The sequence below is a fragment of the Cuculus canorus genome, chromosome 13, assembly GCF_017976375.1.
Source record: "Cuculus canorus isolate bCucCan1 chromosome 13, bCucCan1.pri, whole genome shotgun sequence".
Taxonomy (NCBI): Eukaryota; Metazoa; Chordata; class Aves; order Cuculiformes; family Cuculidae; genus Cuculus; species Cuculus canorus.
In genome coordinates, this window is record NC_071413.1 from 9,362,273 (window position 1) to 9,425,519 (window position 63,247).

Genomic DNA, 63,247 nt, shown 5'->3' on the forward strand with positions numbered 1-63,247 from the left:
TTCCTTTTCCTTGCTTTTGGGGAAAAAAAAAAAGGGGGTCAAAACTCCTTGAAAACTGTGCTTTGTTATTTCAGAAGCTGATTTTAGAATCATCAGAAATGTAGTATTTTAGATATTTACTAATAGAATAAATATATTATAAATTAACAACTCTCATTTTGGCCTTATCAACAAACAGAGGAGGTGGAGGGGAGGACGTTGTGCTGTTTTAAAAAAATAAGCAAAATTCCCCTCTTGTTTGCTTTTCATAAACGGAAACCATTCCTCATGTGCTTTGATTTTACTGTCAACAAGTGATGGGGGGGGGAAAAAGCCATGTTAGCACGCCAGATGTCCACTAGCAGAAAGGGAAAAAACAAGGAAAGATGTGGTCACCTCCTCAATGCAAAAAGCAAGCTGTCAGTGGACAACTCCAAGAAATCAGCAGTGCTTTAAAGTCTCTCTGCATCAGCCTTCATTTAAAGAATAGGAGAAAAAAAAAAAAAGGACAGGAGAAAGAAAAGCCAATAGCAATTATCTCAGACTACTTTGAGAGCTGGCTGAAGAAATCTCAGAGCTGTTAGCGGTTATCTTTAAAAGCTCAAGGAGCTCAGAAGTCTGGAACCTGGCAAAGATGGTTATCTGTTTTTTCAAAGAGAAAGGAGAGATAGAGAGAGAGGACAAGAATTATAAATCCATTAGTATAAATTCCTGGAAACATACTGGAACAAATAAACTATACATAAAGTTCTGTGAGAAAATACAGAGATGAGCAACAGCCAACATGGTCTTGCCAAGAATGAGCTTTGAGACCAGCTTGGTTTCCTCCTGTGGCAGGACGCTAGGCCTTCCAAAGGGAGGAAGCGCAGCAGACCAGTATCTGCCACAGGGCATTCCTGCAAGACTTAACTAAACCATCTGTACGTGGTTGGTAAAGAGAATTACCCATATGTCCTGTTAAGAGGGAAGAACATGCAGAGTTCACAGGGGCCTACCTGGAACCAAGTACTGTTTCGTACCTATTAATTATTAAGCTTACTAAAGGAACAGAAGTTATGCTTATTAAATTAGTGAACATGCAGAAGGAGTGATGACTGCAAACACATCGGGGAGCAGAACTCTTTGTTCATAATGATCCTGACAAATTAGAAAGACGGTGTGAAAACAACAGGATGTAATTCAGCTGGGACTAATGTAAAGTTTTACATTAAGGAAGAAACAGAGAATCAGACAAATACAGGAGATAAACGATTGTCAGCATATGCAGTCTGCACATCTTACTGTGGATTGCAAACCAAACGCATATCAATGTCATTCTGTCGTGTAAAGCACAATGCTGCACCACACTGAGCAAAAAGCATCATGCCTACAAAATTCACAAAGCAATCTTTCTGTTTTCATCAATACAAGTCCTGAGTAGGAGATTGTATGCTGTTCAGGGCACTGCACATCACAATGGATGCAGATCAACTGGAAAGATCCCAGCAGTCCACCAGAAGGACAATCAGAGGTTAGAAAGCATGACCCACAAAGAGACATCAAATGATTTGGGACTGCTGCAGGAAGAGAATAATATGTCCTCAGTGTCTACTTTGTATGAGACAAACAAAACAGAGCTTGTATTGCTGTGAAGGAGCTTTAGTTTACACATTAGAGGAAACCTTCTAAGATTATGATGGCAAAGCACTGAAACAGATTGCCAGAGCAGTGTGAAGTCTTATCACAGAGCTTTAAAACAGAATAGAAAAATAGAAATTATAGAGGGTGAATTAATTCTGCCATGCAGCATGGGCATGATTAAACAATATGACATCTCCTCTAGTCCTGTTTTACAGCATATTATGAAATCTCACATTTACAGACTGGAAACTCCAAGCTAAAATTAAACTCCTGCATACATGCTTAAGGCTTCCACCACCAGACTGTGTAGTTGGCAAAAGGGTCATCCTACAGCTTGACCTGGAAATCCATATTCAATCCATGAGTCATTTGGATTAAAGCAGGATATTTTTCCTGAAGATTGCGGAGCAGCGAGGAAAAGGAGGAAGATGGAAAAATGTAAAAACAGATTTCAAAACTTAGGTCAGATACTTGCCTGCAGAATAGTCTGAGCTATCTCAGGATTCTCTGGATTGTCAAAATTCAGGAGCTGGGAGCCAAATCCATAGTAATATGGTCCCATCTTATGCAGATCAACCACATTGGCATCAGCGCTGAACACTGTCCTCCAGGCTTCCCTGTAAATCTTTGGTGGCTCCACAGAAATGATTCTTCTCTTGCTATCATGTAGACCTTTAGCAAGCCACAGAGGTATTTCCAGCTTTGATCCCTGCATGAATGAGAAAAAACAGTAGTTGTCTTTGCCATGAAAATGCACGTAAAGCAAAAAAATGCACGTAAAGCAAAAAAAAAAAGTCGTATTTTGATGGCAGAATCAAATAACCTGTGCTAAAATCTGGGTTTGGTTGTATAAGCATGAAGAGAGTGGTTAACCCCAATGTGGCCTGAATTTTACTTAATATTAGAACTTAACCTTACATATCTTCTTCCTCATTTATTTGTTGTTTGAAAATTAGTTCATTTTTCACCACATTCAAGTTTTCATGCTATCCTCTGAGCTGTATATGCTGAAAACATTACTCTTTCTTTACCTAGCGGGCTATACAATAACATTTAAATAATCTAGTAAACATTTCAGTTTATTAAATACCAGGAGAGGAAAAAAAAAAGCCATGCCAATGCATACAACAGAAGTGAAAACAACTTGTGAAAAAGTAGTTAGAAGCACAAATTTCCTTGCAGCGACTCCAGGGCAGAGGGTCCCTGGGTCGGAGGAGGAGATGCAGGCGGCGCCTACATCTGAGGCGCGGTGCCTGCTGGGAGTTGTAGTTCCCCCATAGCATCCACGCACTCAGGTTCCCCCAACGCGGTGCCTGCTGGGAGTTGTAGTTCCCCCATGGCCTCCACGCACTCAGGTTCCCTCAGCGCGGTGCCTGCTGCGAGTTGTAGCTCTCCCCCCTTCTCCCTCCCCCGGTCACCTCGGGGATGGAGTCTCCACTGGCGGCCCCCTGGCCCAGCGCGAAGGCCAGGCGCGGCAAGGTGGTCTCGGCGCGGCCCGGCAGCTTCTCCTGCGACATGAGGATGTCGTCCAGCGACAAAAAATTCTCCTCGGCCCCCAGTCCGGGGCCCACCGGGAAATACGCCTCAGCCATGGCTGGACGAGCCACCACTAACCTAGTTCCCGCGCACCCACTTAAGCCCCGCCCACGGGCGCCGCGCATGCGCAGAGAGACCCGAACCGCAGGTTCTGCGCATGCGCAGAGGCTCTGTCTCATGGGCAGGGAGAACTCCCGGTGGATCTGGGGCTCCAAGTGCCCTCCAACGTGGCCTTGGCACCTCCAGGGATGGGGCAGCCGCGGCTTCCGCGGGCCACCTGTGCCAGGGCCTCACCACCCTCTTTTTGTCCAGTCTAAATGCCTCTTCAGTTATCTTTTAATTCTTAAGACCTCAGCATTCCTTGTGCTGCTGTTCGCTCAACCTGGATCCATTGTGATTTGATACAGTTTGCATTAATTAGCGTGCTGGTACTTTAATATCTTTATTAAAGTCAAATGTAGGCAAATGTAATCAAATTTGCACTGGTCTATTAAATCTTGCACTATTTTGTTTTGTTATAGGAAAAATAAAGCAGAGAGACTGAGACCTTCGGATAACGCACTACCATCACTTACACATCCTATAGGTACCAAGGCAGGATATGCTCTAAAAATACAGCCAATAATGAAATGCAGGCTTTTTGTGAACTGTGGCGTTCTGAATTTGCAAAAATCTAAATGCCGTGAGTTTATTAGAAAAGGATTAGAACTAGAACTCAGGAACAGGAGAAATGTGTCCACATGAATTTGTCAGTGTGAGTCCTGCAAACCTCTTATTTTAGAATGTCCCTTTTTCCCATTAGTCAGGTATGTAAAATCCTCACAGCAGCTGTAAGGAAAATGCATGGTCCTGAAAACATATTTAATGTAAAAGGTCATTTCATGTAAGATGCTATATTTTTCTCTATGGCACAGAAAACAGGCATTGCATAAGAGTTATCAATGTTAACTATTGTCCTGTGGGTTTTCTGTGGTTTTTTTTTTAAATGAGAGAGTAAGTCTTTCTCTTCAGAAAAAAAAAAAAAATCCTTCTATCTGTGCACATGTTCCAAATGAGTTACAGAGCAATTTCAAAAAGGTCTTTCTGAAGGGCAGTTCTGATAGAATTATAATTTGCTGAATTGGATTAGTAAAAATATTCCCTGCTTAATCAGGTTTAGGAAACAAATATCTATGCTAAATATGGAAACTTGCACTGTGAGTGAGGAGTGAGAAGAGAGAACTATTAAAATGGAATATGCTCTTTTTTTTGGGTGCAGAAGTAAGACATCTGGAAAAAGAAGGAAGAAAAGTACTGTTTCCCTGTGTCCCAAGATGCCTCAGCTTGTAGCGTGTGATGCTGAAATAAGGCACGGAGGTCCGGAAAGCCTAACATACTGGGCAAAGTTATGCTTACTGTAAAATCAGTTGAAGAATTGTTCTTTTGTGAGAATTTTAAAGAATTATGTATTTGCCAATCAAAGTTATGTCGCCTCTTTCTGTAGTATGTTTGCCTTCTCATCATGAGAAAGTTGCTTTTTCTTGAACGCTTCTGTGTGAATCTTAGTATAAAAAAATGCATACTGAGCCCAACATCCTAAATCATATTGTATTTTCGTAAGTATGATTTCAAGACCTTCCTGAAAGAGATGTCCTGTGTCATAACTGAGACTGTTTGTACTAGAAGGATTTGTGAACTGGAGACATTCTCCTGCATTTGTGTAAAGTCAAACCCAATATGTCACACTAGCAGAAGCAGTCTGAGAGGGGAATCTGACTCTGTAGTTTTACAGAGGCAAAGAATGACAGAAACTCTCAATAACCAGAGTAAAGAAAGGAACAAAAGTGTGTAAGAAGATGAAAAGGAGAAAGTAAGAGGGGTAGGAGGCAAAAGCATGTTCCAACAGCTGAGTAATGACAGAGCAAAATATTACAGAAGTATGTCTGAGCTGTGATGGGTAAAACCTAAATTAACTTCCAAGTATGGTAGATAAGCCAACTGACTTCAGTGAAGCCAGAATCTCACTGTCTAATCCTGACTGAAGGATCCTGAATGCATGGGCAAAACTCAGGAATGTGGTATGGAGGCTTCTGAGAACCAAGCTTTCTGTTTCATGGTGTCCAGCTGATAGAAGGCTACATATTGTAGTATATATGCTTTGCCCACATCTCCATCCCTTCTGATAGTACTTAGATAATTTGTTTCCCTTCTGGAACTTTCACTCAACACATTTGCATTTCCTAATCGGTTAACTTGCCTGTGGCAGTGGGAGTTCTTATTTATAAGTAATGCTGTAGTGTATATTTGATACAAGCTTATGCAACTCCTTTGTTGTGCAAATAACAAGCATATAACTCAACTAAAGCGATTGGCTTCAGTAGGTTTATCATAACAGGGTTAAGTGCTATATCACATGAATAAATGCTGCTCTATAAGAGATGGATTCTACAGTCCAGTACAACTGTATTTTTTGAAGGAAAAGGGTTGGAAGCGCAAGCCAGTAGTTAAACTAAGGAAATAAGCGCTTGCCTGTTCAGTTTATCTGCATATGTCAGAGATTCAGCAACAGTATTAACAATACGCCCTATTCGTATTTGCATCTCAAAGTATCATTTCTTTCCCCGTGGAGGAAGGGAGGAGGATTGTGACACATTTTCCAGATAGGAGAACAATGATAGAATAAGTGAAGGGATTTAGAGTAACCAAGAATCTCACAGGAGGGGGTTTCTGGCACCAGCTGCTAGCCAAGGGTCTTTAGCCAGAAGTCAGCAATGTCAGCAAGGACTCTGGCCAGCTTGTAGGATGGATTTCAAAATCTTTTAAGATTTTAAGACCTTTTAAGACCTACTAAAATGGAGAACTGAAGTGACAAAATGAACCGGATGCTGTAGCTGGTATTGCAAACAGCATTTTTGACAACCAGAGTGAAGAGAAGCATTTCTAGAACGCTTCAGTATTTTTTCCCCAGCTGTCATTCACTGTGTGAATCTTTGTTATTATGCAGGAGTGGATTCAGCAATTTCCAAGGCATTTTTAACTGTTGTGTTGTTTTTTTGCTGGTAACGGGAAACCCTCAGTTAAATCAGCAGCAAGCACTTGATGAAGCTTTCTTGTTTCAAGAAGCAGTGCCACGTTCCTAAAACTTTTCATGACTAATATATGAGAATACAGCCAAAATTGTTGATGTTTCTTGCATTTGGCATTCCCTAGATGGCAATTTACCATTATTTTTGTTTAGAAGTGTGGGAAAACGGTAATTGTGATAACTGCCTTCAGCAAGAAATTAAGGAAATTGCTGATTGCTGCTCATAATTGAGTATCTGCAGTAAATTCAGAAGAGGTGAGATTTTTCAGGCTTTGGTGTCTCAGGGTGACTGTGATGATGTGAGTAGAAAACTTACATGTATTTTTATTTCATTCACATCCACTCACATGACATGGATGAAAGAGAAGTACTGCATTCCTTCTTGAGAAGAACACCCTTTGTACCTGTAAAGTACTCAAGCTGCTGAGCAAAACAATGAATCCTTTCCGTGGTATAAACCATTAAATATCAGCAATTTCCTTTTTCTTATGTCTCGCTATTTTCAGTAAGTATCCAAGGGAGATGTTGGAAATCATGCTCTTCTAATTAAGTTGCATGTACTCATTCCAACTGTATTCAGCAAAAGGCTACTCAATGCTCAGAGACAAACAACATCTAATGAATCGATCTTTGTGCACAGAAGAAAGCATTTTTTTAAAAGAAATTACATAAAACCTAGAAACTGATGACCTGTTTGAAAGGCATGCTAGAGCAGGAAAAGATCCAAACTGCTGCTTCTTTGATCGCCTACGAGAAGGGAAATCTGCACCATGTCAAAAAGTAGAGAATCATATTCAGAGCTTGTGAAGAGGGTTTTTTTCATCCTTCAGTGTAAAAAATACTGTAGAAATGTCACATTATACTGAATACTTACTGAGAATTTGGCTGATATAATGTGATTATAGTCAGGATTAGCAACACCAAAAATTCTATGCCCCAGTGGGAAACACTGTTAGTATAATGATAACTAGGAGGTCCACAAGGAGCGGAGCAAAACCAGAGGTTCTTGCTTGCATTCCTGGCATCGATGGGAGACAGAGAGGCGGCTGCTGTGAGTGAGAGGAAGCTGTCTAAGAGGTGGGCTGAGCGTAGCATTTTCGGAGCTGCTGAAAGGATGCCTGTGGAGTCCTGCAGGATCCACCCAGCCTAGCTGCTATCACTAGCTAGACCAGGCAAGTGATCCCAGGTGGTGGGAGATGGCAGTGTGTGGGGAGAGTTTGAGATAGTCACTCTTGGAGCCAAAGAATTAAGAGGATGGTGCAGTTCATTTTGAACATCCCCTCTGGAGGAAGCATAGTGATTCACGGTGTGGAGGAATGCGAAGAAGAGACAAGACAGGCGGCTTGTACTGTCTGACAGCTGAGTGGCTCAGCAGTTCTGAGAACATCCTGTCGCAGTGTTTCCTCAAACCTGACAGCTTTTCGTTTTTAGGCATGGAGTGGGCTTTGATCCAATAAAGTTCATGTTGGTTTTCATGAAACACCCTTGTAAGTGGCCAGTGGCCATCATTGATGGTAAGTCAGCAATGTGCAGATGTCATCAGCTAAATATGCAGGAATGTTATATTCCAAAGAGGCAAGACCCCATGAGATATTTTAAAAGCAAATGCATTTTCATTGGACTTTGAGGCTTGTACTCAGTGGCAGGCTTTATCACACAAACCCAGACATGTATTTTTGGCAGGGTTTTAACCTCTTCTAAGGGAGACTGCCTATCTTTTGATTTTCTCATTTTCTTATAATCCTGCATTTACAAGCAGAGCTAATAAAATAACGGAAAAGCACATTCAGTGGGGGAGGTTTGGCAAACCCAGAGTAATCGCATTAGGATGAGTGATGGTTTTAGACCTTATTTTCAAAATATGGAGTTCAAAAAACTGTCTTCTTCTTACAGAATTTCAGGGCTAGATAACTCCATGGCATAAATCCACTATGAAGTGCAGTTATATCTGTTCACCGGTTGTGATTTTTGTTTGATAGTGTGATTCAATATTATAATTAGTAGTTCTTAAAAGAGACTGAAACCTTCTTTCCCTTGCATTCAAATTCCTTCTGAATAATGAGTTGAGGAGGTAATGGCATCATCACAGTTCGCTCTGATTGTCCACACCAAAACACTTGGCTATTTCTGTAAAGCTGATTAGAAAGGGCACTGTTAAAGACATCAAATTTAAATTAGCTCTTAGGTTTCAGAGTTAATGTCTCGTGGAAATCTAGCCTCCTGAGATGCCACAGAGATGGTATTGATTCCTTTCCCTAATTCAGCAGGCTAGTGTAGAAAGTTTTGAAGAGCCACTCCTGGACTGCACAGACAAGTCTACAGGGGCAGTTTAAAATGGTAGATTCATATAGACTCTCTGCCCAGCTTTTTCAATGTCAGTGCAAGCTACCTCATCCACAGAAAGTTCCTTCCAAGAGAGGTCTGACCTCCCCAGAAGGATGTCATAGCAGCTGGCTGTGAATATATTTTGTCTTATTTGCAGTATCATCATCTCTCTGTGTCAGTTCTAGGTGACCTCTCCTGAGCCCATGGACTCAGAAGCTTCAGCCACGTAGATGCAACTCCTGATTTGCAGCAGACTGGCTGATGATCCTCAAAGGAGTTTTAGTTTGCCATTGCTGCCAGCAAGTTCAGCCTAGCCCAGTCTCTGAGCATACATACCAACAGTGTCTTCACACCAATGTATAATACAGTTATTTCTCGATGTTTTGTTATTTCCTTCTTTTCAGCTTCTCTTTTGCCTGCACTTCCTGCAGTTTTTATAGAAAGGTGTTTTAAAAAGGTAGGTGAACTGATTCTTTATTAATTGTCCTTGCTGTGAATAATAATGGATATTTCTAGCAGAATCTATAATTTTAATCTGACTTTTTGCCACATATACACTGAGGCAAATGAAATGCCTTTAAGACATCATATATTTGTAAAGAATATTAGTAATGCAGTGAGTTAGATCAGCTTCATATGTTCATTTGAAGTTTAGGGTCTAAATTTAGATTTGTTCCCAAAGGAGAAGGGGTTTGTGGCCTCAATTTCAATAGCTGTTTCAATCCAAAACTACCACAGGAGTTATTGCAATGAGGAGGGTTTGATTTGGAGCCTGGGACTGAATTATATCTCAGAAGCTAGACCTCCAGCCTTTAGTGGAAGTGCATGGCAGAAATTCCTTGCATGCCTGACTTTGGCCACTGTCCAGCCCTTCTGTGAGCTCGATTTCGTTAAATTCCCCATGATTTACGGCATGTTGCTCATAAGGCCAGGCTGTCCCTGGACAATGCAATAATATACCACCCATGTCTTTCATAGGTTCATAGTGCTGAAAGCATAGTCTTAGCCTTGTGGCCACTTAACTTGCTTTCACTGTAACATGCCTTGCTGTGATGGTCTGCAGAGCAAAAGCCATAACTCTATGTAAGAGATTTGTTTTGGGCTGGAAGTGTTACCCTGATGTACCGTCAGCCCAGCAGTACAATGGTGACATGTCCCAGAACTGATGTGATTGTCACTGTAGAAGAGCTGCTGTACTATCTTTAACACTCAGAATTACAAATCATTTGAAAAAATATAGGGCGGCCTTGCTAAATGACTTGTGTAGCTTATAAGCGGATATTATGCAGCATGCAAAGAGAAAGGGGTTGGTCCTTGAAGGCATTCTCTCTTTCTATATTAAGTGTAATAATCTCTGCTTTTTGCATGTGTGTAGCTTCCATTGGGGAAAATGGTAACAAGTTTGCATACCAAGGAGACACTAAATCCCAGTTCCCCTTCAGTAATGTATAATGTCAACAGAAGCCTTTGATGAATGCAGTTTCTTCTTAATTAGATGCTTAAGCAGGAGATTTATTAATCCATTTATCTCACATCCTAATTGTACCGTGAACTTGCTCGCTGTTTCTAAGTTTATGATCATCGTTATCTTCCTAGAACCTTTAAAGAGTCATACTCATAAATAAATCTATTTCTGGAAACTTGAATTGTTGTATTTTTATTTGTATTACTTTCCTCAATATGTGTGTGTGTGTGTGTGTGTGTGTGTGTAAGACCTCACTCCATCAGCCAGGACTATCTTGCAACGGAACAATTCAGCAGTTGCATCTATATGACATTTCCATGGTAGTGACATCTGACCTTTAAAAAAATGGATTTTGACATCAGTAAGGAGAGCAGGCTGGTTATCGTGGCAAAGGCTGGTCTTTATGCCCCAGAATTACTGAGTGGGCATGATTTGAGGACCTGTCAGCTTTCAAAGGCATATTGAAACTGTAAGCTCATGTTATGATACTAATGTATAATTACTAGTAATGCTATAGATATTAAATCAGTCTTAGGAGATTCAGGGTGGGCCAATCCATTTGCTAAAAGAGTGTACAGTTGCCTGGATGACACACATTTGCCTGGATTCTTTTGGAAATAGCAGGCAGAGCTTTTTCTTCCTTTGAACACGCCGATCTGGCCTAGTTGGCCGATCATGGTATGTACTGCAATGGCTCCATCTGCTGAAACAACTCATAAATCACTGGAAACTTCAGAAAGTTGCAGCGAATGGGATTCTTTCTCCTGTCATCTGTGCTATTAATGCCCTCTGTGTCTAGGGTGGGCTACTGAAAAAGAGACTTAAGAATATATTACAGTATGTGTGCCCACACAACAGAGGGGTGAGATCGGCAGGCACGTGGCTGACACTTGATCAGTGGAATAATAAATTGTAGTGAATTAAGTCACTTTCTCAGAGTGTCCCTGTGTTTATATGGGCTGTTGAGTAGGGCTTGCCGTGTGCAAGCAAAGATTTAATGGCACCATCTAAACTGTACAGTGATATCTGCAAACAAAGAAAGGTAATCAGAGTGAAAGATTTTTTCTGCTGTGTTCTATGGTTTTCTACATCTCTGCTGGCTACTATTAAAAAATACAAACAAACCCTACCACAGTTACTTCCTATTCTAGATACAGTGGCAGATGATAGCTTTTCTGGCACCTATGGGCTCATGTGTTGCCAAATGATTGCTTTTCAGTGGTGTTACTGATGTCTTAGCTGACAACACACCCCAACTGTCCTCTCCAGTGCAGGGTGTGCTTCTCATGAGCTTGGACTGGGATGAGGCTGACTGCCCCCATGCTTTCTGTTCTAGTAGGATCCTTCATGGCACCACTGCATCTGTGTGGACACACAACTGGGCTGATTTTAGTTCCAAGTACGTAAAAAATATACCTGCACGCCTGAGTGTCATTGCATCTCATTTTAGACAAGAGAATAATTTGTAGATTATTTTGGATGCAGCCGGCAGGCTGTATAAACAGAAATATCTGCTGTCTGATTAGCAAACATAGATGACAGATGAGAAGCTTGCTGATTGATGAGAAGCTCGATATGACCTGGCAATGTGTGCTCTCAGCCCAGAAGGCCAACCATATCCTGGGCTGCATCAAAAGAAGCGTGGCCAGCAGGGTGAGGGAAGTGATTCTGCCCCTCTATTCCTCTCTTGTGAGACCCCATCTGGAATTGCTGTGTCCAGTTTTGGAATCCTCAACATAAGAAGGATATGGAGTTGTTTGAATGGGTCCAGGGGAGGGCTACAAAGAAGATCGTAGGGCTGGAGCCCCTTCCCTACGAGGACAGGCTAAGAGAGTTGGGGTTGTTCAGCCTGGAGAAGAGAAGGCTCCGAGGAGACCTTAGAGCAACTTTCCAGCACCTGAAGGAGCTACAAGAAAGCTGGGGGGGCTTTTTACAAAGGCTTGTAGTGATAGGACAAGGGGCAATGGCTATAAACTGGAGAGGGGCAGATTTAGAATCAACAGTCAATTTAGACTGGACATTAGGAGGAATTACTTCACAATGAGAGTGGTGAGGCACTGGCCCAGGTTGCCCAGAGGACGTGTGGATGCTCCATCCCTGGAGGTGTTCAAGGCCAGGTTGGATGGGGCCTTGGGCAGCCTGATTTAGTGGGAGATGTCCCTGCCCATGGCAGGAGGTTGGAACTGGATTGGCTTTAAGGTCCCTTCCAATCCAAACTATTCTATGATTCTATAATTCTTGCACTGTCTGCACTTAGAAGCTGCAGTAACTTAATGTGTTGGCTTAATTCCCTATCTGGAGAGTATTTACTTTACAGCTTTTCCTTGGCACCTTTTTGGGCTGTTGTCTCCTGAAAGCATAACACTGGTGTTTTAGGGATCAAAATGCAGTATCTGATTCAGCAGTATCGTATGCATCATGATTATCCCAAAAATGAGACTTTAAACCACCCTGTGTTAGCTGGGCAGTTGTGGGCTGTACTGGCTGGAGCACACACCCTCTGCACAGCCAAGCTGCATGCAGTAACTTGTGACAAAGCCAGCAAGAGAGGAACACACAGAGTCTGGGCTGAGAAGAAAAAACATCATTTCTTAGTGCTGGAGAGTAAATTCCAGCACTATTTAGCAGCCGTATCTCTTCTTCAAACACTCATCCAGAATGAACCATCCCATACCTGAGGGAACTGTGTATGTTACTTTCTTCTCCAGTTTTTAGTCTCCCCGCTTCAACCATGTCATTTCCCCCATGCAAAGCCTCTTGGCAGTTCCCCAGCTGCTGGCACCATTCTCTGTGGGTCTGCGACCGTTGCACAGTAATTTATGAACAAAGCTGCTGCTCAGGAGGAGCAGGGGATCTGCTGCTGCTGCACCTCTAAGCCCCAGTGACCTTTATGGCAGCTGATTGCCCTCCCAATCATTTGTCTTATTTTAAGTGGTATTGGGCCCAGACTCAACAACCAATTTAATCTCCAAACTTCCTGCTGAAATTAATGGGCTGCAACATTCATATTGGCTTTAGTGGGATTTATCTCTTGTGATTCATTCATTGCTCCTTTCTGGATCTGAACTTTTTCTGTTCTGTCCGGCGTATACGGGGAATAAGCACAGCTCTGCCATCTCTGCTTGTTGCACAGTGCTCTTTGCACACCCTTCAGCTTGCTAAATTCCACGATATCTGTGAAAGAGTGTTAATAGCTAGGAGTGTGCTCAGGGTCTAGCTCTGACAGCATATAGGATGGCATTCAGACTGCATGCTCTGTGGGGGCAGTCAGACACTGAATTCTTATGTGGCAGCTTCCCTGGATCAGCCTCCACCGCCTGCTATCCCCATCACAAAATGAAATACTAGTCACTGGGAGGACTGGAGGGAACCAGTGTGTTTGTCCCGACTCTCAGGGTATTTCCAGCTTTTACCTCCAGACGTGAAGATAGAACACAGCCTTAGAGGGCTGTAGATCTTGAAGGAACAAGCCTTTCTAATCTTCAGGAAGCAGCTGCCACTGTTGGCTTGTACATTTTTACCCCGGTACCTTGTACACCACTGTCAAGGCACGAGAATTGGTTTGTATCAGTGTGCCCTAATGTGCAGGTGGAATTCAAAGGAACTGAGATTCTCTCTGTTTTCATAGCTAGGCTTCATGTGTTTTCCTATCTTTGCCTTTCAAGTTGTGCATGTACAGTGAATCCTAAGGCCAAAAAAATCCAGACCTTCTTTGTCTGAAAGTTGAGGCAGGTGCTGCTGGCTGCTGGCTCCATCAGTGGATTTTCTGAGAGCATAGTCAATGACAATGTCGGGCAAAAGAAGTGAGAGGACCTTGTTTGACATCAGGGTTTCTCTCACAGCATCCACCTAAGTGCATATTTACTTCAGCAGTGCAAAGCGCACCTTGACATTGCACCCTGATGTGGTTAGTTATTTTCCTTGCCCCAACACAATGCTTCAGCGTGCTCCAGAGTAGATTGTGACAGGAAAGATATCTAATGCTCTTTTTTCTGAGGGCTGTGAGAAGTAGCTTTTACCATTTATTGCTTTCTTGAACCTTTAGGCTTACATGGAGGGTTTGGCAGCTATTTTCTGTCTGCAATTTACCTGGCTTTTTCATTAGCTCTGGCTCAGTTTCTTCCTTTGCTCTGCCTGAGACAACCAGCAGAGTACCCTGCCCAGCCCCGCAAAGGCCAACACTCTCCTCAGAGTTGCAGTTTGATTTTATTGGCATTTTTGCCTTGTCTGAAGAATTTTCCTGCTCCCATCTCTCTGCAGAAAAACTAGGTGATGGTTATCATTCTCCTAATCATGGCAAGTTTTCCGTATCTCTGCTTGTTTGCTTCACAGCATTTAACCTTTTAATTACATCTTTTCCTTTTTTGTTTGTACCAGGATATCACAGGATCTAATGACAGCTGTTAAAGTTGTTTTCCAAATAGGTAGTTCGTCTTGGCGTTTTCTTCTCGCGCCTTGTGTAAAAAGCATCCTTTCTGTTCCTTTTTTTTTTTTTTCTTTTTTTTTTTGCCAGTGCCAAGACCTTTCCCTGTTTAGGCTGGGAGAAGAAAATTGCAAAACCCTTCAGTGCAATCTTAGGAGATAGCAGGCGTATCAGCACAGTGAGGTGCAGACAATGCCCCTGCCCCAACCATGCCTGAAGCCTGCCAGACACACGCCAGTTCCAGTTAATCTTGCATTATGCAGCACTGAGCTCAGGATAATGTCACCTCTTGGCTTGGTCTGGCTCTAACTTCAAAGCTGGCCCTGCTTTGGGTAGGATGCTGAGCCCAGTCACCTCCAAATTATTCCATGATTCATTGCCACACTTACATGGCTATATGACTCCCAGAAAGAAGGTGGCTTGTGTATATGCTCAGATCACTCTCTAAGCATGATCCTTATCTCAGCATGGGCAGTTTCTCAAAAGAAGTTTCAAGAAATCACCCAGACAATCCCTGTCTGATCAAGAGACGCATCAGGGGAATGACTGTGAATTCCCTGGAAGCATTTGAATTTGTGTTAATACTTAATGTTGATATTATAGTTTTAGTCTACATGAAAAATAAAACCCAACTGCCCCTGCAGCAGGGGATCCATCAGGGCAGGGTGCAGGTTAGACTTGTCCCAAGTCTCAAGCCTGGTGGTGGCAGTGGCACAAGGATGATGGCGAAAGTCCTCTGCCAAGGTAAGAGCGGTCAGCAGGATGCTGCACAGAACTCTTTAGAATGTGTCATTGCTGTTCTCTCATTTTCCAAGGTGCACTGAGGAGCTTTGTGTCCTTGTCGTATCCTCTAAGCCAAAAAGGTATCAAGTGTTAGCGTGTCTGCTCTCCAGGGAAGTTCATTAACAAAGCACTCTCCAGCTTACTGGTTTTTAAAAATAACCAAAACACAGGAGTTTACAGAATCCATTAACCCCAGGATGTGCTATTAACCCTAGAACAACAAATATTTTTATGAGCTAAACCACAGCTTTGACAACAATATCTTTTAGATAATAATGGATTGGGCCCTAAAAGTCATGATTCTGGCTTAGGAGTCATAGTTTGTTGTTTTTTTCGGCAGGTCTTAGATTTTTTCCTAGCATTAATCTGATGTCTAAGTCTTAGCAATTTTTAAGTTTCCAAATTGTACTAATTTTTCCCCCGACTGAAATCTGGCTCCAGAACTGGAGGTCTAAGGAAGCAAGTAAATATTGCAAGCTGAAAAATACCACAGTCTTTTGAAACCTGACTGTTCAATATTAAGACAGTCTAAATTAAATGTAAGTTTCTGATACAGACACAGCAGCTAAGAGGAATGTAAGATTATAGTTGCCAGAATATAATCAGAGGATACTTTGCTTAGATGCTTCATCCTTTTTCACTGCTGAAAGTGTCAGGAAGATGAAACTTTCCCATTCTAGTGGAGTCAGTGACAAGGCAATGTTTGCTGTACTTGTCACCTAGCAGACACTTGCCACCTTGACTGACCAAACATTCTAGTTCTTTCAGACCACTACAGCTTTAAAAGGGAAACTGGGACTGGTGCCATTTAAATTACAGATTCGGAAGCTTCCAGCCCGATGTTGGGCTCTGAATATGCATGGCAGGGGCTGTAGAAAGGCATTTCCTTTTGTCCTCCAGGGAAATACCTACAGCTAGCAGCTAATCTCCATAAGACTTTCCAACACCTGATTTTGCTGAAATCTAAAGCTGCCAGATTTTAGCAGGTTTCTCTTGGTACCCAGGACTACAGTCACGCTTTCATAACTAAGCCTGATACCCCTTCATGGCTGACAAGGGCCAAAAATTATTTATCAGCTTTAAGTGAGTACATCAACACTGTAGCTGGTATCTTGTGTTTGAGGTCATGGTCTCAAAATTCTGAATCTGGAAAAAATAGGGGATATGGCTATAGGAACACTGACATTCACATTAGAATGATTCTAACAAACCGCAGGTGTTGCCTTCATCTCTGGCTCCGAGGGTGTCCAGGAATCCAATGTGCCTACAGGAAAATTTTCAGCTCTGCTGTGACAACCAGCCCCCATGCGGTTTGATTTTCAATGGACCTTTACCTCACCCACAGGGACGGACATCCATCCAACAGGATGGGTGCGTGTTTTCACTGGAGCTATGCAATGAGGGTTGATTTTACTCCTCCTCTTCTTGCAGGAACACAGACTCACTTTTGCAGTTGTGATCCAAGTGGAATACCCCAGCCCACAGACGGCTAGACAGGTACAACACTGGCTTCTTCACACTCCAGTTAATGTGCTCTGTGTCTGAAAGACGAAATACTGCTGCCAGGAAATCAATTACATTAATCATCATCATCATCTTTTTTGAAGGATTAACTTGCTATGAGTATGTCTGTCTGTCTCCTGTATGGCTCTGAAATCTGACTGGCTTGAAATTTAATTTGGAGGCATTGTAATTAAACCTTGACATTTGAAGTAATTAATGAGCAAGCTTTACATTTTAGCATAGTCTCAAAGGAAGAGCAAGGTGCTGACAGAAATGAAATAACTTCGTTAATTTAAAAGCGTCAAAGTTTCTGTAAGCATGTGGTTTGTATTGCTGGGAACAATCTCTTCAGAAACAGCACTGTAGCCTCAGCAAATCTAAATCTTGTCCATTCTATAAGGAGGGATCGAAGAGGGGAGACTGCAGGAAACAGAGGGCAGGAGTTGGTATTCCCCATCAGGGAATATATTTTACATCACCAGCTCTGCTCCTTCACCCCAAAATCTTCGGAAGGTCCAGGAAACCCAGACTGTGAGCATCTCCAGGAGCTGTCAAGGAAGAAGGCAGATTCCAAACCACTGCTTACTATTTCAGCTGGAAATTGGATCTTATTTATATCTATAAATAGCCAGAATAGGTTTCTTTCCATCAGTGCCTCTGGGAGGTTGTTCATCATCACATGCATATTCAGAAAGGTAAAGAATAATCATGTGTTTTAGCCCAAAAGCCTCTCGGAGAGAGACATGGTCACCTGTCACCCAGTGAAAGCCGTCGAGTGGGTACACAAGTCAGGATTGCTGCAGTTTTACTGCTTGAGAAGGCAGCAGTGTAAATACCAAGACTCTTAAGTGAAAAGGTCAGGACTGGCAGCACTGTGACACTCCGATGATGACTCACACCCTACAAAATCACAAACATTTTTGAAGGACCCTTGTGTCAATCTTTTGGTGATAAGAGCTTTTGCTGAGCTTAAAAAAAGTAGTTCATAAAATCATAAAACTATAAAATCATTAAGTCAGGCTCCTTAGGCCAACACATTGGGAGCCAAGTAAATGGCCTTATATATTTTTATGGCATCTGATAGCACTCAGCACTCATGAAAACCAGAAGCAAGTTGCTTATTTTCAGTGCCCTCAGTGTGGTCAGAGAGTCTGACTTAAGAAGGCCATTTTTAAAGTTCTACTCCTGTATGAATAGATTTCTGATGTATGCAGAGTAGAAGATGCAAAGGAGGGGTTAAAACAGACCTTGTATCAAAGTATGCAGATCTGGGCAGTGTCTGAAGGCTTAGACTTCATTTCAGGCAGCAGTTCAGAGCAGCCTCCTCCCTAGCTCCATCACTCAGTGCCGGGGTCTTAGAAATGAACCATGTTACCATAAGTCACTTGAGCTGTTGTACAAGATGCTCCCCTCACTCATTTGTGTGTGCTTTTGGAGCATCTCCTTTGGCTTTGGTGGGCTGAGTGGTATAAAACACATTATCTTGCTGTGTGCAATTAATCATGATGTTTATTACTAACAATGCACCGGGAACAATTTATCAAGCTTCTTCCCATTTTTCTGTGCTCTGTAAACAAACAGGTTGACAAGCCCTTACTACAACCCTGCTGGCTGTGTTCCTTCTCTCGGTGTGTTTCTGTGAGGTAGGTCACAATAGTGGCCATCTTCATCATGGCAGTGAGTTCTCAGTCACATAAACTCAGCTTTTTTGAAGCAGCTAAGATTTGGAGATCCGCTCTACTTCCCTACACATCCCAACCCAAGCTGGGTGCCATGTGTTGAGACCAGCATCTAGACCAAAATAAAAAAGGTTTGGAGTTGCGACTTAGTTAAAAGGTTTTAAATACTGATGTGAGTTCCTAGTGAAAGGAATCACTTTGCAAAATAACAGTCCAGCTTCACAAGCTGATTAGATTAGCACTCCAGCATGCTTGTATCAGCAGTGCTGAGTGGCCAGGTCGCCACTGCATTAGTAGCTTGAGTTCTTGCAGTTCTTGACCTTCTGCCCACGCTGACAATCTACTAGGCTGGGTTCAAAGTAAGCTTTGGATTAAGCTAGAAATGTCAATGGTTAGAGGAGGGACCATTAGCTGACCTTTGAAGAAAATTTTTAGTTTCCCAGGACCTAGGAAACAGTGGCTAGGAAACAGAGTGGGGGCAGAGAAAAGGTAAGCATGCCTGAAGGAAAGTGGCACTGAGGCAATTCAGCAAATATAAATAGGCCGTGCCAGGCTACAGAATTGTTCGTAGACGTATCTGTACACTACACTTTGGCCCTGGCCGGCTTTCTCTCAGAAGCCATTAAGTATGACCCTGTTCTGCAGTGCAAACTATTGCAGTAGTCATTGGAAGCTCTACCAGTCATTGATGTCTTCAGGCATCCCGCAGCTCTGCAGGTGGTAGAACAGCTCAGTTCCCGCAGGGATCAGGGATATGTTACACATGCAAATTTGAGGAGTTCTCATATTCTCACACTGATGAGGCAGAATAGCTGGATGTACGCAGGGATGAAAGCAGAAACTGGAAAAGCCATCAGTCTGCTCCTAGGACAGAAGAATGTGTGTCACAGATAACACCATCACTTAAACTAGGAACATTGTGTTGTGACTTCCAGTGAAGCCAGTAGTGCTACAGGGCCCAGGCATTAAGGAGACTTCTCTTCGTATACTCCTCATCCTTGCTGTTTAAACCAAAATGATGGGACCATCAGAAAAACAGATTAATAAGGCAGGAAAAATCATACTGAGGACAGACCTCCTGGCTGACCAGCTCAGTTTTGTTCCACTTAATGAGAACAGTGCCATAGACTGGTGGCCTGGCAGAAGCTGTGAATCCAAAAGCTTTCTTTCCCCTTTTGAATTCCTTTTAACTTAAGAAAACTGTCAATGATGTCCCACTAGTATTGGCTCCTTCATGCTCACTCACCTACGTCTCACCTGCTATTGTATAGAGCCAATACAAAACATGATCACGCAGGACAGTTCATGTCAGACTCTTGATCTTGTTTTTTCCAGTATCTAACTGCCATCTCACTGAAGATGTTGTGGTCTGGGATGTTTACTGCTATGCTATCTCAGGTATGGGAAGATTGACATTAAAATAAGAAATCTGCCAGCAAACATAAATCTATCAAGGCACTGATTACAGAGCTCTCATTACTGTTATTTTAATGATACTTAACAATTCAAGCACAAAAATTGTACTTTTAGGCTGGTAATTATAATTGTTGGTGTTGATTTTCTGACATGAATAAAACAGGTGAGACTGCAAAGGATCGGTTTCAGGATGGAGTGCTCTGTGGCAGTATAATTCCTGCTGTGTCGCATAAAGCATCCCTAATTTCTATCACTAAAACCAGCCAAGCATCCAGCAATCCTTGTTTTTAAGTCCATCAGGAAGGCACCTTCTCATTCTCTGGAAGCTTTGCCAACATAACACATCGTGGAGGGGTGAGAAAACATAAATCAGATCTTTGAGCCATTTATACCTGAACTTCCAGTCTCAGAGAGTAAGACCAGAGCTGGAAGGGTTTTGTAACCAGCCTGGTGAGGCTGCACCAGGTCACCTGAGTTCCAATGAGAGTGCCACTAATTGGAAAGCTTTTGAGCATTATCTGGGGGTAGGTTTCCCAGTGTAATGATCTGTCAAACAGTGATGGTTTCCAAGCGCAAAACCTGTGGCCATCTGTAATCCTTCCCATCTAATCTCTTCCAAATTCTTTCCATTCCCATAATGCCTATATATGTGGCAGCTCTTAGCTCTGTGGGAATGGAAGGACCCTTTCTTTTTACTTTCTGTGCTAGCTTTGTAGGATTTTAGCATTAACGGGCATTCTAATTGTTTTATTATGAAGCACACAGACACAGAACCCTTTAGCAAGGGCACCCTTTAGAAATAAATTGAGTCATCATCCTTATAATAGAAAAGCTAATTCAATATGGATCTGTCCTCCAGTTAAGGGCATGCACATCTCTTTCAGAATCGTATTACCAACTGACCAGACTTCTGCTAGTAACTGCTGTTTGCTTTTCCTGACAGATCTCACTGCCCTGCCTGTGGAAACAGCTTTTTGATGGCTGCTACAGTAACACGATAGTGTGGGATCATCTTGGTCCTGGGCCCTTCTCTACCAGTGCGGCTGTACTTCCAGGACTACTACATCATCCGCTGCTAGAAGGACTCAGCTTAGAGACTATTTGTCCTCTGACCTGCCTTCCTTCGTACACAAAACATAGCTGGTGATACAGCCTTAGGATTGAAGTATCCTTATCCTTAATATGGAAGAAACTATCAAGGCTGTAACACCCACAGAACAGGGCATGGTTGTACCGCTGTACAGACTGGTCTGGCTGCACTGGTTTTTTAACTGTAGTCAATCGATTTTTATCAGATGCTTTTACTTGTTAGATTTTCCCAGGTAGTGGGAACAATTCAGCAAATAATATAAATGATGGAACATGCAGTCAAGGGGATCGCTTGTTTGGTTGGATCTCCTTCTGCACAAGGGAGGCTTTGTGCAAGCTCATAGAGCTCCATGTTCAGCTGTGGGCAGAGCTGGCAGCAGGCATCGGGCTTTGTCTCCGTGCAAAGTCAGGCTGGCTTCATTAGCCATGGGGCTTAAAACTCATTAGTTGTGAGGCTATGGCCAGTCTGCTGGGAGGCTGCAGTTCCTCCCAAGAGGCGCTTGTCTCCCAGCAGCAGTGGTTAGGGGGCAGCTGGTCCTTTGGGCAAAGGAAGAGGCTCAGGCTGGACTCGGGGAGGGTTCCGCGCTGTCCGTGAGAGCTGCCACAGAGGTTGTGTTTCTTTGGCAGTGCTGCTTTCCTCTGCGACCAGCAAAGCAGGAAAGGACTGGTGTCACCAAGCTAGCTGACCCACAGCCCACGAGTCAAGGACACGGGCTGGTCGTGGTTCCACCAGCACCTGGTCTTGAATGGGCATCGTGATCCGACATACTGCAAGAAGTACCTCCAGAGAGTCCTCCCTAGCAAAGTCCCAGGGGTGCCCAGTTCTCTCTCTTACCTTCTCCACCAGAGCAGTTTATCTTTCAGTTCTCTTCAGCAGCTTCTTCCTCTGGGAGATGTCTTTCATCAGAGACGTGTTTGTTGCCATGGCATTCTGCAGCTTCTCCTGGAACATGAGAACAGGACAGTATCAGTGTGCACAGCAACAGCTCCCAGCCTGCAAAGCAACCCTTCTACTTCTCCAGCTTGGTCTCAGCTGGTGGTACGGGAACTTTGCTCCCAAAGGAATTCTGTGGCACCACTTGTCCCCTGCAGAAGGCAGCATCATGCCATGGTCACACAGCTACTGCTTTGCTATATCCTGTGTGTCACACTGCAGCACAGCCCATGGCGCAGCAGCCAGAGGTTGGGATTGACCCAGGCAGAAAGGCTGATGGGAAAGAAGCAAATACACTCAGCTGAGAAGCACTTTTCACTAATCAGAGCAGAGACTCAGAGTACCGGCTGCAGTTCATACATCTTTTCAAATGTCACAGGTTATGTCAGAAAGGTATTTGCCTGTGCAAGTTGGCACCAAAGCTATTTCCTACTGGATTTTTTTCCCTGGGGTGTAAAATGCAAAGCATGAACCCCATCTTCAGGCAGCAGCCAAACATTAATGAGGGCATTGCTGCTCTTGGTGTGTCAGGCCAACTTCCCAGCTGAACTGTTAAGTTAGTGGGAAGGCAGAGAGGTATTTGGTCCCAGATATGGGACGCGGCGGGACAGGGGCACAGGGGACATGGGCACAGGGACGGGTCCCCTGGAGAGGACTACATGGAGCCCAGCCAAATTGGGAAGCTTCTGGGAGCTGCTAGAATGAAAAATATGCCTGGCATAAAAGGCACCCCTTCAGGAAGTTGACAAAAAGGAGGTTTTTCTTTCCAGTGTTGACTTCTTCATCTCACACTGTAGATTTAAGCTTCTCTACCAAAAATCTTCACCTCACCTGTATTATTATGCCCATCTTTAGAGACTGGGAGGCTCTGATCTCTGTTCACCTACTTGTCGTCAAGAAAGTAGTGAGATGAGAGGACAGTTCTGGCTCCCACTGTCAACTCAGGACCACTCACAGCAATGCTCTGCTAGGAACAGCCCTCACCAAGCAAGCCTGTCTCACTGCCTGAGGGACAGCATGTTGAAAGAGGTGTGGAAAGCAGCAAAACTGTTTGACACCTTGGTGATTGTAAGGGTCTCGGAGAGCCACACCTCAAGATGCTGCAAGGTCTGCTCCAAGCCTTCCTTTATCCTCTGAATCTCATCCTTCATCTCAGTCAGCTCCCACTTAGCCATTTCACATTTCCGTTCCACTGCCAGCCCTACAAAACAGTCCATTGCACCATGCAACTTGCATTTGGACCTGCCACCTCTGCAACCACCAAAGAACAACACACACGCTGTTAGAAAGCCAGCACTGGCCAAGTGTTGCTACGTGTTTCTGTATTCGAAAAGAAAATAATCTCAATGGTCACGTTAGCAGGGTTCCAGCTTACACCAAGGACAAGCGGCCTCTCCGGAGCAGAGGTAACTCAGGGCCATGCATGGGCTGACCTCATCTGTCCTCCCATCCACCCACAAAGCCCTCCTACGCAAGGACTTTCAGTTCAGGGCTAGAGGTTAAAGCCAACGTGGCAGCTTCCCGTGGGCAGGTAAAACACCTCGTTGTAGCAAAGATGCTAATTGTTGTGTAGGACAGATGGGGTCTCCTACCACTGCCTGGGTCAGACACCCTGAGGAGCTGAGCTCACTGCAGCACGGGCAGGTTGGACCATGCTCTCAGGAGAGCTGCCAGCCCTTGGGAGCAGCTCACTGTGATGTGGGGACACAGCGAGGCAGGCACCGCTGTGCAGAGGGCAAGTGCCTGCCCGTTCTAAAGCAAAGTTCCTAAGGGCTCAGTCTGAGACTAAGTGGAAAGCAGCTCCTTAGGCAGTCGCTAAAATCCAGTGCAGGATGTTTGCTGAAAGCAGCTCCACCTCAAAGGGTCCAGAGCTTCTGTTCACTGTGGCTCTTGTGAAAAGGCAATGTTCACACCAGGAGGTAAAAATCGGCTCCAAAAGCCTGTTCACAGCTCCAGCAAGAAGGAAGAGAGCAATACGCACTCAGCCAAGGTACCTGAGTGTGGGTGCACATCACTCTGAGCCCACGTGAACTTCCCCAAGAGAGAGGAGAGGAGCAGAGCAGAGCATCCTGTCACAGACCTGGCACAGCCTTGGGCAAGTTTCCGGCTTTTTTGGCACCAGCCTCCATATTTAACTTCTACTTTAAATTGCATTATGTGGGCTAACTCATCCCAGAGCTCCCTGGCACTTGCTGTTCAGGAGAACACAGTGCTGTCACGCAGCTGGAGGAGGATGAACAGGAAGCAGCCTGGTCTTTGCTCTTGAGTGCAGGAATGGCAAAGCAGCCCACATTCTTACACCTATAAGACCAGCAGCATGTTTTTGCAAGCTGGTGTCTAGATTGAAAGCTCATCATAGAATCATAGAATGGTTTGGGTTGGAAGGGACCTTAAAGATCATGCAGTTCCAACCCCCCCTGCCATGGGCACAGACACCTCCCTCTGGGTCAGGTTGCTGAAAGTCCCATTCAACTTGGCCTTGAGCACCTCTAGGGATGGGGCAGCCACAACTTTCCTGGGCAACCTGTGCCAGTGCCTCACCATCCTCAGTGAAGAATTTCTCCCTAATGTCTAATCTAAATCTTTCCCCCTCCAATTTAAAGCCATTCCCCCTTGTCCTATCACTCCATGTGCTTGTAAAAAGCCCCCACACAGCTTTCGTGTAGCCTCTTTCATTACTGGAAGCTGCTCTGAGGTCTCCCCGGAGACTCCCCCCGGCTGAACCTCAGCTCTCTCAGCCTGCCCTCATAGCAGAGGTGCTCCAGCCCTCGCATCATCTTCATAGCCTCTTCTGGACACATCGCCACTGCAAAGCCCAAGTGCAGGAGGCTGTTGGGGTACTTTGTTCACCACATTTCCAACTGGGGAGCTTGGCTGCTCACCTCCTGCCAGCTCAGTGCCCACCTCAGGAGGTCAGAGCGGAGCAGGGTCAGGTCTCCGTGCAGCGAAGCAGCAGCCAGACCCCAAAATCCTGCACCTGCAGCCCCACAGCCGCTGTCCCCGCTCCAGAGCCGAACCGTGCCAGCTCCGGGGGGATCGTGCGCCTCGGACCGCCCGCAGCACCGATGCTCGGGCTCCCCCCTCGGCTCGGGGCGGGCTGAGCCTCAATGGGGCTCGGCGGAGCTCGGACAAGGGCCACCCGGGGCACCGGGGCTCGGGATCCTGCCCAGCCCGCAGCCGCGGCCACCGCAGCGCCGCCCGACACCGCCCGCTGCCGGCAGCGACCGGGGCTGCGGGGACACGGGACACGGGATAGGAGCATGGGGACACGGGACAGGGGACAGGGGACACGGGATAGGAGCATGGGGACACGGGACAGGGGACAGGGGACACGGGACACGGGATAGGAGCATGGGGACACGGGACAGGGGACATGGGGATACAGGACAAGGGGCAAGGGGGACATGGGGACACGGGACGGGGGCACGCAATAGGGGGATAGGGACAGAGGACGGGGACAGGGGGACAGGGGATGGGGACAGGGGGACATGGGACAAAGGGACAGGGGGACATGGGTAGGGGCACAGGGAGCACAGGGACACGAGACGGGGGCACGAGATGGGGGGACAGGGGCATGGGGACATGAGGACATGGGACGGGGGACAGAGGGCACGGGGACAAGGGGACAAGGGGACAAGGGGACACAGGACAGGGGCACAGGGGGCACAGGGACATGGGACAGGGGGACATGAGATGGGGGACATGGGATAGGGGCACAGGGGGCACAGGGATGGGACAGAGGGACATGGGACAGGGGCACAGGGACATGGGGGCACAGGACAGAGACACAGGGGGCATGGGGGACATGGGACAAGGGGGACATGGGATAGGGGTACAGGGGGCACAGGGACATGGGACAGAGGGACATGAGCACAGGGGTCATAGGGACACAGACATACATGGGACATGAAGGGACGCAAGATGGGGAGGACACAGGGACAGAGGCACAGCGGGCATGGGGACATGGCCATATATGTGACACGAGGGGACATGGGATGAGGGGGACACAGGGACAAGGGCACAGGGGACATGGGCACATGGGGAAACATGGGACAGGGGGGACACGGGGACAGGGGCACAGGGCACATGGGCACACAGACACAGCCATGCATGGGATATGGGGGGCAGGGGGACATGGGCACAGGGACAGGCCCCTGGTGAGGCACTGTGTCCTGACTGCTCCTCACCAGACATGCCAGGTGGGATGCAGCCCATCAGCTGGGCAGCAAAGCTTCTATCCCCCAGCTGACATTTGGGGTGCATCTGCACCACAGTGGGGTTTCTCTGCCTGTGACGCTGCAATCTTCCTCTTAGAGGCTTTGCTTTATCATGGTCTGGCTGTAAAACCAGGGGGAACAGTAGCATCAGTCCTGGAGGCAGCCGCCCCCACAGGCATGCCTAATTTTAGGAGCTTGGCGAAGGTGTGGAGCATCCTCTCTAAATGCCCCTGTTGCTGGATCCAGACCACGGCACAGCGACATGTTCTGCCTTCCCTGGGCTGGATGCTCAGGACCAACAGCAGTGGGTGGCAGATCTGCTTAAAAGTGCATCTCTCCCCCGAAAGCTGATGACGTGGCCGATGATGCATCTCTGTAGCTTTTCTGGGATGAGGGATGCGAGTCAACCTAATTGCATTAACAGAAGACAAATCAGCGCCCTGGCAATGCTGGTCCCTTTCTCTGGCCAGAGCATGTCAAAACTCATCTTCAAAATGCATCTTGAGTCACAACTGCATTCGATCCATGGGAAGAACCACACGTCCTGGTCTTGTCAGCGGCAGGGATGAACACCTCTCATTGACGGATTTTCATCACATACAGAACTTGATGCCAAAATCAAGCGTTTTGAGATGAGGAGGAGACAGCACGTATGTGACACAGCCTGGAGGTCCTCTTTGTGTGCAGGGTGGGATAGAGATCCCATGAAAAAGCTTAAAATGGGGTCATGAATTAGAAGCTGTGTTAAAAACAGTGTTTGTGTGAGCTGGTTGATTAAGACCACAGAGATAATTGTAACACCAGACCATCAGTCTCTGCACTGGTCCACGTTCTGTGATGCTCTAACCTGAGAGTATTTCCTCGTTCCAGCCAGTATTTCCTCGTTCAGTAGGATGGGCAGAGGCAACTGAGTGACCCCAGGAAGCCGTGACAGGCCGGTGGGCAGGGACGGCATCTCTGGAGCATCCAGCAATGTTGTGTTGGAGGCTTTGCAGCTGCAGGAATGCGGGGTGCAGTTTTCAATAAGTTTATACCTCTGTCCAGCTGCACAAAGCTTTTCAGAGGTCAGCGAGAGACTCAGCATGTCTCTGCAGGAGGATTTGTCCCTTGCCAAACACCAGACTCCAGAGCTCTCAAGTACCTTCAGGACAAGATGTCCAGGTGCTTTCAATTGCCAAAACCATATTTTCCCTGACTTTGCTCTGGGAAACAGCTGGACCTGATTTGAAAATAGTATCAATAATAATGAAAGCGGCTCACTAGCATTTCAGAGAAAGTAGGTAAAGCTTGCTAAACTTCCCTGTAAGTGCAAACAGGACTTTTTGCTGTGGAAAGTGCCAGACAGCATCAGAAACCAATAGGCTGCCCTGGTTCCTCAGCCTGGCAGCCGAGGCATCAGCTGGAGCAGCTGGCAGCACGCTGGCTGGCTTTCCAGCAAAGATCAGGTCTGGCAAGATAGTTTGGTGGCCTGTCTGTGTCCCACAGAAAGCACCGAGGAAGATGTCATCAGTGAGGAAACTGCTGACAACCTGGCGTACTCCACTGGGAAAATGATCCTTCAGGAAAATTTCAGCCAGGTCAACATTTGAGGACCTATGCCCAAACAGCAGCACCCCGAAGAATGCAAATCTCCCTTTTAATGCAGGATTTTGCCCCGGGCTCGTGAATTTGCTGGGAGAGATGAATGTCTCAGCTGCGCAGGGGTGCAGCTCTGTGAAAAAGCACACGTCGGTATCATGGTGCCGCTTTCAACCTTGCTGTCATAAATTCTGGTTTATGCAAGAACTGACTGCTTTGCTTGTGCATTTCTGCATCGCCTCCAGATCCTAGGAGATGATGCTCATCTTTGTCCTGTGGTTCTGGTGGGAAGAGGCTAGTAAGCTGGACTCTGGACATGGCAGAGTTTCCTAAGGACAGGCGATTTTCCTCTTGCTTTACTAAGACAGGTTTCATAGGAGTCGGTGCTGTGCTTGCCTTTTCCCGCCAGTGCCAAGTGCCCTGGGAGAGCAAGAGAGCACTTTGAACACATCGTACTTGTTTTCCAAAGATCCTGCAAAAGTCTTGCCTGATGAGCCATGACGAGCCATGACAAGCCATGGAGAAATGATGACACATGACGATGGATGACGAGCCATAATGAGCTGTGATGAGCCATGAACAAGGCATAACGAGTTGCGATTAGCTGTGACAGCGCAGGACTAGCCATGAAACACAATGACGATGCATGATGAGCTGGAAGGAGTGACAATGCGTTCCGAGCCATGCCGAGCAATGACTACATGTGCCAAACTATGACAAGTGATGACAAGATGTGATGAGCTGTGCTGAGCCGAAATGAGCTGTGACAAGTGATGCCTACACGTGCCAAGCCGTGCCAATCTGTGCCGAGCGATGCCTACATCTTCCAAGCCATGCTGAGCGATGCCTACAAGTTTCGAGCTGTGATGAGTGACAACAAGACGTGCCGAACTGTGCTGAGTGATGCCTACATGTTCCGGGCCATGCCGAGCGATGCCTACATGTGCTGAGCGATGCCGAGCGATGCCTGCACCTACCGAGCAATGCCGACACACTCCGAGCTGTGCCGAGCGATGACTACACATGCCAAGTCATAATGAGCAATGACAAGATGTGACAAGCCGTGACGAGCCATTCCAAGCTGTGCCGAGCAATGCCTACATGTGCTGAGCTGTGCTGAGTGACGCCTACATGTTCCAAGCTGTGCCAAGCGATGCCTATATGTGCCAAGCCGTGCCGAGCAATGCTGAGCACTGACAATGCGTTCTGAGCCATGCTGAGCGATGATTACACGTGCTAGGCCGTGATAAGTGATGACAAGCTGTAACAAGCCGTGCCAAGTGACGACAATGACGTTTTCCGAGCTGTGACGTGCTATGACAAGATGTGACGAGCTGTGATGAGCCGTTCTGAGCCACGCCAAGTGATGCCTATACATTCCAAGCCATGCCGAATGATGCCTACACATGGTGAGCGATGTCTACACATGCCAAGCGATGCCAAGCGATGCCTAAATGTGCTGAGCTGTGCCAAGCAATGCCTACATGTTCCAAGCTGTGCCGAGTGATGCCTACATGTGCCAAGCCGTGACGAGTGATGACAAGACATGCTGAACCGTGCTGAGTGGTGCCTACACATGCTGAGCCATGCCGAGCAATACCTACACATTCCGAGCCACGCTGAGCAATGCCTACATGTGCTGAGCTGTGACGAGTAATGACAAGATGTAATGAGCCATGCTGAGCAATGATGATGATGTGTTCCAAGCCGTGATGAGAAATGACAAGAAGTTACGAGCTGTTCTGAGCCACGCCGAGCGATGCCTACAAGTTCTGAGCCGTGACGGGTGGTGACAAGACATGCCGACCCATGCCGAATGATGCCTACACGTGCTGAGCCATGCCAAGCCATGCCAAGCCTTTCTGAGCCATGCCTAGCGATGCCTACATGTGCCAAGTGATGCCTACACGTGCCAAGCAGTACTGAGCGCTGACGACACGTTCCAAGCCGTGCTGAGAGATGATTACACGTGCTAGATCGTGATGAGTGATGACAAGCTGTAACGAGCCATGCCAAGCGACGACAATGCCATGTTCCGAGCTGTGACGAGCGATGACAAGATGTGACGAGCTGTGACGAACCGTTCCGAGCCATGCCAAGCGATGCACACACGTTCTGAGCCATGACGAGTGGTGACAAGATGTGCTGAGCCATGCTGAATGATGCCTACACGTGCCAAGCCGTGCTGAGCCTTTCTGAGCTGTGCAGAGCAATGCCTACACATGCCAAGCGGTGCCGAGCGATGCCTGCACATGCCAAGCAGTGCCAAGCGGTGCTGAGCGATGCCTGCACATGCCAAGCAGTGCCGAGCGGTGCCGAGCGATACCTACACATGCCAAGTGGTGCTGAGCGATACCTGCACGTGCCAAGCAATGCCGAGCGATGCCTGCACGTGCCAAGCAATGCCGAGCGATGCCTACACGTGCCGAGCGATGCCTACACGTGCCAAGCGATGCCTGCACGTGCCAAGCGGTGCCGAGCGCTGACGACGCGTTCCGAGCCGTGCTGAGTGGTGACGACTCGTGCCGAGCGGTGCCGAGCGCTGACAAGCTGTGCCGAGCCGTGCCGAGCGCTGCCCTCCACCGCCGCCGCCGCCGCGCTGCGAGCGCTGCCGGGAGCCGCCCGCAGGTGCCGCGCGGCGCCGTGGTGTTCCTCCGCGCCGCCAGGGGGCGCTGCGGGCGGCCTCGCGGCTCCGGCGGCGGCGCCCGTTCCGGGTTGGTGCGCGGCGCTCGGGGCCGGCCCAGGCTGCAGCCGCCGCCGCCGCCGGCACCGGGCCCGGGCCTCGGGACGCTCCGGCCTGGCCCCGCCGCCGCCCCCGGGCCGGCCCCGCCCCGCGCCGCCCCGGCCTGGCCCCGCCGCCGCCCGCCGCCGCCCTCCTGCGCGCCGCGCCCCGCCTCGCCGGCCTCCCGCGCCGGCCCCGCGCCCTCCTCCTCCGCCCGCAGCCGCCGCCCGGCGCCGCCATGCCCGGGCCGGCCGCCGGCAGCCGCGCGCGGGTGTACGCCGAGGTGAACAGCCTGAGGAGCCGCGAGTACTGGGACTACGAGTCGCACGTCCCGAGCTGGGGGTAAAGCGCCCCGCGGGGAACCCCCTCCCTTCGCACCTCGGGGCGGCTTCCCGGCCCCCACCCCCCGCCCCGCTGTGGGGTGTCCCGGGGGCTGGGAGGGACCCCCCTCCCCAGTCCTGTCAGTGATCGCCCCCCTCCCCGTTTTGGGGTGTCCCGGAGAGCTGGGAGAGCCCCCCACTTCCCAGTTCTGTTAGTGATCCCCTTCCCGTTTTGGGGTGTCCCAGAGGGGGTGGGAGCCTACTGCCCTGTTAGGGATCCTCTCCCCCCACCCCTCCGCTTTGGGGTGTCCCGGAGGCTGGGAGAGTCCCCCCCATCCCAGCCTTGTCAGTGATCCTCCCCCTCCCCGTTTTGGGGTGTCCCGGGGGCTGGAAGAGCCCCCTTTTCCCAGCTCTGTCAGTGATCCTCTCCTCTTCCCTCTTTTGGGGTGTGTCAAGGAGCTGGGAGAGGCCCCCCCTTCCCAGTTCTGTTAGTGATCCTCTCTCCTTCCCTGTTTTGGGGTGTCTCAGCGGGTGGGAGCCCCCCATGGCCATCCCACTGTGCTGTTATTGATCCTCTCCCCCTCCCTCATTTTGGTGTGTCCTGGAGTGGGTGGGAGCCCCCCAGCCCTGTCAGTAATTCTCCCCGTTTTGGTGTGTTCCGGAGTCTAGGAGACCCCCCCTTCCCAGCCCTGTCAGTGATCCTCTCCCTCTTCCTCATTTTGGGGTGTCCCCGGGGTCTGAGGGGGATTTGGGAGAGCCCCCCCATTGCCAGCCCACTGCTCTGTTAGTGATCCTCTCCCCCTCCCCATTTTGGGGTGTCCTCAGGGGCTGAAAGCTCCCTCCTTCCCCAGCCCACCGCCCTGTCAGCGATCCTCTCCCCCCTCCTGTTTTGGGGTGTGCCAGGAGAGTTGAGGGGGATTTGGAAGAGCCCCAGCCTGTTGCCCTGTCAGTAATCCTCCCCCTCCCCATTTTGGGATGTACCAGAGGGACTGGGAGAGGCCCCCCCCCCCCCCAGCCCTGTCAGTGATTCTCTCCTCATTTTGGAGTGCCCCCAGGGGCTGAGAGCCCCTCTTCCCAGCCCGCTGCCCTGTCAGTGATCCTCTCCCCCTCCCCATTTTGGGGTGTCCTCAGGGGCTAAGAGGCCCCCATACACACCTTCCCCGGCCCACTGTCCCCTCAGTGATCCTCTCCCCCTCCTCTGTTTTGGGGTGTGCCAGGTGGGCTGGGGGGAATTTGGGAGAGACCCTCGCTTCCCCAGCCCACTGCCCTGTCAGTGATCCCCTCCCCGTTTTGGAGTGTCCCAGACTGCGAGGTGCTGGGAGAGCCCCCCCTTCCCCAGCCCACTGCCCTGTTAGTGATTCCCTTCCCCCTCCCTGTTTTGGGGTGTACACGGGTAGCTAAGAGAGGCTGTGAGAGCCCCCCCGTCCCCAGCCCACTGCCCTGTCAGTGATCCTCTTCCTCTGTCCCCTCTCTCCTCTGTGTCCACAGCAATCAGGACGATTACCAGCTGGTCCGCAAGCTTGGGCGAGGGAAGTACAGTGAGGTCTTCGAGGCCATCAACATAACTAACAACGAGAGGGTCGTTGTGAAGATCCTCAAGGTGAGTGTCCCGTTGGTGGTGTAAGGGGCTTGTGGTGGCTGGAAATGAGGGGGCAAGGAGCTGGATGGGAAGGGCCAAAGGACTGTTGGATCTCCTCCTTTACCCCAAAACTCTTGTCTCATTGAGGACACTGGGACGGTGGGTTTGGAAATGGATTTGCTGTTCTATGTGTTCCATGTGCTGTAGTGATATTTTCATGTCTCTTGTCCAGCACATCTCTGGGCTGAGAGCTCTGGGGGAGGAGAGCCGTGAGTCCTGGTGTTTGAACAGTATAGCGTGTGTGGCCTGTGTTTGGTAAATCTTATCTGGCAATGCGTGTCTAAAACAGCCAGGGACTACCATGTCAGCAGGAATGTGACGCCTGGAGGTGGGGGAATCCTTCTGTTAACCTCTAGAGAGCTGGCATGTGGCCTTTCTGGAGTCAGGCTGTGGGATGCTCTGCAGACAAAAAAAAAACGGGCAAAATTTTATATTCAGTCCTTTAGAGGATCTTATGTGGAAAAGAACTTTTCTACAAGAAGACCAAAAACATCATGGAAACTTGAGGAGACTGAAAGAGGCCACCTGAAGCCTGGCAGTGTTGGTGACCTGTATTCTCCTGAGTTGGCCTTAGTGGGATTGGGCTGTGGAGGCCTTTGTGCAGCAGTAAGAGGTTGTGGTTTGGGATGGGTGAATGCAGAGGTGAGCTGCTGCAGTGTTTGGTACTGAAGCATTGTGCTCACAGTGAGCTGTGGCTACTGTCCTGGCAGCATTGATGTTGGTGATCTGGGAGTAGACGGGGGCTTTAAAAAAAAGAAATGAAAGATTAGAGTAGAGGTGCTTTTGGTTTTGGCTTGGGTGACTCTTATGACTGTCACTTGTTGGACCAGCAACACTTGTCACTTGTTCCCCAGGAGCACGTGGGAGCTGATGTCTGGCCATGGGTGTTCTAAGAATTCGGGCACATGTTGATCCACAGCGTGCAGGGAGGTCTCAGCTTAACCCACCCTTGCAGCCACTTAGACTTACAGCTACCTGGGACATGCGTCTCACCTGCTTTAAGGCATTTGCTAGATCCACTCCAACAGTGTGGCTGCCTGTCTGGTTTTGTCTTTGGTCATCTCCCCACTTGCTCACTCCACCTGCTTCCTTGGGATCTTCCCAGGGGGACTTGTCACTATTTGTCTGGTCACTGCTCCTAGGCAAGGTGTGATCTCCTGTCTGCCTCTGGGATGAGGTCCACACCCTCTGCTTTGGCTGTGGTCAAGGTGGTGATCAACAGTGTGATTTGGGAGAGCCCTTGTGGCTGAGCCTGACATTAAGGCAGAGTGGTGAGGCCCACATGTCCTTGACATGCTGTGTGGGCCTCCCGCTCCTTTGAATGCTTTATGTGGTTTTGGAGTTTGGTTTTTTTTAAGCAGGGGCAGACAGGAGTTTCTACTATGAGAGGATGGTCAAAGGTAGGCAGTGCAGAGCTTGGTTTCATGGCTTGATGGCTTGTGTCTATGCTGGGGAAACTGCGCTTCTGTATGCTGCTCTGGAGCCCCTGATGGTCTCTTCAGGGCTGCTGTGGTTTGTTGAGACTGTAGGTATTGACCCACATAGAAAGGCACCACGAGGCTGAGAAGGCACTGCAGGGGAAGTCATCAGAAATCTTCCTCCTTGCTTCTTCCCAGCCTACAGAGCCTCCCCCGGAGCAATGCTCCTCTCCCTGTGGCAGACAAACTCTTGTCATGTCTAGGGAGCCTGTCAGCACTGGACTGCGAGTCAGCTGGCAAGAGTCATCTGAGGGCAGCTGGGTGCTTCTGCTCCTTGGGGCCTGAATATGTTGCCTTAATGCCCTGCGAGCAGGGGACTGGATTGTCCCAGATTTGAAGCGGATGGTGTTGCCACCGGTTGCCCTGGCTCCCCTTACTTGCATTAACATGCAGACGGCATTCCTGCGAATGGGCAAGGAAAAGCAGAAAGTCCAGATAAATAAAGATGAACTTTTCTCAGAAGGAAGCAGGTCAGTGAAAAGTGAATTTCAGAGCACCGTGTTGTGTAGGTTATGAAGACCTGTGAAGTGTGGCAATAACGTCACTCTGATCTGTGGAAAGTTTGGTTTCCTGTAGCTAGACTCAAACTTAATTGCAAATGTAATTACATATATCTGCAGTGCAACCTTAGCAAAGAGGCTGGGTCTCTGTTTCTCCTAATTCAGGCTGCATCCTGTGATGTAGGAAATGTAACCAAAAGTCTTCAGGGTTTTGTGTGGCTGTACAGGGTGGGACAAAGGAGAGGACTGTTGCCGGGCAATGGATGTTTAACACAGTTGCTCCTTTCTCTTTGTTTTTTTTTTGAGATGACGATTTATGTTATGCATTAGAGTGATTTTCAGCAAGAGTCGCTGTTTTAATAGCTGTGCCTCATGGGAAGTGCCTGGTGTCTCTTCCCAACCTTGCTCTTTGAAGCAGCTTATCCTCACTGAGCTCAAGTTAGCATGCAGCAAGTACTTCCTCTGCCTTTTTTGATCCTCTTCTGTGGTGTTGTGCTACCTGAACATCTTGTACCCTCCTCCAGAGAGGTCAGGAAATTTGATCACCCTTTCTCTGATGCAGAACTGAGCTACAGAGATTTCCTGTATGACTTTGGGCAAGTCCCTTACTTAGCCTCAATAAAGCTGAGACTAGAGCATAGGTCCTAGTCTAGTGCTGCATAGATGAAATAACTGCTCTTCCTCTTCTGGCAGCCACTTGCCTTGTTTATTTAAGTGCCCTGTGAAGACTTCTGCATTGGACAAGGCTAGGGAGCTAATGGCTGGCTGATTGGTATCACAGTGCCCCAGGCCTTTTGGGCTTGCATAAAGCAAGATGGCCTGTTTCTCTGGCCAGTACACAGCAGTGACATTCTATTCTGCTACCTCTAGTGCAGGACCAGGCATAATGCTGCAGGAAAATGGGATGTGCTCATGGCATTAGTTGTGGTCATAACATGTGTCAGCAAAAGAGCAGAATTAAGATCATGCAGATGACTAGGAACATTGCCATTTCCTGGGTTAAGCGCCTTTCTTTGCAAATACGATGCTCTTAATGTCACTTCCAGGAAAATTCTGCAGCTCCTTTAAGGAAAAGGCAAATGTAGCCAGCAGGTTGCTTCTCAATCCATTGCAGCAAGACATTGGGACATGTTGGGTAAGACAGTGTGTGCAAGACAGTGAGGCCAGAGCCTTAGTTTGTGGCACAGACACCCCCTGTCAAGTGTTCTCTAAAAACTTTTTATCTTAAAGTGAGGCAGAGGACACCTCTCCTCACTTTTTCAGCCTGCTCGGAGAGCAAAGATTCAGTGAAAAAAGCCACGGGGCATAAGTCAGATGTGCTCCTGCAGTCCCTCGCTGGTGTAGGAGGCACTTGTGGGCTTTTTGATCTGTCTGGCCTCAGTGCAGCTGTGGGCATGCTTCCCACATGCTTAGGGGAGAGCCAGACCAAGGAGAGGGAATGTGTGAACATGTCCTGTACGTGCTTCTGTGTTTGGCTTAAATTTGATGCTAAGGTTTGACTGCTGGGATGAGTTCTGACATTCCTTGGCATGGACAAAAGAAGTTTAAGACATCTTTGTTTCCAGTGAGTCACGTATCGTCTACATCCAGTGCAGGTATCTATAGTGTAGCTCTGATCTTTCATATCTAACTACGTAGACACAGATTTTTGGTGGACCATTGAGGTCAGTCTGCACGCGTTTTGCTGTCTCTTTGATGAACTTCTTGTTTTGCTTTTCTGCTAATGCAGCTCAAAGTGTCTGCCAGTCTCCTTGTGTGCCTTAAAAGTGAATCGTCCATGCTGGGCTGACAGTGTTCCTGGAGGATGTGAACAGCATTGCAGGTTGCCACTCTAAAAGCCGAAAAACAAGCTTTCTACGTTGCTTGTTACTTTTGTGGGTGATTGTTTGTGGTGAAGGTGCTGCTGTTAGTTACGTACGGTTGTGGCTGTTGGTGAGCATCAGCTGTACTGCAGCATCCTTCACAGCCTGTTCTCTTGTACTGATTATTGCCATCTGAGTTCCACTCAAGGTGGAAATTACAGCATCCATATTGCCAGCTCTGCGCAGGAGGAGTCTTGCTTTCCTGAGCACCTGCGAGTCTATGTACACTCTGCTTGCCTGTGAAGCATTAAGCCCATCACATAAAGAGACTCTTTTGTCTCCTTGTGTGGTTACTATCTGCATAGGCATACAGACAGAGGTTAGAGGAAGAACACAGTCAGAAGGAGAGGGACCAGTAAAATGGAGGTGCTGCAGCAGTGATGAAATAACCCTTTTCTCCTTTAGTGACTTTTGTCCCTCTGTGCTGAGTCCATGCACCGGAACTTTCAACCATATATATGGTTTCACAAGTGCATTCTTGTATGTTTGGCTTTGATTTTCCTCTGTTCCCCATTTTGGGCTGTGTGAACCTCCAGAGCTGCTGCTCATACCAGGCACTGCAGCAAGGTCCTTGCAGTATTGAACTAAAATTATCACTCTAGTGGCTGAAGAATCATTTAGGGGAGATAGCACTGTGGCTGGTAAATTTTCTTGTGTCTCTGAAAGCTTTATAGCCCACACTTGTCAGCATGTTCTAGATGGGGGATGAAATTACTCCCGTGCTGGTGAGCAGAAGGGACTGCACAGGGAAATAGGATTGGATGATGTTGGTCCCTCAGGCTGGAGCTTTTGACTGCATCGGTCACCTTCTACCAAAGCCGTTCAATGCCTGTTCCTGGTAGCTATGTGTGTCTCTTGTTCTTCCTGCGTTTGCATGCACTGAATCAGCTCTCCCTGGCCCACTTCCTCCTCTGGCAGTCTTGAAACGAGCCCTTTTGCAAGAGAGCTGGGTACACAGCTCTTGTCTTTTAAACACCAGTTGCCCACACTGAGCTTGGCACAGTTGGCTGCTGGAGTCCAGCCTCCTTTGGAGCTAACACCAACTGAGATGATACTGGGTGTCTTGCAGAGGCCCGAAGATGCAGCTGATAACATTCGTGGTGGTGTTCTAGCACCAAGGAACAGGTGAGCTGCAAAGCTGCAGCTCCTGTCAAAAGGAAGGCGAGTTACAGCGCTGTGTCTGTATACAGTGTCCTAGGGCAAATTCTAAATGAATGATTCTCATCCTGTGTAAGCTGGGGCTTCGTCCCCGTGCGTCTACCCTTTTGCTGGCTGCTGAAGTCTTGACGCATCGTGAGCAGTCCTGAAGCCGCATGAGAGCTGTTTCGGGGTGCATTATGGGGGGAGGAAAGACATTCTGAAGGAAAGAACAGTGCTGCCTGTAAAACACATGCTGGTCTATTGTACCAAACTTAGATAAAAAACCAAAAGTACTTAGTTTCAGGGTTGGCTTTTTCTCTCCTTTTCTAAAATTCAGGAGCAGCTCGGGAAAGTTTGAATTCCCGTAATGGAAGTTGTAAGACACTAACAACTGACAGAAAATTAACAGAAGTGGGCTTCTTGATTTTGTAGCTCTTCTGAACACGATTATTTGGTTTCCCAGCTGATGTCTGGCAAAATAAGCACTGCTGCTCTGAAGCCAATTTTCCTATTGAGCAATTGGCGTTGGGCTTTATAGGATGATTATTGTGATCCTTTCGATAATACTTGCTAGAGAAGAATGAGCTTCTAGTGCCAGCTTTTAAATGTTTAAAGCCTGTCATAAGGATGCTGCTCAAGACTTTGCTGGTCCTGGACATTGCATGTTGAGATTTCCATGCTCGTTCACTGGAAGCATCATGTTGTTTCCAGGTTATTCAGGTTTGGTGAGGAAAGTATAGATCTTATTCTTTATGGGATGGTGGAATAAATTACTTGGTTTCTTGCAGATTTGTATCTTTTGACTGCTAAACCTTCTCCCCTGCTGTGCTAACCCCAGTTCATTTTCAGAGCACCTGCTGGGCAAAACCTAGCACCTTCTGTGACTCCTTCAAAGCAGCACATGCACTCCTCAGCTGGCAGTGTGTGTGCACTGCCTGGCTGCCTGCATTTGGCTTTATGCTTTGGATTTAGCTCATATTTCATATGCCTTCCTGGTCGCTGCTTTTCTTTCTCGGTGTGGAAATACATGCAGAACTTTGTATAGCAAATTAATTTTCTCTCTTTGCTCAAATTCAAGCAATGGGTCCCCAGGTTGTTGGGGAAGACTGGAACTGAAGCATCTAACAGAGAAATGTACTCCCTTTGCTTTAGAAACCAACCAGGCAGCCATGTATTTGTTCAAGACAGGAAGTGATGGTTGTGGCCTTGTATTTTAGCAAACAATGTTAATTCTCCCAGCTGGTGTTTGCTGCAGCCGGACTCCTTCCCTGCTTACAAGTTTATGTGATCTCATGGAAAATAACAAAGAATCTGATCTCTGTGTTTTCTTCTGCAGAGAAGTGTTTTCTTCTGCATCTACCTGGCTGCGAAGCAACTACTTATCCCATGCCATTTCTCACCCCTGCAGAGGAATGGCATCACATGACGCTACCCAATCTTTGGGCAAAGGCAGCTGAGATAGTGCTGGCCGCTCTCACTGCCTCTTCTGCCTGACTTTCAAGTGGTCTGAAGCACCCTCACGGGATCCTTTTGGCTGGTAGCATGGGAAACCTGCTGGTAGCCGGCTGGGGGACGGTCAAGTGAGAGCTGCCAGGTCCGGCAGAGATGATCCTCCTGTGACTGGAGGTCACCTTGTCCTCTATTTTGGGTGCTCCATGTAGTGGACAGCCATGAGCTACATATTTTGTCTCCAGCCACCTTGCTTCCAGTTTGCCTGAGGAAGGAAGCAATTTCCTGGGAAACTGGAAAACTGGCTTGTGCTAGACAGTGATGTTATTCTGAGGATACTGCTGCAGTTGAAGTAATTAAACCCCTCCCAGTGTAGACACGGTTAAACTGAGACATGTCTTTTAGCCTGGTTTCCTATGGAAACGAGCCTTATGCAATCCTGATGTCTGTCAGCCTTCTCTCCCTCCTCCCCCCAGTAGTTTTTACACTGGTTGACCAAATGCAACCAAATGCAACAGAAGTCTCCAAGCTGTCAGGTTTCTACAAATTCCATGGCAATAGGTGTTAGTGTAGAGCAGAGGGACTGTTGGAGCCTGTCTTATAGGGAAACGCTGCAGTGAGGGTTTGGCTCATACAAGTCACTGGAGAATCGCAGCATGAAGAAAGCTTTGAAATGCCTCTGTAGTGCGAACAGGTGGAATTGGAGTCTTCACTTGTATAAAACATTGCCTTGCAAACACAGGTGAAGCAGTTTGGGGAGCAGTTAATTTTATCTAGGTGCCTGCTCTGTTTCTCTGCTGGGAATCTCCCATCCAGGGCAGAGGGAGTGAGTTGTTTGGGAAACACAGACTGAAATGCTGCTGTTCATTGCCTGGTTTAATAAAATAGCCTTGAGTAAGTATTGTTAAAATACTCTGGCTGCAAGGGCTGGTCTTTTGAAAGCTATTCCTGCTGGGAGAGGCAGATGGTTGGAGGCCATAATAGCTTCAGTTAGTTCACATTTAATCCATGTGCATTTGGAGTTAACATCCTTGGAGAGACAGATCGGGTGACTCTGAGAGACAGTTGTAGCAACCCAGACTTAATCCTGGTGCTTGGAGGATGTGCTGTTGATTGCCTGTGGTTTCAGCAGGCCTGGGGCCTGAGGACAGAGGGAAGTCAGCAGAGTTTCTGTGGTTGTGAACAGTTGGCTCCAGTGCACCACTGGCCTTGCACTGGAGTGCTTTGCCCAAAGGTATTTGACGTGCCAGGTGCAAGAGCTTTGGCTTGGAATCAGTTACTGGGCAAAAACTGAGCCCCAGTGTTGTGCTTTTGGATAGTAGAAAGTGTTTGCAGCTGTGGCTGGAGAAACAGCATGGGACAACATGGGGGTAGGAGGTAGTGTGTGGCTGGGTAGGCTCGTACGGTGAAAGCTCTGCAGGGTGGAGGCCAGCAGTTGCCACTGTTTGCTCCTGCAAATCTGAAATGCCACAATGCTTTCCGAGGAGCTTACAGGCAATAGCTTTTCCCTCTAAGATGAAATTATTTCAGCCCGGAGCATTTCTTCCCACCTCATCCCTATTTACCTAGTGGTGGAAAACCCTATCCTGACCACTGGCTACCAACCAGACAGCGCTCTGACAATGCATGACTCTGCAATGAGCAGGTCTTCCTGTACCCCCACCCTGCCCAGCGGCTTGTGAGGCCCAGCCCCGGCTCACTGCCCAGCCAGGGTGCTGTAGCCATGTGTAGACGGCCTGGCCTGAGATCTGCACTCCTGCAACATAGCAGGAAAACGTGCAAACATGCGCAGCTTTTAACTCTCCCTCTTGCTGAGACAGTGTTTGCTAGAGTGTCTTCCCTCAGCGATGTCAGAGATGCTGCTTTTGGCAATTATCTGCAGGCATTTCATGGCAAACAGACCAACTTTCTTCTCTCCTTTTTTTCCCAAAAGTCACTGGTTGTCTGCTCATGTCTCTTAGTAAGTGTGTGATGGGTAGGGGTAAATTTCTGGTGGAGATCACACAGGACATCATTTTCTCATCCTGAAAAAGGTGGAAACATGGGGAAGTGACTGGAAGACATCATCTTCTGCCCCAATGGGAGTGGTGGTTGCTATGGTAGGAGAAAAAGAAGTCTTGGAGGGATATCACCTGGCTGATGCAAAAGGCCTTTGAAATAACTACAATACAAAGGAAAGGCATTTCAAAGTGGTCTTTGGGTCCTCTTGGCTGTGTTCAGGGACTGTTTCAGCTCCTAGTCAGGTGCAAGTGTCACAGCAGAGAGGCTACAATGCCTTTCTGTTGGTAGCCAGGCCATTCAGGGAGCACCTTCAGGATGGCAGTGGCTCAGCTTCCTCTTTGAATTGTCTTGGAAAACAGTTTGTGTGTGCATCTGCCTCGCTAGACGAGCAGAGCAACAGAATTACGTCCTCTAATTCCGTCTTGGCCTTCTGGTAAGATCAGTGCATGTGGGCGACACAAGGATGGTGTCTGTCCCCATGCTGACATAAATGAAATTAGTCCCTAATGAAGCATCTTCCTCTCAGGTGCAGAAATGTAGCCCTCACTTGTGCTGGTTTCCACTGCCCTACTCTGACTGCTTTTCCCTGTCTGTCCAACCTCCTACCAGCTACAGCCCTGTCTGGGTACATTCCTGGGGCTGCTGGTTGCCCTTCTCCAGCAACCCCTGCTCTGTTTTGCTCCAGCACTGGCTGACAGCTGTGGTGGCCTTGCTGCTGTTTTCTACTGTGGCTTTATGAGGTGCTGACGCTCCCTGTGCCGGCATCGGGTGTTATTTTTGGCACTTTGCTTCAGGCTGAGATTCTCATCTTTTGGCTTGGAAGTTTAGCGCCTGCCTTTTTACTTGGAAGAGGAGAAGGGCAGGATTCAGATCTGAAGGTTTCAGCCACCTGAAGCGCCTAGAAAGACAGCATATTTTATCACTTATATAAACGCCATATTTTCCCACTATATAAAAAGCTTCCATTCCTTCTTCCGTCTGCTCGTATGTTCCTGTGAGAGGTCTGAAACCAAGAATTGCCTTGGATTTGCCTATAACGAGAGTGTGAATTGCCCCATCGGCACTCTTGCAGCCGTCATTAAAGTGGGAGGCTGCAGCAGTGGTGAGGCAGCAAGTGTGAGCTGTTGAGCTCTCATGGCTTCTTGTCCTTCATGTAGCCATCTGATAACGCCTAGTACGTCTTTGCCATTTGCTGTTACTCCGCTCCTCGCACGCTGGCCTCTGCTGGGTGGTGAATGTTTTAGAAAGCCAAATGTCTGGAAAGGAGTGTTGTCATCAGCAAACCTCACAGATAGGGCCAAGGCTTCATCAATCCCTGCAAGATGTCTCTGCAGCGATCTGCAGTGATACCCGTGGTGCAGGAGGGAGTGTTCCAGGTTTTAGACTCAGTGACTCGCAACTGGTGATGCCCACAGTGGTCATTAGTCAAGGCTCGTTAAAAAAGTCTTACCTCTTAGCTGCTCTAAGCTGGCTTTCATTTCAAGCAGGCACAGAGCTAGAGTTGTCCTAGGAGTGGATGAGTTACAGAAACAATCGTTCCTTTGCGTTGAAGTGAGCTGCTGGATCAGCAAAGTGTAAAAGCTAACGCAGCCTCCGAGCTCCTGTCTTGGGAGCAGCTGTTCTTTGTCACTCTTTGCTGGGTGATGTCCAGAGAAAAGCTTACATTGCAAAGGGAGTTCCTGGGACTGCACAGATCTGAGGAGGAGTCAAAAACTGTTTAAAATGTCTGTAGGCTTTAAAAATAATCATGGTATATGGATATGATGGCATGCAGTTGGGTCTATGCTCTTGGGGTGGTTGCGAAAGAAGCGTGCACATAATTAGGTGTACCAGTGTCTGAGCATACTAGAAATCTTGGTTTTGGAGGCTTTCAGGTTGTAGTTTTGGATTAAATTATTTGTTGTGAAATGGGTTAGGATTAAGGAGTGAAAAACTGGTTTGTGCTGGTGAACAGAAGCTGAGATGTGAGGTCCACCATGCTTGTCCTACATCTCTAAATGCATAACATGGAATGAGTGTGCTGATATTTCCACATAGCAGTCCAAGGTGCTTTTAACCACAGTTACTGGAGTTACAGTTATGTTTGTCTGGAGTGGTTTGATTTTCCTCTGATGAGTGAAAAGCTTTCACTGATGAGAAGGAAATGTTAGTTCATGCCAGGTGTCTATCTTTGAAGCTAAAAATGTTCCCCTGTGAGGGTGGGAGAGAGGAGCGGAGGTGATGTGTTCCGGTCCAAATCGGTGGCAGAAATTGGTGTTAATTTATGAAAGGACTCTCACTTCTAATTTCTTTTGTCTATTTAAGCCAGTGAAGAAAAAGAAGATAAAACGCGAAGTTAAGATTCTGGAGAATCTGCGTGGTGGCACCAACATCATTAATCTGATTGACACTGTCAAGGATCCAGTGGTAGGTGCCTGTGTGTCGTGGTGTGTGTCTTGCCTTGCCTCTCCGCCGGCTGCAGGCGCGCGGCTGGCACTGCCGCATGACTTCTGCCCTCAGCGTGGGTTAGGTGCTGCCTGTCCCCATGCCTTTGAGCCAGCCAGGGGCAAGCAGTGTCCAGCCCATTAGCGTCTCCTGAGGTGGGTTGGTTCGGATGGGCTCATGTTCCTCTTCATGTTCCTCAGACTCCTTTACACCTTTTCTGTGTCTTCTATGTGTTTCCTATGGCTGATGGGGGGGGAAGTTTTGTAGCTCTACAAATTTTCTGTAAGAAAGCAGAGCCTGTAGCCTTCCAGCTTCTGCCCTGCATCTTGAACATACGTATTTTCCAGGGCAATTGGATGTTAAGCACTTTTATCCTTCTGATTTCTGTCCTGCCCAGTGACCAGAGGTCATATCCTTTGCCTGCATTGCCATGATTACTCCATTCCTGGGAAGTCTTTTCCGACTAGCAGCTGGCCGAGGTCTGTGACTTTCAGCCTGCTGGCAGCCACAGAGAGGAAATGACGCTGCTGTAGCACTGGCAGTCCTGGCTGACCTTCCTCTTGCCATGGGCTGCAAGGCCTTAGCTCCTGGTGACACCTTTTGCCTTGTGCAGTGCTATCTCTGCTCCATGGCAGCAGGAGGAGCAGCACTGGCCAAAACGCCATGTGGGTGCTGGCTGCGTGGAGTGTGAGCGGAGTTTGCCTCTGTGTGCTGTGGGAGCAGGGCTGTGTTTCTCTGTCCTGCTCCTGCCCCACTCGCCACAGTGAGGGTTGGGCAGGAATAAAAGCTTTCTCAGTTCTCTTGGAGAAGAGAAAGTTCAAGAGGGTGTTTTAAACTATGGCTCTCTCTCTCTTGCAGTCAAAGACCCCTGCTCTGGTGTTTGAGTACATCAATAACACAGATTTTAAGGTGAGTCTGCCGGGGTGTGGAGGGGGGAGGCTTCCCATGTATCCTAAGAATGCTGTGATCTTGGGTTGTCAGATACTCCTCGAGATCTGAGGGAGGAGTTTAGGGCTTTCACTTACGCCAGCTTCACCTTCTTTTCCCTATGTAACTTAGAAACCTGTAAACAGGCTCTAGATGAGAAGGAATAAAAACCTTATGTGCTGAATTGCCTCCCAACTTTGAGGAGTAAGTTCAACAGTTTAAATATTCTTGCTCCTCTCTCAGTTTAGTAAGTGCTGCTGTGCTACATATTCAGGCTGTGTTAATCCCTGTGCTGCGATACTCTGTTTACAGCAGTGCAGTTGCTAGAGCAGGTGGCACTAATTTGTGCTGGAATCCTTCAGACCTGGGGACTGTGGGGTGGCAGAGGCTGGAGAGGATGTCTCCCGCTGCCAGTGGGCCTAGTAGTGGGGGACTGAGCAGTCTTGAATACATCTTAAGAGCTTTTCTGCTTGCCTGAGGCTGCAGCATGTTCCCTGTCTCTTCTGATTTCTGGGTTGCTCCAAGTGGTATCGCACCTTCCCGAAACAAGGGGTCCTTTTGTCTTAGTTTAGCTCTGACTGCCTGTGCAACTGAAGTGCTTCTGGCTGGCAGCAGCAAGCTGATGCACAAAAGGGATATGTAATTAGCCACCACACCTATTTTAATAGTATCTTTGCTTCTCCCATGTGTATCTTTACCCTAAGTCATTAAGTCAGTGGTGGAGAATTAATTGAGCAGTTGCCATTAGAAAGCCAGCAGTCATCCCCTCCTGCACTGCTTCAGAGATCTCTTTTGTGCCATGTTATGGGTCAGTGCCTTTTCCTTCCTCTCTTGGCTGGAGCATTCTGTAGGTTCACACCTCGTAGGATACAGCTTCAGCAGATGCACCAAACACGCAGAGAAGGACCCTGGGATGGTGTTGGTGGAAAGGAGGCAGCTTGTCGGCTGGCCCACAGACCATCGACTTGGCAGCCCTGCACACTCTGAGGCAGCACGCATTGTTTCTGTCCCTCTGCGGCTGATCTGGCAAGCTGAATCCTGCTGGCTGTACCCTGCGCATAGCCCGAGCTGTAGCCATGCTGCTGATGGTAGTCTTGGTGCTATTTAATCTCAGGTAGAGACTTAACTAGAGGGGCTAGAATAATAGTAACTTGCCACAGCATCTGCCCTGACAGCTCTGGGCAGGGTGATGAGTGTTGCCTCGATCAAGTAAACAGCCATGAGAGGAATGATATGTGGTGACCTTTCAGGGCTAATTAAAGCAGGCTTGGTTTGTCTGGGCTTCCTTGACATCAGCTGGGCTATTCCAGTGCTGTATGTGTGTTAGGAACGCACCCCTGCTTCTTCTGATGAGCCAGGGACTCTTCATAAGGCTGATCCTGGAAGTTTTTTAACTCTCTGTTTGTTTGTTTGTTTGTTTGTTTATCAATATGTGGCTTGAGATAACATAGGTTGCTAGGGCAGCAGCACATCTTGCTGAGGATTGCTTTTTGTGCTTCCTAGTAAAAATCTGATTATGCCACTCTGTCTTTTCCTTAGAGGAAAAAATTATCATCAAAGGTATCACCTAGTAATTGAAATATGTTCATGAAGTAGAGTATTAAGTAGTAACTTGAGGGTGATTGCCAACAGGGAATCTTAACTGACAAATACAGGTCTCGGAATACGTGGTAGGTCAGTTGTCTCAGCCACACGGAGAGCTGTCACAGGCAGTGTCACAGACACTGTTGAAGCCAGTAAGACAACATTGGTCTGACCACAGGACAAATAACAGTGCTCAGCTCTGGTTGTGTTTGCAACAGATCATTTATAGGCTCCTAGGAGACAGCCTGGCTCCTGGAGGAAATCCAGATTCACAGCTGTACAAGTCCAAGACAAAAAGTATTGATGCTTTTGATGCCGATTGGTACAAAGCAGGAATAACTTGTCTTGGGAATGCAAGTCCCCAGAGCATCCACTATGGTTGTTTGCCTTCAGAGCTTATTTGTAACCTGAATTTCACTAGCCATGTATGGGGTATGTGGATTGTTTGAGCTGCACTCCCATGAGTTCTGCTGCCTGTTTGGGTAGATTCTTGGGGCTGCAGCTAGCTGGCAGATTACAGAGCGGCTGCTACTTACAGTTACCTTTGGATATCTTCTGTGCAGAGGCTGCCAAGCTGTCTCTTCCCTTGCACCCTTGCCAAACAGAAAACACAGAGTAGATGAGACCACTTGTGTTGGAGGTATTGGCTTGTTCTATACCTCTATACATGAAGCAGCCGAAGAGCACCCAGTCATTGTCCCCTCTGCTCCACAGTCCTGATCTCCCTGGGCAGCCAAATTCTGCTGAATTTAAGTGCCACATGAACTAATCATGGTGATAAAAACCTCTTTCTTTTGAGGTGGCTGCTGCTAATCTGCCCACCTTTGCACTGACTTCTCGATTCAGCAGTACTGATGGATTACACGCGTCTGACTGGCAAATCTCCAGGGTGTGTGAGGGGTTCCCAGGGCAGCTCCTGTACAGCAGACAATTGCTAACTGCTTTGCAGGATTGTGGTTTTCTCTGCCCTATTGGCAATAGTTGTTCACAAGCTTGGCTATCTCCAAAGTTGTCTCCTTGCTGGCAAGTTCTTTCTTTCAACATTGTTAGTTTTTTGCTTACTGTGAATACTTTTACCCCTCTCCCCATTCAAGTGGCAGCACACTGTTCACGTCTGTGCAGCTGTGCAAATGGTTGCTGAGTTTCCTCAGCTCTCTGTACACAACAGAAGCTGCAGGTCAGAAGGGCCTAAGCCATGGCTGTGGATGATTTTACTTCAGAGGCACAGGCTTGTATTCCACATCATTTACCTATATTTTAAATGACAATATAAACAGAAGACTTAGGTGATACCTCCCTAGAGCTGGTTATGGTTTCTTAAGTTACCCAGTCGGGTCCCTTCTGAAAGTGGCAGCTCTGTACTCACAGGGATGAAGAGTTGGAGCTAGACTACATGCATGTTCTGCTGCGTGAGGATGGCAGCTTGTGTATGGGGCTAGTGTTTCTCTTCAGACCTGCTGTATTACTCGATGCCTGTGAGCACACAAGCTACCCACCGTCATCTGCCTTAAATGAGAGCTGTGCTGCAGAACTATGCAGTTGATTGAGTAAACATCAGTGAAATTAAATGTCTTTCACCAATTGGTTTCAAACTCAAAATGGGATGCCTGTCCTTTAGCCGACATCAACTGTCACGTATTTTGTGTAGTCCGTGAGCATACTAAGTACTGTGCCTTTCATTGCCCCAAAGAGGCAAATCCCTTGGGAAAGAAAGAGGTAGAGCCACGCCTCCAGGAGCAGTGCTGGGTTGGATTCGCTACTAGCAAACACACTAGCAGGATTGCAGCTGAAGAAGAGGAGATGGGCAAGAAAGGTGAGCAATGAAAGGTTGCTTCAGGATGTTCAGCCTATTGGAGCTGTAGGGACAGAGGGCTTTCAAGTCAAATCTTCCACTTTGTATGCGCCTTGGTGAATTTTCAGGCCAAGTTGCTATGAAGGAAGTATGTGTCTGTGTTTTATCCTTTTACATGCAAGGTTCGTCTAAAAGAATAGTTGTTGCCTGCATAGGCGATGTAGAAGTATGAAAGATTCTCATCCCTTGAGTGGCTGACGAGGCTGAGATGCTTTGGGAGCTGTTTCCTTTGCTTTATTGCCTGCCCTGCACCCCAAAGCAGTGTCTCTCTCCTCTGACAGTTCCTCGCAGCCACCCTGTTGCTTTGCAGATGCTGCTTCCTGCACGTAGCCAGCTGTGTTGTTCACTCAAGGGAGAAGAATACGTGTTTAGCTCCTGCCAGTCCCGTGGAGTGGGGAAGCATGCCTGTGCCTCCTTGGGCACTAATGGGATTAGCTTATGATTGGTTATGTGATGTGTGTCAAAGTACCACTGAAAGCTGGAGAGAGATGTAGGCTGCTGATGGGCGAGTTTGGCCTTTCCTCGTGCTCTCTATGGAGAAAGGAAACCAGCCCAGGTCTCTGAAGCCTTGTGTGATCTTGAGTGGTTGGCAGCTAGGCGAGCAGGTGTTTCAGCTGGTCTGGGTTATCCCTGCAGTGATGTTTTTGATAGTTTTACTCCAAAGAGCCACCATTAAGAGCAGAGATTTGGTCATGTCTGCAAGGGAGGTGTCTGCTCTCTCTTGCTAGGCTGGGCAAAGGATATTTGGAGCCCACTGTCAAAGACTTCTTGGGGCAACTGCTGAGTGGACCCACTTGCAGGGGAGACCTTGGGTCTATCCTTCAGACCTGCCTGCGTTCACCGGCTGTCTGCCGTGGGACTGAGTGTGCTCCTGCAGGGACTGTTCCCCAGAGCAAGTGGAGCCTGGGCACTACTGGCCACACTGTTGGCCTTGACACAGCGAGAGGGTCAGAGGTACTGGATTTCACAGAAAGCTCTTCTAGGGAAGTCTGTTGAAAGGTGATTGCCCAACAGCTGCCTCTGCTGAAGGCTATGAGTGGGAGAAGCAACAGCATCCCGAGCCTGAGAAGAAAGGCATTGACGACCTCTCTTCCATCCCTTCCCTGCTTACAGACAGCAAGAGGTAGAGGAGCCAGGGAATGAGGAAAATGGGGTCTAGCCTTGTTTTGCCATTGCCTTTCCTGCCCTCCTCCTTCCCCAGGTGCATTGATGTTGCCAGGTGAAGTTGAACAGGGTGGTGATTCCCAGAAAGACAGGTTTTAAGCATTTCTCCCCCCTCCATAGTGTTTCTTACCAAAGCAAGCCATTTAAACAAACTCCTGGAAGGGTTCAGCTGTCCTCTGCTGGCCCTGGGTTGCGCATCAGAGCCATGTGCAACCGAGTTAGGAAATCTATCCCTGCTGTAGCTTGTGGCTATGGCTTTTTTGCTCCCTGCTCACTTGTCTGCTTCAGTGGGTTGCTCCGAAGTATTAGGATCATCCCAGCTCATGAGAATACAATGCAGCTTGTGTCCTGGAGGCTGTTAAAACTCTGCGTAAGTGACACTTGTATGTTCTCAAATGATTTTCCGGAGTAGTACTAGGGGTGGTAGGGCTGTTTGGCGCTGGATCACGAGGTTCTCAGCCTTGGCCTAGAGGAGATCCAAGGCCAGAGCTGCTTTCTTGGAATGTGAATTTTAATTCCTTGCTCTGGGATTTTTCCAGAAGCTGCCAAGTGGTGTCTGTGATGGGGAGCTGGTTCCAGTGCTGATGCAATCAGTGATTTGACTGAGCTATGATATGATCCTTGTTTGTTAGAAAGGGCAGAGAGGTCTGGTCCTACTGTTGCCCTGTGAATGTCCTTCCTTTCCCTGCCCTGGCGTCTCGCCTTGCCTTCCCTGGACGAGAGCACAGCCCAAATGGGTCAGGCTGGCACTGCTGCCAATGACAGATATAGAGCAGAAGGCAAATCTGGGGCCAGTTGTGACCTGGCATGGGAGAGCAGCAGGATGACGAGTTCTCTGGTGATCATGCTGCTGGCATTGTGCAGGTTAAAGTGCACCGTAGATCTTTATCACTTCCACGTGAGTAGCTGCAGAAGGACACAGAGGAGAGGAGGGTGGCGGACCTGTGTTGGCAACAAGCGCTTCGCTCAGGCTTCAAGCTTGTGCTCTCCTTGGCCCCACAAACATTTCTGTGCTGTTGACTTGCATTAACCTTTATCCTGGGATAGAGGGAAGCCTCCACAGCTCTAAGGTGGTCTCTACCCTTTGTGCTTCCCCACCCCATGCTCCTTTAGCTTGATGGTTTCCTCTCCCTGCCCCAACTTGTGCACTTGGAAGCCTTGCCCATGTCTTTCCCAGCCTGCCTGCTCTGACTGCTGTTATCAGTGTTCTCAAGTCACTGTGATGACTTTGCATGTGAACAGAGTCAAGATCATCTGTGCCAACTCCAGTGTGCTCTGATGGGCTTGCTGTCTTTGCCTTGGACAGACAGCCTGCCTGTCTCCTGATGGACAGAAATGACAGGTCTGAATTATCTCAGTAGCACTTCATGGGAGCTCTTGCATCCTTTCTGAGTTTCCTAGCACGTGGCCCTGGCACGTCTGAGACCAGGACAGCCCTTGGGAGTGGCAGTATTCATGAGGATCTGGAATGGGGTCACTGATTGGAGGCAGGTGGGGTGCAAGAAACAAAACTAATTCAAATCCTGAGTATTTATTTTTGTTTCTGCTTTTTTTCCCTCCCTCCCCAAATCTGTTTCAGCAACTGTACCAGATCCTGACAGACTTTGATATTCGGTTTTATATGTATGAGCTGCTGAAGGTGAGTGGCGTTGCGTATGGCAGTCTGGATGGGGAGACCAGGGATGAGAGAGGCAGTAGCGGGGCTCATGGGGCAGTGCTACTAAGTGGTTACTTCTCTTGTGTTCAATGCAAAATCCACATCTCACAATCCAGGAAGGTTTAGGTTTTGGCTTGTTGCTGTGAGGTATTATAGCCAAACTGGAGACATCCGGTCAGCTCCAAAGAGTCTCTCATTCTCTGGGCTCTGTTCTTCCCCTGCAAAGCATTTGTGATTGTTAAGTGGCCGGGTAGGGCTGTGCTTGGTCTCCCTTTGGCACCATTGGGCTGATATCAGAAAAATCAACTCCCTCTCAGCCAAGCCCAGTACAAGCACCAAGATGCATTTGCTGGGCCTGGGGATCAGGGGACTCTTGAGGATGCTATGGAGAGTGGAAGAGAGGGATTGCCAGCTCCAGGCTTTCTTCTGCCACAGTATTCAAGTGCAGTCCCAGAATGTGACTTCTTCCCACAGGGTGGTCTTAGAACCACCCTGCATCTCTAGGTGGGGCATCTAGGATGCTTCAAGAACAAGCTGGCTAGCTCGATGCCCTGTGGTCACAGAACCCTAAGGATGTGGGTTTGGAACGATGCTTCTGGTTGTGTTGGCTGTTACATGTTTATATAACACTGGTATTTTTATTTGAGACCTCCCAGCCACAGCTTTTCCTGCCCCTGTGATGAAGGGTGAGGAGTACCCTAAATACCCGCTCTTAACTAGCCTTCCTCCCTGTGGAAGTGCTCATGGAGCTGTACTGTGAGGTCTGCTGCGCTGCCTCTCTGGGGTCCCTGGCTGCAGGATGCAGGAGGCGGCCAGGCATTAGGGAGAGCTTACAGGGAGAGCCCATCTCAGGGCTGTTCTCTGCTGACCTGCTGGAACAGCAGCCCCATCCTTAGTGGGCTAGAGGGAGGCTTTCTTCTCTGTGCCCTCAAGACTTTCTGCACTTTTCTGCAAGGGAAGGACCTTCCTACTGAAGGCTGGAAAGAGCTTGAGGCAGCCTGGGATTAGGGTGGGAGGGCTGATGAGGTTTAGATTGTCCAGCCTAAGCAAGACACTAGATCAGCTTCATTCCTGGAAGCAGTTTGTCCAACTTGTTACACGTCTCCTGTACCGGAGATCCCAGGACCACCGTTTTCTGTGACTCCTGTTGGTTGCAAGGCCACATGTCACTGCAGGGATATTGCCTGAGGTCTTACTATGATGGAAGCTGTTGCCTTCTTGCTTCCCACTGTGGCAGGGGCCCAAGAACAGTGTTACTTCCCTGGCACTGATGTTTTGGGTATTGAATGACTGCAGGCTGTACCCTCCTCCTGTGCTGCTGGAGATCTCAGAGCATCTGATGGATGTTGATGGATGGATCTCCCTTCCCCTTGGAGATGAGAAAACAACATTCTCACTCTTGCTGAAGGGAACAGCTGCCAGGGGGAGCGAATGGTGCAAGGTCATAGAGCTGGGGAGCTTACGTGTGCTCCTGCCTTCAAGCTTTAAGCAGCTTCACTCTCACTCATGTGCCATCACTTGCCTTTTGTAAATGCAAGTTTGCCTTTAAGTAAGCAGTAGAGAGTTGGCCTTCTGGCTTAAGTGTGTTTTGGGACACACATGGAAAGCTGTGCTGGAAGGCCATAGAACTGTATATATATATATCAGAATCTTCCCCTTTTGGGGAAGACAGCATGACCTAGCATGAAGCACAGGGCTACCCAGGTTGGAGCATTGGGCTTGTCAGCAGGTAGGACGCCTCTCTGCATTGTGTTCTTCAAAGACTGTGCAGGGAACATGGTTTCGGGACCTGTGAAGGCAGCAGGACAAGAGATGAGTACAGCCTCATTGCCAACTTGTCACTTTATCACATGCAGCATAAGAGCTGAAAATGCCAGTTTGTTGTGCTTGGGTTGCAGCATTTCTTTGTGAACAGGGCACTCTTGCTCTTGGTTGAGAACTGTCTGTTGTATTGCTAATGCTGTGCCTGTAGTTATAGACACGTCTAATGTATGTGTGTGTGTCTGCCAGGCCCTGGATTACTGTCATAGCATGGGGATCATGCACAGGGACGTCAAACCCCACAACGTCATGATAGACCACCAACAGAAAAAGGTACTGTGGCTCCAGAACTTACAAGCAGGATTTTTCCAGGGAAATTTGAGACTGCTGCCTCTGTAACTATAGCCTGGGCAGCTGTATTTACCCCTTTAACCTATCTTTAGTGGCTCCCCTCCACCTGTGCCAGTGTCAGGAGGTGGCCAAAGTCCCACTGGGGAGCACTGCAGTGAGAGTCCATGGCTTGGAGGTTGCTCTTCACCCCAGCCATCCACACTGGGTTTCTTTGCTGAGAGGAGCAGGTGTGGGCTGCTAATCTCCACCTGGGAGGTGTGGCAGTAGGATGCAGAGGCCCTGGACAGAAGAAGGGTTGCCTTAACTGAAATATACGTGGGTATTTTTACCTAGGAAACCTAAGCTCCACCTGTATAACAGCCTACTTGTCTCACAGTGGCTTCCTCACTTCTGAGGCAAGCTAGTTAGATCACAGGAAGTGTTTGTACCCAGCTCGCAACCATGGAAATGAGCAGCACAGGGAGCTTCCGACTCTGTCGTGGTGCTTGTATCTCAGCAGGTGCTGTGTGTAACTGTCTCCCCCGGGACCTGGGATTTACAACAGTGAATTATGTGCTGGTCTGCAAGTCCCTCCCTGTCAAACAGTGGTGGCTGTACAGCCAAGGCAAGATTTAGAAGGAGAGGGAAATCTCTTACTAGACCCTTTGCCTTTTAGTAACGTGGCAGGTCATCCATCCCTGCAGCTATGGGGGAGATAAGTCTGCCTCGCAGGATGTGGTGGGCCCCACTCCTACCACATTTCCTGCTCTCAGCTTCCAGTTAAAATGAACACTGCCTTCGGTCCAGCCCCTCTATACAGTGTGATAAGGCAGCTGGGTGTTGCCTGTTCCCTAGTGTGCAACAGTTTTTCCACTGTGGCTGGTTGGTGCTAGGAGCCAGTTGCCCAGCAGTAACAGTGTGCTTGGACTCAGGAGGCAGAGGACCTCTGTAAGCTGGGCCTTGTCTGACCAGAGCACTGCTGAAAACATCTCCTGTCCTTAGAGCGACTCTCTGCATCCCAGGCTCTACGCTTGCATCACAGGATTGAGAGGTTTGGCCAGTGCGGCTTCATCTAACCTGCTCATACCGAGGTTCCTGACTCCATTTCTTTTTATCGCATGTTCAGCTGCGGCTCATAGACTGGGGTCTGGCCGAATTCTACCATCCAGCTCAGGAATACAATGTACGTGTGGCCTCTAGGTACTTCAAAGGACCGGAGCTTCTTGTGGACTACCAAGTAAGAGTCTGCCTCCTCCTTTCTAGCCAGTGATACCACTTGTTGCACTTTGGCCACCTTTGGGTTGTCTGATTTCGCCTGCCAGGGCATTGCCTGGGTTGGAAAGAGGCTGGCCATGATGTGAAAAGGCTGAGTTTGCCTGTGCGGTTGGGGAGCCAGGCCATGGCGAGCATGCTTTTTCTGATAGCTTCTCCTTTTTCCCCTCAGATGTATGACTACAGCTTAGACATGTGGAGTTTAGGCTGTATGCTGGCAAGCATGATCTTCCGAAAGGAGCCCTTCTTCCACGGCCAGGACAATTATGACCAAGTAAAGACTTCGCTACCTGGCTTATTTCATGAGATGTTTGTCACCGCCTCATCTCAGTGTGTATACTGGGAAGGTTCTGGGGATTGGACCACCAGGCTGGGAGGATGTTGCTGTGTGCTTTGTTAAGCCATCTGGGATTATGCTTCGTTGCCTTGTGTAGGAGACTTGTTTTCTGCACATGTTGCAAAAACAAGTTTCAGGGGAGATATTCCTTCCATTTGGGGTGTTTCCAGAAGGAGAGCTCTTAGATTTGGGCAGCTTTGCCTCTGCAAAAGAGTGGTGATCTGCTCTTCTGCTCTGTCTCAACATGCCTTTTGTTCCAGCTGGTTCGCATCGCAAAGGTCCTGGGCACAGATGAGCTGTATGGGTATCTCAAGAAGTACCATATAGAACTGGACCCGCACTTCAATGATATCCTGGGCCAGTAAGTGGAAAAGTGAAATGCAGGCTTTTTACCTTGTAACATAGAGAGAGAGATAAGCTGATGTCTGTTCCCTGGAAGAACTCTCAGCAAAGGCCTACTTTGATCTTCTGGGTCACGATGCTGCTTTGCAAGCCTCCTATCTGGCTGCTCATGTCATCTCAGGAAGTCACTGAAACACAAGCTCTTTGCTTTTGCCTTTCCCTGTTTCTTCCTCCTCCTGCTGGTTGACATCCTAGAAGTGGAGATGTAGACATTGGAGTTGAGTGTGGGCTGAGGAGCTCAGAATCTCCAGTTCAGATTTCTGAAAAGTACAGGAGGTGGATGGCATAGTGAGGCTGGCTGGCAAGCCAGAGCACTTCTAGTCCTTGGGGTGTCACCCTGCCTGCTGCATACTGCTGTCTAGTCCCTGTAGACAGGAGGGAATGTGCACTATTATGCCTTTCCCAGGTGTAGGACATCCATAATTGTGTACTTGAAGAAGAGTGTTTTCCCCTTTGGCAGGTGCTTGGTGAGCAGTAGCTTGAGCAAGGAGGAGCTGTAGGCAGTGTGTGTTGCAGCCATCTCTTCTCAGAAGCAGATAGTGTCAGGTGGCTCCCCTGGGACCTCTGGGTTCTGCTCTGCTGGTCAGAGCTGCATAGTGACAACTCATCCCTTTGCAGGCATTCGCGGAAGCGCTGGGAGAACTTCATCCACAGTGAGAACAGACACCTGGTCAGTCCTGAAGTCCTAGACCTCCTGGACAAGCTCCTGCGATATGACCATCAACAGAGGCTGACTGCCAAGGAGGCAATGGAGCACCCCTATTTCTGTGAGTCTGTGGAGGAGCCGGGGTGGAGAGGGGTCTTGGGTTGTGGAGGCAAATTTTGGCTCCCTGCTCTGTGAAAGCCTTAGCAGCTCTGTGGGTTTTGAGGGCAGTTGCTCTGAAAGGGTTTGTCAGGGTGGAGCTTCCGCTTCATTAAATGCTGTTTCCCCTTCCTGCCTGGTCTTTGTCCCCTGCAGATCCAGTGGTGAAGGAGCAGTCCCAGCCCAGCTCAGAAAATGCTGTGCTCTCCAGTGGCCTGACAACAGCGCGATGAAGACTGGAAAACAACGGGTAATTCAAGATGTTTACAAATAAAAGCAAAACCTTCGGTCACACAGTGAAGGGAAAAGAACCAAGGACCCCCCCCTCCTTCCCCTCCCCTTTATACTCAGCAGAAATCTAACCCTGGGGGGGTCATAAACCTCAGTTCCTCTCTGGTGGTTGTGGTTAATGTAACTCTAACCCTGTGGTACCAAAGCCCTGGGCAAATGGTCTTGCAAGAGCTAAACGTGTAGTGATATCCCCAGGGCTCAACACAACTGATTCTGGTTTGCATTGTTACGGATCCTTCTCTTCCTTCTCAGTCCAGCCTTCCCCACCATGCTGGTGGGGACAAATTGGTCGTTCCGCCGTCAGCCCTTAGCATGCCTCTTTCTAAACATGCCTTTCTGACTTGTAGACTCTGGATGAACCAAATTCAGGCTGGGGGTTAGCAGGTGCAACTCTGTTTTGAGATCCAAGTCCTGCTGCTCACTCTGGGCTTGAATTTGGCCCTTGAGTTCCAGTTTCAATTACAGATGCTGGGAGCGGTTGTGGGGAGGGGGGAGGTTCAACAAAAAACAGCCCATAAACCCAGCAGTATCATGGGATTGGTTTGGAGCATTAAAATGAAGGCACTGATCCGAGTTGCTGGGGAGAGGTGAGATTCCACCCTCTGGGTGTGTTTGACAAAGGCTCACTCTGAGAAGAAACTCAATAGACCTGCTTTGAAAACCTGTGGATACGAGGGCTGCTCTTGTGACAGGAGAGGGGAGGGACTATCCAGACTTTCCCACCGAGCTCAGGAAAGTCAGTGTTGCAAGACTTCTTGTGATAGGTGTGCAACCACGTACCTCATGACGTGGCTCCCATGAGAATTCGTGCCAGACGCAGACTTGTGCCAGAGCACAGCTTTGGAGCGGTTCAATCCAGCACCGCAGGATGGAGGAGTGGAGAAGAGGCCAGGGAGGAGAGTGCGGGGAGGGGGAAGGATCAGCAAACAGCAGCATTGTCTGTTGGGGAGGGGGCTGTGCAGCTACTGATCCAGGACTTGGGATCCCACGTAGTGTTTTAACAAAGTCAGCCGTTTGTTGAATTCTGGGGTGCTGATCCTGTTGCGGGGGGTGGGGGGTTCGTCTTGTGGGTTCTTTCATCAGATCCCTCGATGGCTTTATAGCCCCACAATTCACAGTTGCCTCCTCTACTTGTTCTGTGTGTAACTTCATCAAGTGGTTCTGCTGACACTCAAACTTAGAAGCTGGAGATAGTGTTTTCCCACCAGCACCTAAACACAGAATTTCCTTCTGCGGCATTGTTGAAATAGTTAATTTTTTATAAGGTTGCAATGTTTCTATTTGAAACATCTGTTTACATTCCATATTCCAATAAAGTTCTATTGGCATCGATAGCAGGTCAATCCATTTGTATAATTCACTGAAACCAATAAATATCTATACGTCTGAATGTCTGCCGTCTCAAATCTATGGGATAGCCAGAAAAAGTCTGAAAAAGTCAAGAGCTGAAGGCATTGTCTGCTTGAGGAGGCTGGCTCTTCCAGCACCTCTTGTCTGAGTATTTTGGGATCTTAGACTTTGGTTGCAGTTCATGCTGTCAGGTCTGAGAATTTCACTGTGGCAGATTGTCTCCACTTCCACGGGGCCACAGAGGAGGTGTAAGGGTTTGGGTGCACAGCGTGGGAGTCAGCTGTTGTGGTACATTGGACTCGCCCAGCCGGTGCCCGAGGTAGAGGTCTTGGTCTCTCTATCTTACATGGCTGATCAGAGGAGAAGTCACTGATGCGTGGCTGGGAGTTGGGGGTTCTCTGTGTGCATGCCCCCACACTTGTCTCCTCTCAGCTGGGGCGGATTGCTTTTTCTAAAGATGTGCTGAGCAGGGAGTGGCTCTTCTTTCCATCCGTGGATGTGACCAGTGCATGAGCTCAGTTGTCCGTGTCTGGGCTGAGCAGTCATCTGTGGTGGTGTTGCCGTGCTACAGGGCCCTCACTAACAGTAACTCTCCTGCAGATGCTGAGAAGGCTTTGGCAAGTGTTTCTGGCCCTTTGTCCTTCCATCTTCCTGACCTACAGCCTGGTCTGAGAGGCCTGGATGTCTCTTATGCTCTTAAGCTGTGCTAATACTAGTGGGGTTGGTGTGGGGTTTTAATATCAATTTCTGAACTGATTGGAAACATAATTGCTCCATTGAGAAGAGGCAGGAGTGGATGTTTCTCATGGCCTATCCAAGTTACTATAGGGAAAACTTGCCTGTTTTCCAGCTCTTGAGTGTTGGCATTCCCAGCTTCTGGAGAGCCAAGGCAGAAGAAGTGTGGAGGGGAAGACCAGTTCAGTGTGGGAACTTGAATAAGTGAAAAATGTTGATTGTTGTATTTGAGTACTTGACAGTGTCCAAACCTGCTGGTGGAGTTTGAAGGTGGTGCTTCAGGAAGTATCAGTTCTATAAACCTGAGTCAGAATTCTTTCCTGGTACCCTCAAGCAGAGGAACAGAGATGCTTTCACTTTCAAGCAAGTGAAGTGGCTTTCTGTGGTTGCTGTAACCAGAGAGGCTGGAACAACCTGCCCCGTATTTCCCCACATTCCTCCAGCTCTAGAGGAGGTTGAGCTGTGACAGTCATCCCAGAGGGGAAACACGGCAGCCGAGCGTGTGTAGCCTGGCAGTGAGGAGGGTGTGGAGTCTCCTGATCCTAGGGCAGTGTGGGTGCTTGGCTGCAGCTCAGGCCAGTTCCTCGCTGCACCCATCAGCCCTTCCAGCACTCAGAAAACCTCTTCTCTCTTCTGGACCTTAGCACGGTGCCATCCTGCCGGAAGGGACAGCCAGAAGCTGGAAAAGACAGTGTCTTGTCTGTAGGAAGTAAGGACGATGGGGAACATGCATCTTCATATGCTTTCTCCTGGAGGAAGTAGGGAGAGTCCTGATGCACATCCTGGCCTTTCAGCTGGCCCGGTCCCAGTTTTTTAGCAGAGGAGCACAGGTTTGGTTAGAGGAAAGGCCAAAATCCAGAGCCACGGCAGCCACTGAGGTAGGAGGGGGATGTGGTAAGCAACTTCTCCAGCTTGTCCGTGCCTGTTGCAGGTGTGCTGTGGCATGACAAGAGCCTTTAGCAGGACTAGAGGAGATGTTTGCAGCAGTGAAGGGAGACTTAACACAGAAGGTGTGGAGAAAACAAGACAAACTTGTGTTTGGCTGCCAGTGAAAGCACTACTTGGCTGGCCTGCATCTCTTCCTTGCCCTGCTCAGCCCTGCCTTCCCCGCTCACCCTGCCACTCTTTTTAAAGCAGGCTAAGGATTCTCCCGCTGTCCCCACATCCAGAGGGTGTGGCCAGGCCTGGCTGGGAGCAGGATGGCAGGATATGGGGCAGCGTGTCCAGCCATCTCCTTGTCACCTAGGGCCAGAGCAGCTCTGTGTCGAGCTGGCAGTGCCCCATGACGCTCACTTCCCTCCTCCCATCTCTCCTCAGGTCCGATGCTGTTGCTCCCAATTTTCCATAAGCAGAATGAGAACCAAATCAAACATCCTATCGGCGCATGTAGAGTGACGGCGGGCAGACTGCGCAGCATGGGCAGGGCTGAGAGTGGGGCAGCACGCCTGGCTGGACGGCATTCGCCTCTTTATGACCACAGCCCTTCCCTCCAAGTGTTAAAGGTTCTTCTGCCTTTGGTTCCTTGTTGAGCTCTTCCTGACCCAGAAAGTGTGGAAATGTGAAGGGTGTGCAAAGCTGTTGTTGGTTAGTTGTTCCTTCCTCCGTTCTGGCTGTTCCCCCTAACCTCTGACGGACCATGGTTAGCCAGCTTGCGCCTGTCTCTGCCAGGGCACGGGGGTGGCAGGGAATGTAGTATCATGATGGACAGTTCTATATTATAATTAAAAGAATTCTATATTGTTGAATAAAAGTTTTAAAAGAAGCATATGAGGAGGAGTATTCAGTTGGGAGAGAGCTGTGGGGCAGGACTGACTACACGGAAGGATGCTGGCACCGTGAGCCATTCCCTGTGCCCTGCTAGGACAGGCTGGGTGAAGAGAGCAGGAGGAATGTGTTTTACAAAATCACCAGAGGCAGAGGCAAAGGAGCCACTTGCCAACTGTAGGGTTGTCCCTCCTTAAGCCCCAACACTCTTCTGGAGGTGCCTGCCTGCGTGCTACTGCTGGTACCTGCTTTTTCCAGGCCGTGGGGCTTGCATTTGCATCCCAGGAGCTCTCGTCTCTTCCTTTTTCTTGGGCTGAGATTCTCCTCCTCTTTCCCAGCACCATCACTGCAAAGCCTTGAGTCTGTATTTCCTGCCCATGGGTGTCTGCATCACAGGAGTTGCCCTACAGATGTGGTGTTTTAGTGTCGGCTCTTGGGAGAGCCTGGCTGCAAAGCCAGTGCTTGTGCAAGCTGTGCTTTGGTTTAGGTGTGAACAGACCACTTGAAACTCTAGTCTAAAAACTCCCAGCTGGACTCTAGATGACTGAACACAGTTATTTCTCTGCCGTTGTCCCATTCCTTCACTTCCCTGTGTTTTTCCCCACAGTTTTCCCCCATACTGAAGCTGCCCAGGCTAAGGGTACATCTTAGACAAGGCTCTTCGCTGGGATGGATAGACTTGTTGCTGGTTTGCAGGGAGGGGATCTTGGGTGAGGTGAGCCGTGGGCTCCTGCTGGCACAGAACCAGACAGTGCTGTTCTCACCCAGCGCTTGGCAGTGGCCAAAGTGGAAATGCAGGAGTGAGTCCTCACACGAGGCCTGTGAGTGGTACAGGTGCAAGTTTGCCCAAATTGCCCTCATGCATCACAGCTGGAGATGTACCGATGTGGGGCTAGATTTGGACTTGTGCATCAGGTAAGTTCAAGCTGCTCGTGCCGTAAGGCAGGGCTTTGTCCATTGCCAAGGCACACTGTAATGATAGCCCTGTTCCTGTATCCAGGATGGTGCTGGTCTCCAGAGCCTAAATTCAGCAAGACTTTTATTTTTTTTTGTTTTGGCTGGTGTAGATCTGGCCAGTGGTGAGAGGCTGTCCCTGCAGGGAAGAGCCCATGGCGGTGTCTACCTGAGGTCCACATGTGCTGGGCAGGAGCAGCACTGCAAGCATACTCCAAACTGAGGTCCCTGCAGCATGGTGGCACATCCAAGTGCTGTTGCTACCTCATCCATCCCTCTTCTGAGACTGTTGGGTCGTGCCCCCCATTCCCACCTGCTGCAGCCCAGGTCCTCTCAAGTCAACAGCTTGTCTGTAAAGGATGTTCTCAATGACTCTTGTTAACTATTGCTTGTCAGAAATAAACTCTTCTTTGCCTGCCTGTTTTTAGTCTCCAGTTTGTCCAGAATCAGAAAGGTTTTGTTCATTCTCGTGTCTTGCTTCACTGTGACATCCATTGCATGGTGGTCCCACCAAGGCAGTGGTCTCCTGCTCCCATGATTTTCTCTGCCAAAGACCTCCTGCACACGCTGGTGCTGTCTCCTTCTGCACCCACTGGTGTTTACTCTCCCCTCTTCTCTTCTCATCCTTTCCTCGGCAGCAGTCCAGCTTCCTCTTCCTCCTCCTTCTGCACTGCTTGGAATTCAGTCCACATGAGGTCCAAAGCCTTCATCTGGGTTTCCTCAGCACCCAAAGCTACTTTTGCACCTTGCCTCTTGCCTTGCACCATGAATGTAGTATCTATGAATCTCCTGCCCAAACCTAAAACCTAAAAGTTTCCTTTTAGGTCTCCTGATTACAGCTGCCCTTTATCCAGTCCTACTCTTGTAGGAAAACTCAAGCTGGGAGAGATGACTGAGACACCTGGACAAATCCCAGGATCTGACGCTCCTTGCGGAAGTCATTGCTTTGTCTTGATTTTACCATGCACTGAAGGCTTTTGGCTCTCAAAGGTATTGACTGGATTGGGTTCTGGTTTTACTGGTCCAAGCACTGTCCTTTCAGCCGGGCCGTGCAGCTGCCCCTGGGCACCTTTTTTCCAGCAATGGCTTAAGCCAAGAGGGCGATTGTCTGGGTTAGAATTTCCCCAGGCCATGAACCTGGACTGTATGCTCTAAGGCAACCACAGACTTGCTGATACTAGAGAAAGCTGCTATGTTTTGCCCTTGTAACTGCACCAAGAAACGTGCAACTTCAGAGGAGCAATGTTCTGGGAGCTTCCTGAAGATCTCGTTCCTCTTAAGGCATCGGATTGCTGGGAACTGTGAAGGGCAGGAAATGCTTTAGTGGACAGTTATTTCTGGAGCAGGCAATCTCTGCTCACTTCTTGGACCAGGTTATTCTCTTAAGATGGGCTTTTTCCTCCCCCTGCTCCCCCAAATCCAGTCCCTCTCCACCCTGGAAATTGGGGTGATGTAACATGCTAACATCTTCCTAGCAATCTTCCAGGTGGATATGATGTGTGTGTGATGAAACACAGCTCCCAGAGGCCTCTTTCCAAATGCCAGCCTCGACTATTAATATGTGTTAACATCTCTCTAGGCTTCTCTATTTCTGCCCTCTCCTTTGGCCCACAAACACCTGGGGAAGGAGAGACAACAGGTATTATTTTTTCCCTACAATTCATTGAGAAATAGGGACAATTTGAAACCACAACATATTACCATGTGCATCACTCGCAGCAAAACATGACATTAAAATGGTAAGCAGAGAGAGTGAGAATGAGCAGGCTATTCAGGAATGGCAGCTGGATATTTGTCCCAGTTGTCTCTTACCATCTGATTAAGGGAACAAGTTATTTAATCGTGCCATATACAGTGTGCTCTAACCCACTGACTAAATATAGCTGATCATTTCTAAATAATGCCTTGCTTTTTCTGTGCTCCGCTTGTTCGTGTGAGGAATCATAAACGAAGGAGAAAGTGCTGCTAATCCGGGTGCTACGAGGGACTGCGCGTTTGGGGCAGTCTGAGCCTTTGAAGCCCAAGGGAGAGACAAGCACGCTGAGCAGATGATGTGGTTGTCAGTGGGATTTCAATGGGTCATTAGTTAGAAACACAAGCTGCACAGGGGCCTTGAGTTAAACTGCAGGACCATAAAACTGATGCAGGATGGAAATTGTTATGCTATTTACTGTCTGTACATTGAAAACAGATGCTACAGGTGTTAATACAGCAGAAAGAAACGTAGTATTTACAGTTTAAAAAATTAATTTCTAGCCCAAGCTGTTCCTGTTAAGCCTCTTCAGCTGTACGAAGCCCTTTCTATACTCAAAAGCATTTTCACACTAGTAAAGCTGTACATCAGCCCCCCCCCTTATATTGTCAAGGTACTGCATCTGATCCCAGCTCACAAAAGGGGGGAAAAAGCATTTCTTTGCAGTTCTGCAGTAAGAGACAAGTTGCTGCACAGTTATCTCAGAGCACGAAGGTGAACATACTCAACAGATAAAGCTTTCTGCTGGAGGCTAGGCTGTGGCTGAAGGCAGTAACAATTCAAAAGGTATAAGTAAACAGCATGAAAAATTAGGGCTGTACAGTGTACTCTGGCACCTCTTGCTCGTGCTCGGATAAGGGCTGCTGCTGAAGATGAACTGGGTTTGGCTCCTGTCCCTGTGCCACAGAGGTTTCCTGGACAAATAAATGATCTTTTGGCAGCAGACACATCAGGGACAGGGCTCTGCCCGCCCCTGTGCGAGGAGGTTTGTGAATCCCAGTTGCAGAGGGTTTCACCGAGTGGTTTCGGCAAAGGGCAGAGGTGCCGTTTTGGCCGGAGCAGTGGCAGCTGGTGGAGGCCTGGGAGGGAGAGCGTGTGCAACCACATCGTATTCACTGTCCTCACCCATGGAAAGCTGCTTTGGTTTCTTGCCTTTGGAAGAGATT

The 63,247-nt window shown here is 48.4% G+C and overlaps 2 protein-coding genes and 1 long non-coding RNA gene across 5 annotated transcripts in view; 1 reads left to right on the forward strand and 2 right to left on the reverse strand.

Moving 5' to 3' along the window:
- The window catches only part of GINS3 (GINS complex subunit 3), a 6,816-nt gene extending 3,578 nt beyond the window's left edge, over positions 1–3,238 (reverse strand). The window contains exons 1-2 of the mRNA XM_009561037.2: positions 3,018–3,238; positions 2,075–2,308 (exon numbers count right to left, since the gene is read on the reverse strand). Coding sequence (XP_009559332.1) covers positions 2,075–2,308; positions 3,018–3,191 — 408 coding nt within the window. The 5' untranslated portion in view covers positions 3,192–3,238. The remainder of the gene's footprint in view (positions 1–2,074; positions 2,309–3,017) is intronic.
- A 13,052-nt stretch (positions 3,239–16,290) lies between these two features.
- On the reverse strand, positions 16,291–25,109 carry LOC128853513 (uncharacterized). The gene is made up of 3 exons (XR_008452088.1): positions 22,908–25,109; positions 21,718–21,825; positions 16,291–19,241 (listed from the first exon to the last, which is right to left on the reverse strand). It is a non-coding gene; the product is annotated as an uncharacterized LOC128853513 (long non-coding RNA).
- A 5,383-nt stretch (positions 25,110–30,492) lies between these two features.
- On the forward strand, positions 30,493–60,745 carry CSNK2A2 (casein kinase 2 alpha 2). 3 transcript variants are annotated; one of them, XM_054078781.1, is made up of 12 exons: positions 30,493–30,675; positions 32,142–32,253; positions 43,027–43,128; positions 44,005–44,055; positions 50,253–50,312; positions 52,341–52,424; positions 53,548–53,658; positions 53,866–53,967; positions 54,291–54,391; positions 55,051–55,199; positions 55,391–55,484; positions 60,442–60,725. In XM_054078781.1, exons 1-11 carry the CDS (start codon positions 30,572–30,574, stop codon positions 55,465–55,467), a joined length of 1,053 nt encoding a protein of 350 aa, XP_053934756.1. In that variant the 5' UTR covers positions 30,493–30,571; the 3' UTR covers positions 55,468–55,484; positions 60,442–60,725. The 3 variants fall into 3 exon arrangements, with proteins under 3 accessions (XP_053934756.1, XP_053934755.1, XP_053934754.1); XM_054078780.1 differs by having other exon boundaries at positions 30,494–30,675; positions 58,928–60,745; XM_054078779.1 differs by lacking the exon at positions 60,442–60,725 and having other exon boundaries at positions 30,494–30,675; positions 55,391–58,909.
- The last annotated feature ends 2,502 nt before the right edge of the window (positions 60,746–63,247 follow it).

What these genes read in the sequence shown, in the direction of transcription:
- CSNK2A2 (XM_054078781.1), top strand. Translation starts at nt 30,572, where the DNA reads ATGCCCGGGCCGGCCGCCGGCAGCCGCGCGCGGGTGTACGCCGAGGTG. An exon ending in TCGCACGTCCCGAGCTGGGG is followed by an intron (nt 30,676 to 32,141) that starts GTAAAGCGCCCC and finishes CTGTGTCCACAG; the next exon opens with CAATCAGGACGATTACCAGC. An exon ending in TAGACCACCAACAGAAAAAG is followed by an intron (nt 52,425 to 53,547) that starts GTACTGTGGCTC and finishes TCGCATGTTCAG; the next exon opens with CTGCGGCTCATAGACTGGGG.